General features: G+C 38.1%; 1 protein-coding gene across 1 annotated transcript; it reads left to right on the plus strand.

Annotated features, from left to right (window-relative positions):
- The first annotated feature begins 32157 nt into the window (after positions 1 to 32157).
- LOC131237571 (AP2/ERF and B3 domain-containing transcription repressor RAV2-like) lies at positions 32158 to 33391 on the plus strand. The gene has a single exon (XM_058235407.1). The coding sequence runs from the start codon at positions 32282 to 32284 to the stop codon at positions 33350 to 33352; it is 1071 nt and encodes a 356-aa protein (XP_058091390.1). The 5' UTR covers positions 32158 to 32281; the 3' UTR covers positions 33353 to 33391.
- The last annotated feature ends 38698 nt before the right edge of the window (positions 33392 to 72089 follow it).

The raw sequence follows: 72089 nt of genomic DNA on the forward strand, positions 1-72089 counted from the left end.
ATCTCAGCGCTTCTACGTCCTCGTGATCAGTGAGATCTCTCCGTTTTTCTTTTATTCTCTTACTGTTTATTCACTCCTTCGTGAGTGAAGAAGGTTGTAACGTTTTACTTCATAGTGGATTGTTGATTTGGACGAGGTCCCGTGATTTTTACCTCTTTGAGGGTTTTCTACATAAAAATCTCATGTGGTATGGTTTATGTTTTGATTCATTTCATTGCTTTATTATCCCATAATTCTGGTTTGATTTGGAAGGCTAGATCCTAAAGTTTTGTGCAAGGCCCCTAACATTTATAACCACCAAAATTATATATTAGATTAGCTTGGAATAGTTTACCATCTATCGGTTGCCTTCATGATCATTTAAGGGGCATCTGGATTGTAACTTATATAAGTTGTTTATGCCTCAAGTAGCTTGTTTTGGTTTCTACTTTTTCAACAGATAAGTATGTTTAGTAAACAGTATATTTATAGCAAAAAAAGTAGAAAATTATGTCTGGTCCACCCTTAATATGCACTAGTCCGCCCTCATTATGCATTGTCCATTATGTGCGTTCAACTTTTGATATGGATCATTCATTATATTGAGCTCACCCTAGCCTTGTTTTAATGTGAACCATCCATTCTGTGGGTCCTACCTTTGATGTGGACCATCCACTTTGATGTGGATTATCCATTATGCAGGGCTTGTCTTGGATGTGGGTCGTCCATCATGTGAGCCCACCTTTAATGTGGATTGTCCATCATGCAAGGCCCAACTTCAAAGTGAGCTGACCATCAAGCGGGCCCACCTTAGATGTGGGTGATACATCATTCTAAACTTGAGCTTTGATACCAATCTGTCACGCCCCGAAATCCGGCACCTGGGTATATCCGACCCCGATTCCGTACCCGCAGGCATGACTTATGTTTTGTATGTTTACATTTCATATTTCACGCATATATTGACAAAATAACCTCATTCATAAGATATAACAATCCAAAAATTTAATAATTAAACATTTATTTAAAGAAAAATGTCCATGTTCCGACTATTCAAGATTATTATCAAACACATATCATCGTAATATTATCGTACTAAATGTTCATTACACTTATTTAGAAAATGGTAAAGAAATAAAAATAAATAAAAGAAAATCTCTTTAAGCTCCTCCATGTGATCCTGATCCTGAAATTTTAAAATCCCAACAGGGTAAGCCGCGAAGCCTAGTGAGTAATCTCAACACAGGTTTCAAAATAACCTCATATAACATGAATAAAAGTATTAAAGGATACAATACCCATTTAGGTAAAACAACAAATGAGGAGATTTAATAAACAAAATGTTTCAATGTAAATTCAAAGAACAATGGATGAATAAAATCAACATATGTTATACTCCAAAATAAAGGTGTGGTTTAATCTTTTTAACACCAGGGCCAGTTTACACCGGTTGGCCAACACCCGCGCCAATCCAACACCTAGCCTGACAATGGGAACCTCTTGCATGACATGCTCACCCATCCAAAGGGCACTTGGTGAGGGACCCATTTGTACGTTAGCTGGTCAGACTACTACCCTACCGAACCTGGCAGTGGGAACCTTTTGCAATCCTGACATGCTCACCCACTTAAAGGGTACGGTAGAGGTTCCAAAAGGTACCAATTGGGTTTCTAGGACTTTCAACCCAAGGGTCTTGATCGCCCCACCTATTTACGCTTTAGGGATTTTCAACCCAGAGGACTTGATCGCCTCACCTATTTTCTGGTGTTTGATAACTATTTTAATGATGCATGATTTTAATATTGCATAAATCAAATATTTCTAAATATCTTCAATGACTACTATTCTTCGGTTAATCCATAATACTTTATGTACATGATTTAATAAACTAAAATTTTCAATCAATGTAAATTGTATGTAGATAATTAAAATTTTACATAAAAATAAAATAAACATTCAACATAATCTATTAGATCATGGTTAAAATACAATGAAAAAAATAAACATGCAACGTGATTTATTAAATCTTGATTAAAAAGATAAGCATGCAACATGATTTATACGATTTAAAATCTATATAAAAAATATATATAAACTCAAGATTTTGCAATAACTTTTAACAAAACAAAATCTAAATGCAAATAAATAATTTTTTTTTTTTAAAAAATAGGATTAACAATAAGATTATAAAACTTCAATGAAATCATATTAAAGCAATGACAACAAAAATAATAATTTAAACAACATTTTAAGAAGCAGGGTAAGTAATTACGTCAAATTAAAAAGTACATCTAAGATGGCAATTTTGTATTATAAGTACAATTGAATTAACAAATAAAATGAATTAAATTAAATTATATAAAGTTTTCATAAATATCAAGTGAGAGAAAACTCACTTTTTTTATAAAAAGAAAAAGTATATATATATTTTTCCTTTTTCTCTTTCCTCCTTTTCTTTCTTCATTTTTCTCTTTCCTCTCTCTCTCTCTCTCCTGCTTGGTAGTGAGATGTCACTTACGTCTCACCTCTTCTCTTTTATATTATAAGGTGGGTCCCACTTTATGTTAATGCATGGGAGGTTTCACACGTGATTTTTCATCTTTACGTTTTTTTTTTTTTTTCTTTGCTGGATAAAACGCAAGTGAGTTATGGATTTCATATATATTGAAAATTATCCAAAGTTTGATATGAACCACATATTTGATATGAAATATGACCCTTCACGCTAAAACTAAACCGGTAAGGTTTTATGATTTTTGAAGTTGTATAATGTGTACCGTTGGTTCGATGATAGATTGAATAGATAAGACGAACTATGATAATAACAAAAAATGAATGATGAGCGGTTGAATGATTTTGTAAATGAGGAGTGTATGGTCCACTAGGTTGCTTGACAGGAGACGAAGTTTGTGTACAGATAGTTTCATGGATGGTTTAAAGTATAAGAGTTTGTTGTGTGATGTACAGGGTGAAATAATATATATAAGTGTACACACATTCTTTTAAAATATAAAATCGGAACTAACTTTCTAAGCCTAGATCACCATTGATTTGTGGGTCTAATTGTCTCGTAAAAGATATTTTCTCAGAACTGACCGATAAGAGCGTTGGGCATAACAAGATCTTCATGATGAACCATTAATGTTAGTTTTCAGATGGACCACTTGAGAGTTGTGATCCATATTTGTAATGGATGGTGAGATAATGGATTTAAGTGTAGAAATTAAGGGATTTTGGTTTAAATTAGGTGAATAGGTCTTGGTATAAGTTCGGATATAAATGGGCATGTGCAAATATGGTTTTTAGAATAGTCTATGTGCATGGGCATCTACACTCTTAGATGTTTTGGATCGATGATGGACCTTGCATTTTGAAGATTTAACTTAAATGAACGAATTCCCAGTTAAGGGTTTTTAAGTGATACGTAATGATGAATTCAATTTTGTAGTTGGGTCATTGAACATGGGTGATCTCTACCATCAGATTTTGATAAGTACCCACTGGATGGACATTTTTGGAAAACAAAATAGATGATTGGAATTCTCATATAGCCATTTACAAAATGTCTAGATGGTTTTTTTTTTGATAAGGCCTTTAGAAAGTAGTTTTTTGAGAAAGGTCTGTACATGTGGGTATTTATTCTGGGATTACTTGGCGCCTAAATTGATCAAGTTGTAGTTGTTAGAATCTTAATTCATTGGTATGGTTTCTATTAAAAAATATAAGAATCATAATAGTCATGTCGAACTATTTGTTCGGGTCCCAAAAATGGGTGGATTTGATCATATGATGTTTTGTTTGGTATGATAGAGATGTCCAAAAATCCTATAGATGGAATGTAATATATATCTAGTGATTTCAAGGTAAATGTACGGAGGGTTTTACGATCAGACAAAATATTTAAAAGATATATGTCATTTTTAACATATACCATTTGAATCATAATTATGGTATTGGTCCTGTGATATGTATGATCACGTTTAATGAAATCTAACCTGATAAGAATCTTAGTTATGAAAATTATATCATAATCTGAAAGTTAGGAATTTGGTTAAGTGGACTTATGCAATTGTGGCCCTTGATTTATATAAAAAATATTTAGAATTTAAGATTGAAAAAAATAAACAGGTGGTTAGGTTCCTTAAAATATGAATAAGTGTACGGATAGTTTATCAATTGAATGAGTGGTTAAAAAGTTATAAGGGATATATGACAATGTGATGTAGGGTTTACCCAAGGAAAGTGTTATCCTATCATAGTTACTAGTATCAAGTTTTAATATTTATAGGAGAATTCTTTTAAAAAATGAACAACCAAATAAATAAATAAATAAATTATACCACTAAAATTTACTTGGGATATTACAACTCCCCTGTTTAATGTCGAATTTGTCAATTTTTGCGGAGCCCACCTTTAATATTCATCATCCATCATGCGGAGCCCAACTTTAACATGAACTGTCCATTGGGTGGGCCAATGATGCGGGGCCCACCTTGGATGTAGGTCATTCATCAGTGGGTAGCTGACCTTTGATGTGGACCGTCCATTATGTGGGGCCCACCTTCAATATTACCATTCATCATGTGGAGCTATCCACCGCCCCTCATGTGGATCCCACCTTTAATATGGACCATCCATCGTGTGGGCCCCACCTTCAATGTGGGATGTTCATCATGCGGGGCCCGCTTTGGATGCGAGCCATTCGTCATTACGGACTTACCTTTGATGTGGATAATCCATCATGTGGGCTCACCTTGATGCGGGTCATTCATAATGTGGGCCCCACCTTTGATGTAGACCATCCATTGCGTGGGTCCCACCCTTGATGCGGACCTCCCATCATGTGGGGCTTGCTTTGATATGGACCATCCATCGCTTGGAGGGAGAGAGAGAAAGAGAGTTGATTTTTTTAAAAATAAAAAATAAAAACTTACTGTGATAAATAAGTTACTTTTGCAAGAAACTTACCAAATTAACTTTAAGTTAAAAAAGTTAGTGGTTGGTATCCAAATGGCTTGCTTATTGACCACATTCAGTGCTGCTTTAATCACTTTCATACTTCCAAAATTATTTTAAAAAGATTATACTCTCATAAATTTCCCTATTCAAGACACCCCTCGATGTAGTCAGTACCGGCCCATTTGGATACCACCAAATAAGTTACTTTTTCTACTTCCAGCAGTAGATAAGTAAATTTGATCTATGATCAGTTATAAGGAACTTTTTTTAAATTTAAAGTTATTTAATCACTTCAGTTTAATAACTAGAAATCAAGATAAGCTACTTAAGTTGTAAGTAGCTTATCTTTAGGATCCGTGTACATCAGTACTTCCATGTTGATCTCCGCCCATCGTTCCTAAGTCCAGTTTTGACCGTGTAAAGAGTTTCTAGACGTATCACTGCTCTGTATTAAAACCTCACTTTCTTTATGTTTGAACTTAAGTAGATCTTCATAACCTTAAAATAGTCCAAATCTGTGGAATGTGGAAACTTTGAAAACAACCTCATGTGAAGCTTAGAGAGAAGAAAATCAGGTTACTTGATTCAAAAGTCTTCATAAACTATAAATGTTTTGGATAGTCTGTCTACCTTAGAGAAAATCTTTGATACTGATCACTCCATTCCTACACATTGGACAAGTAATTCAAATTTAAATTGTTCATTCAATAGAGCTTTTCATGAATACATCAATCCACCAATTTTAAGTCTTGATTATATCAAATGGTTGACTACTAAAGTTTAATAAATAGTCTTGTAATGATTTCCATTCTAACATATATTTTGTAATTTAAAATCTCTATCAATTGCAAATATGAAATTTATAATGAAAGCTGGCAAATTTGTGTCATGTATATGGGCAAGCCCAAAACTAGGTCCTCTTCTCTCAATTGCAAATCAAACATGCAGGTTTTTTTTTTTTGTTTTTTTGTTGTGGTTAGCTTGTTAGTACACACCCATGTCTCTACACACACTCCTTGTTAGCCACCCCCGTTAGGGATCGATACCAAGACCTCAAGTGTTGAAACGAAGTATCTCCACGCAGGTTAAATATAGACCATTGATTTCTTTTAGTTGTTCATTATATGTTTATACGTGTGCCCCACCCCACGTATTGCATTTGCATGGTGGTACTGTCATGAGTGTCTATTAGATATTCCATATTAGGCAATCTTCTATACTAGATTTTTAGCAATCTATGATTGTATATTATATCTAACTTTATGGGTTTTTCATATTTAGAAATTTTTGTTTTCAAGTTATGGGTTCGAAAATGATTTATGAGATGCATGAGATGTTGAATTTTGTGTGGAAGATTGCCTAATATTTCATACGTCCATTCAAATGCAAAAGCTTTGAATCCAACTCACGCTCATTAGATGGAATGTTTGTGTAGTTGTCACTCTTTTAGTTGGATGTGGGCCTTATTTCTAGATATCAAAGAATTATTTAAGTTATAGGATGGGTTTGTTTGACTTTCTCATCTAATTTTTTGTTTCTTCTCTATGTTTTCACTTGCATTCGAAGCACATTGAGATTAATTATTACTTAATGAGATTACCTGGTCTTATTTCCCGCAACAGCTTGATTTATGCATGGATCAGCGCTCAAATCTACTGATTTGATTGATGGGCAGGCACTATAAGGATCCCCGATTGTCAACTCTTCTAATCGGTGGATGTGGGTCTGAAAACATTACATCAATGGTCCACATTCAATTGAAAAGAATGGAGTGTTGTGATCTTTCAATTGAGGAGATTTGGGGCGTCGGTGATAAGGATCAATGAACATTTCCCTTGACTTCCGGAGGGTTGTTCACATTAATCTGGATGGACCACAAGGTTCCATCCATTGAGTGCATACATGATGCGTGCGTAAGATCGAAGCGATCCAAGCGGCTGTTAAATCCCACCATGAAGATTATTGGGTGCAGGAATCAGGGTGATGCATTCATCAGATGGGCCATTTCCGCATTGGCCAATGGTTATCATGTATGGCCAATAAAATTACTGAACTCGTGTTGTGGTGTGGACTTGAATCTTGAACCCAATGATCAATATGGGGCCCACCTTTTTAGTGGAGGCTTGCATGTGTTATAATATGCTGTTACATGAAGGACTTAATGGACGATAACCCTTTGAATTGTTGAGATAGTAATCGAAGATGGAGGCAACCTTTGTCTCTAAATTAACTGTGCTGACTTGTCAGATATGGGACCCATGTATGATACAGCTTAATGTCATACTTGTAAATGTGGCCCCCAGATTTTGAAGATGATTAATAAACAAGTGGGCCCCGGATTATGTTTCACAAAATCTCTTCTACGACTGTTCGCGCTAAGCCTGAGAATGGACCTGAAATCAAAGGCCCAGTTACTAAATGGCTCCAACCCAATTAATAAACAAGTTAAGCTTGGGCTGACATAGGGCTAGGATTGTCTGGGGTGCGAGAATGGTGGGATTAGATTGGATCACGTGCCATTGTTAGAGATGACTCCGTGCAGGGTATGTTTAAAAGTTATTTTGTCGAGCACGGAGCCTTTAGACAGCGGCAGTAGCCCAATCAAATTCCGGCATTGAGTCACCAGGTGAGAACACATTATGTACAGATAACGAGCTGACCTTTACCACAAAAATGCCACTTGAGTAGGAAATCCGTACCATGAGAAGGGTGGGACCCACCAAGAAGATCATCAGGCTCGTCAATTCACTAGGTAGGCCACACCTATATTTGAAGTCAGTGGGTCGGCTGTACATTGATTCCAGCTGTGTTGCTCATCTGATGAGTGGAGACGCCTGAAATTTTGTACATGTGATATTCATGGTGGGACCTACACTTCTAATGGTACGGATGTCTTTCGTAAGTGGCATGTTGGCGGGAAAGACGGTACAGCTCCATAAGTTGTGGTGCCTTTGTCTGCAGGTGGTCAGTTTTCCCACCTGGTTTTTCTGGGCTCGTCAGAAAGCCACTATTTCTTGGGCCCTGGCATGCTCCATAGACGGTCCTAGTTTCCACCTCATAGTACACAGCTCGAGCAATCTGAACCGTTGATCTAGTGGACCACCATGTGGATAAGGAACCCTCGAAAGATGACAGTGGTTTAGACAATCTTAGCCATGTGATTAGAGAAATTTCCCACCGATTGATGTGGCCAATTCTCATTTTCTGCTCAACTATACTTTTTTTTTTCTTTTCCTTCAATGGTATGATTGTGGGCCACCACAAGATAACTTAAACCAATCAGATCACTATGATTGTTAACCTGTGGCCCATTCTCTCACTGGGCCATCCATAAGCACCTTCGATTTCTCTCCTGCTTCTAACATCTGCTCCAGAAATTGATACTCTGGCAGAGTACTATGCCTGATATGCAGGCACTAGGAAATTGTACACGTCTCAATCATCAACTCAATTTAAACCAACTAAAGTGTAGGGCCCATAACACTAAGTCACAGTCCTAAAATCAGATTGGTTAAGAAATCTTAACCTAACTTCTTGAAATAGGTCCATCGGATATTTTTAATTTTCAACCTTCCAATAAATGTCCACCAACACCAATGATCAAATAGGTGTAATTTTCGGTTCATAATACATTTAACTAGGACCCATACATCTAAGTAATTTTTAAGGGCTGTGTCATCCATCACATTCTTCAGAGTATCAAAGTTTTTCACAATGTAATACTTCCAAAATTGCATTTACCAACATGGAGTTTATCTAATACTCCAGCAGAATATGATTATTGATACACAAGCACTCATAAATTGTGCAAGTGGTATGAACTAACATAAAGTAAATTGTTCTTTTTGTGGGACCAATCATGGAAATGATAGAGTGGACATTTGCTTGTTGAATCAAACCATTGACTATTTTACAATTTAATGGTCCACTAATCACCACCAATTGTCTAATTATCAATTCTAATCAGTGTGACTTTTGATTTATCGCCTATCTAAGCTAAACAGCCTGAATTAATGGCATGTGAGGTGATTGATATCTTAGGGCTTATTTGATAAGTCATAAAAGAAAGGAAAAGAAGTACATCCCAACTTTATTTTATATATATATATATATATATATATATATAATATATATATATATATATATATATATATATATATATATATATATATATAATATTTATAACTTTATAGGCATTAATCAACATCTAAACATAACTAGTAAATAATTTCCCTGAAAATCATTTACAAGTAACCCCATTTATAGGGATTCAAACAACCTCTAATAATAACTTATGATAATTAATTATGAATTCATTTCTTTTCTCATGCACTGCTTAAAATTTTCCTCTCTCACCTAATGGGAAATACATGTGCAAATGATAAAGACTCACCTGTAAATAACTCAAATTAAATCATCTAATTGTGTAACCTTGTCACTAAGTCATGGTTCCTAAACTTGATTAGTCATACAACCCAAACCTCTCATCTGTAGACACTTTTTTGTTAAAAAATGCCTGCCATATATATTATTATTTAACCATCCAATAAATGTCCGCTAATCTAATAATTAAATACTCGAATATTTAAGTCCTTACTCATGCCTCGACAGTAAACTCTTAAGAGTTTCAACACAAGGTCATGGGTTCAAGTATCGGTTGTAGTCTTAAAAAGCTACTCTGAAGTGCGGGAGTGTAAGTTCATGCATAAATAAATAAATAAAATCAAATATTTTTGGCTCACAATACATCTATAATAGAAAGTTGATTTACCTGCATGCCAAGTATTCAATTTGTACGTAACGTCTGCAACACACTCTTCCAAAGTATCAAAGTTTTTCTCTTACATTTTTCCAATGCTATTCCATTTTGGACATGTAAGGTCCAAATCAAGACATTTCCCAAGAAAACTACTATTTCTACCATTTTTACTCCAATAGTTCTAGGGATGCACATGGGTCAGTTCGGGCCGGTTCTGGGGTGAAGCTGGAACCGAATCGTTCTTAAATGTTTTAGGATATTCGGAACCGGAACCGGAACCGGACCATTAGCACCCTATAACCGAACCGGAACCGGACCGTTAAAACCAGTTCGGTTCCGGATCGGTTCCACGATTCTAGGTTTTTTTATTATCCAATCCAATTGCATATTTTATTTTATAATTTAGCCCATGTCCATTCGTGTTGTTATCCATTTGATGAATGATTTAGATATTGTATAAGGTGTGCAACAATACATTTATGGAAACAATCAAATAATGCATTGTAAACCGTAAATCATGAGTTAAATATGGAAACAATCAAAGGGTTCTTGGTTCGGATCCATGGTTCCGATCCACGGTTTGGTTCTATGAATTGGTTCACAGTTCAGTTCAGTTCTATATACTTCCAAACCGAGAACCAAACTGATATAATCGGTTCTTTGATTTTTGAAACCGGATCCGGAATTGGTGCACTCTAGAACCGAACCAAACCGGACCATTTGGTCAGTTCCGGTCTAGTTCCACGGTTCTACCAGTTCGATGTGCACCCCCAAATAGTTCTAACCAAGATTTAAAACCAGGTCCATATGTTGTATCCATCATCACCCATAAGACCCAACTGTACTATCTTTCAGACTATTTCAGGCTCTACATGGGTTAATACAAATATATCATTTACAGACGCTATTATTTATAGACGATACTATAAAACTGGCTTGATATAGGACTTTAGCATTGTGAGTCATAATTAGAAATTGAAGGTGACTCAGCATGACCCAACTGAGTCATGGTTCAACATATGACAAGAAAAATGGGTCCAAGTGGCTGAGTCAAAAAGCCATGGCTGCACCCCAACCTACTAAACACATGCATACAATAATCCAAACTCTCACCCACCTTCAACAAGTGGCAAAAAATGTCTTCGACTTCCAAACGGTTGAATGGAAATATTGATGGGTCCAAATTGCCTATTCCTCTCTCTTCAACAGTTCAATTTTTAGTGGACCCCATTCAATGCTTTTGAGTCTTCTCGCATGATTTTTGTAGACAAATGCAAGCGAAGACTCCGACAAAATGCCAAATTGGAGACAGAAATATAGAAAATTGGAGAAAAGAAAAGGAGGACAGCATTCTAGTTGTAATTCTCAAGTACTAGTAAGAGAAATGTTCCAGTGTTGAGAGAGCACTGTAAGTTATAGTACTCCTAGTTGCATTGTTTCATTTCAACAGTCCAATTGATTGATCTGGACCGTCTATTCACTCCAGTACACATCTTTATGTACTATCATTTAAAATTTGAATTGATCAGATGTTCCAATCCATCCTTGATTTGACCTCTTTTTCTCTAGCCAACCCTTTTCCAAGAGATGGATGGGGTGGCTACGATAGTCTAGAAAAAGTGATTCCTTGAAATCATAAGAAATCCATAATAGTTCCTAACAAATAGATGGATTAAATTGTTGATTAGACCTATTTTTTGCATAAAAATTCTTAACCGTCCATGTTAAAGTCCAGCTATCAAATGGTTAATATTTGCGGGATTGGTGTAATGTTTGTATGGTAGCCAATGAAAAATGAGTTCTATATAATTAACGGCCTGGATCAGTGTATCTGACTGTCTAAATGTCCCAACACAACACGGTGGGGCATTTCATGCTTGTATTAATGTCTCTGAAAGTTAGTCAAAACTAATGTGATTCTATTTATATATTTCTAAGTATTGATTGAGGCTTATTTTGGACTTGGTTGACTCGATATGTGTGCAAGTCCTCTTTGCACACCTCCCACTTGGAATTTAAAATTTTGGGCCAGACTTCTATCATAGTTCACACGTGGCACTCATTTACACCTATCCACATCGTCCAAATCATAGGGCACGTTGTAGATGGAGCCCATCTCTAAAACCACACTGAGGAAGCAATCCTAACCATTCTATCAGTAACTATCAAATGGACGGTTATAAGTAAATTAGTGAGTAGTCCAAATCTCAAGGTGAATATTACATGGTTAGGATTATCTTTTCACCATATTTTCTTGACCATGCGCCACCCACTATTGAGTTAGCCAATTTTCACGGTTGAAAAGTCACTACCGATTTTTAAATTGGGACGACCTGCCATTAGAGTTTACAGTCTAGACCTAGAAACTTCCACTAAACTTTGTTACTCTTGCAGGGTATAGATGATACACAGGCACTTGGATGGTAGACTTGAATATAAATAATTCAAATTAAACTGTCCACATTAAGGGTCCAGTTTAGCTGTTTTCATGAACTAAAAACTACACTTATTTAATTATTTGATCATCAGATTGGTGGGCAATTATTTGACGGTTGAAAATGAAAAAATTGCCAACGGTCATATTTTAAAACAAAATAAGAGGTGTCCACAAAGTGTGAATTTTATCGGTAGATCCCACAATTTTATCGGTTTAATTTCGGTTGATGCATATCAAGTGTAAATTTATGAGCTCCCGTGTATGAAGTTTCAAATGCAGCCTGAGTATCTAATAACTCTCGTGAGTAGATATCCACGTGTTACTCTCCACACACGTGCAAATGTAGCACGTGTCTGTACTGATGGGGCCGAGCATCACGTGGTCACCACCACCTGGTATGTACAAGGGCCTGAAATAAGGCTTGTACGTAAATATGGACCACGGCTCGCTTTTTTAGTCGGCCATGGCATTTTGCAAACTCATGTAGCTGACTTGATGACCAAATCTGTTCGATTTTTGGGCTAGGTTGGATACAAAGTAGGGCCCACCATACGAACGGCCAGGATGTAGGGTGAGAGTAGGATTGAGATGGAAAAGACGTGCAACGTCATTCATTAGATGGTCACGTGTAATGCAAGAGAAAAATAGATGAAGATTCTTATCCGCAACAAAAGAAATCAAAGTGATGTCAGGGGAGGAAAGATGGCCGCAAGATCCAAAGTGGGTATAGACGGATGCTAGAGATTGTAAATACCATGTCGGCCGTGAAGACATTAAGGTGGGGCCCACCTGAGTGAGGAAAGACTAGAAGCTTAAAATTCGCTGTGTAAGACCAAAAAGCTTCACTAAAGCATATAGAAAGCTTCTAGAAAACTAACTAACCCAAATAAAAATAATTTTTATAAAAAAAAAAAGAAAAGAAAAGGAAAGAGCTTTATTGGATTCAAGTTTCTTATTTACTTTTAAATATTAGTGATTCCAGTTGGCCATGGCCCACTCTCTTTTTTTTTTTTAAATAATAATAATAATAATAATTATTTTTTGTGGTGGTCAGGGCGTCAAAGTGTTATTCGTACTAAATAAACATAGACCAAAGGTCATATAACCGTTGTTTCTAATGGCGTGGCTCGCGGGATGAGTGGACCACCTTGGACCACCTTGATGCTACATTGGCATATGTGGTGGCGTGTAGATGGTCTTATCTTGTACACACGGGAAATTTAGAGCTGTACACTGGCCGTATTGAGTCGAGCGATCTCGGCTTGGCTGGGCCAATAGGCTATCATAATTTGAACTCAGCTCAGTTTTTGAGCCTGGTTATCCATCTCGGCTTGGCTTTAAGCAGCTTGAGCTAAGTTTGAGCCGAGCTTGAGCTTAATCTCTCAAGCCGAGTTTGAATTTAAGTTTTAAAAATTTTAATATATAATTTATAATTTATTTAAATATAAATATTTATATTAAGTAAACTTGAACTGAGTTAAGCTCGAGTTAAATTGCGAGCCAAGTCGAACTTGGTCTAGCTCGGACTTGGCTTGAAAATTTTTCAAGCTAAAAAAATCAACTTGACTTGCCTCCAACCTAATTTCGAGCTGAGTCAAGTCAAACTTTTTCGAGTTGAGTAGAGCGAGCTAAGTAAGCTAATTTGGTTCATGTATGACTCTACCTGGAAAGATATACCTTGTATTATTTTTTGTTGGATATGTAGGTGTTGTACCATATTTCTGAGAGATTCTGGAAAAGACAAATAGGAGGGTAACATGTGGTATTGCACAATAAATATGAGGAAAATGGAAATATTTTCAAGATATTTTAGAGCATTTTTTTAAAGGAATAATAGCTAGTAGAAATATAATTTTACATGTTATTGGATGGTCGATAAAGTAATGTTGTTGAGTTGTTTAAAAATTTAACGAGCGAAGAGAGAAATATAGTCGAACAATTCAAAATATAGAAAGTGATCGAAAAATTAAACAAAACTTGGCTGAAAAAAGAGAGACAAAAAAAAAAAAAAAAGAAACATAATAAAAAGTAGAAACATAATAAAAAGTAAAATCTAGAGAAATGTTTTTATTTTTTACTATTGCAATAGTTGCAGTAACGAAAAAACTATCTGGAAGAGCAAGCTATAAGAGATATTTATATATATGAGAGAAAATCTACATGGCAAGCCTGTCGCATCAAATCAAACAAATCTATCCGTTTACTTTATCTTAGCATATATTAGGAGTAATAATAATTTAGTAGAGGTAATTCTTAACTATAAGGTTTTAGTTGTAACCTAAATATATATTCATTAGCTAAATTTGTTATTTATCTAATATTATGTAGTTCTTCCAAGAGACGCATTCTTGTAGTTACCTTTAGTTTTTGTTTGTGAGTGTTTTTTTTATTTTGTTTGATTTACACTAATATAATGAAAATCTTTTTTTTTTTTTTTTTTTATGAAATGTGCAAAATAACTTATTTTCATAGGAAGAACTCCACCATCTAATTATCACCTGATTATTATAAAATTTGTAAGTGGCTGACTAAGCGACCGATCTTCTTAAATCTAGTCATATACATTAATATTGGACGTATCCGCTTATTTCAGTACTTGGGGTTAAAGTTGATTAGTTTAGATCGAGTCGCTTTATTGATTCTGACATGCTTACGCACATTATGCATGACAAGAAACAAATCGAGTGAAAACAATAGGAATTATTTTAATGTTAGAATATGGCTACAACTTCACTTTGGGCCTAACTTGAGTTTTGTTTTGGTCGGGTACTATATGGGGTCCTCAAGTTGAGTTAGTGTTGGAAAACTCTTAATTTAATTGGAAATTATGTTTAAGTTGAGCAAATTCATGTTGGGTTGAAAAATAATCACATTTACTTATGTTGAGCAAATTTGGGTTTGTTGATAAATAATCACATGCGCTTAGTCCAAGCAAATTCAGGTACAGTAGAAAAATAATAACATGAACTTTGGTCAAGCAAACTCAAGTTGGGTTGAAAAATAATCACATGTACTTAGGGTGAGCAAATTGGGGTTAGACTGAAAAATAATCACATGTACTTGGGTTGAGCAACTTTGGGTCAGGTTGAAAAATAATCACATATACTTTGGATTGACCAAAGTGGGGTCTGGTTGAAAAATAATCACATATACTTGACTTGAGCAAATTTAGGTTGGGTTGAAAAATAATCGCATGTACTTGGGTCCAACAAACTCAAGTCGGGTAGAAAAATAATCACACATATATGAGTCGATGGAACTCATATTAGGTTGAAAAATAATCACATATACTTGGGTCAAGCAAACTCGAATCGGGTTGAAAAATAATTGCATATACTTAGGTCAAGCAAACTAAAGTCGGATGGAGAATAATCGCATATACTTGAGCCGAGCTAGCAAGCTCAAATCAAGTTGAAAAAAGATCACATTTATTTAGGTCAGCAATTAGGGTTGAGTACAGAGGAATTCTGGTTGATTTAGGTTGGAAGACGCGTGGAATTTAAGTTAGGTCCTCTTGAGATAATATCAGGAGCTTAAATTGACCTCAACCATACCAACTACCCAGTTTGGGCCCAGATGGAGTTGTTAGCAAATCCATCTTGATCATCCAATGGTGGGACCCATGGCTTGGACGATTCAAATAAATGTGCAAGTTTTCCATGTCTACTATAAATAACTAGAGATTTGCACACATTCAAATAAAAATACTTAACTTATCATAAGGTAAGAAATAATGCTTAGACCTTCTACCTGATAAATAAGACAATTTCACTCTCTAGGTGGACCACAAAGTACATTGTTACTTTTCTTTGTTGCTGTTCATTTGTTTTGATATCCTATGGCCTACTTGAGGTGTGAAATGTCCTGATCTTTAGGACAGGCAATCTTAAAGTGTTTTGGACCAGATGGAAAGCTCAGATCTTCTGGAAGAGAATCTTGTTCATCATCCAATCTTAATCAGACTAAGACAGGAAGTGGGACCTACTTCCCATCACCGTTCGATCAGAAGAATCTTTCACGAATGCTTTTGCTCATCAGATCATTCTACCTCCAATACTAACGTACAATACTAACGTACCAATCAAGACAATTATACAGAATTGTCGTAGGAAATACTTGCAACGGTCAATGTGGTCCTGACACGGCCAGCTGTACAAGGGTGGCCCATTTCATTGATCGAGACCGTTTATCCTATGGGCCCCACCATGGATGGTCAATAGCCCGAAATCTGCCTGATCCAGATAATCCACATATCCATTTTCTCCCCTTTCACCGACTTGTGCATTTTTCTATGCAGGCGACCCGTTGAATAGTCCAATAGGTGAGATTTTTCCACAATGGTCCATCAATCAAGTCCCCGTCAGAACAACAACGATCTAGACCATTGAAATTTGGGCCCACATGTACGGATCTTGATAAACATTGTCCTGACCATCTATCATGTGGGTTTTTGTTTTAGTTTCAGGACCGTTGATTTCATCACCCAATAGTATTTAAAATAAATAAAATAATAATAATAATAATAAAAGCTCATCTTGGGTAGAACGATCACGTGGTTTGACCCAGAAATACGGGTCAATGTCACGTCGGTGGAAGATCTGGCAACAGTCAAAGATCCGGCCACGTCATTTCTGAGCGGACCTGACGCGTGTATAAAATTAAAAGGTGATTCGCATCAGGTGTCCGTCTACATTCATTAGGTGGTCCACATCTATTGGTTGAATATATATAGTGGGTCTTTCTTTTTTTAGATGTCCATTTTTCTCCTTCTTTCATGGCCCACCTTATTATTCAAAGATCCTGATTTTTAGGAAGAAAGCTAATCACTTTCCTAGGACATAAGTACAATGAAGAATGGTGGGCCACGATATGATGATCAACGGGCAGAAAATCATGCTGGTCTACTCGCTAGATGGGCTGTAACATTGGAATCAGCTGACTACCGATGATCTGATTCAACATACACATGTGGCCCAGCTAGCGAGTGTATCAGCTTGATATTACACAAAGGTGGTTGTGGTGCTGTTTCCTCTGCATGATTGGTTCTTTTTGAAGATAGGTCATTTTCACAGCGGGCCCACCTGATGAATGGTCCGGATCTTGCATCCACGTTGGCAACTGTATCCCAGAAGGTCTGTTCAATTTCCACTCGCGCGAGTAGGCATAACATATTTTGTTTGGAAGACTCTTAGGCGTGTGAAACGGTGGAGTAACGTTTGAGAAAATGGTGTAGTTTGGCGAAAAGAAAAAAATAAAAAAGAAGGAAAAAGTGAAAAAAGAAGAAGAGGTGGACCCCACCCCACTACTCATCCGTGCAGCCGTCTGATCTAGAAGCAGAAGCCAGCTATCTAGCGGCTGAAAACCGCGGATCCACGTCGCCCACTGCGAGTGGAACTATCATTGTGATGACGTCACTGACGCGGGAGAAGACTTTGAATAATGGAAGACCGCATAAAACGCTGTACTGCCCACCCACGTGGCAAGAGTGGCACGTCTACCCATGGTGCCTCATATTCCCATTGTACACGTGCCATGCGCCCAGTCGTTTAGATTGTGGGTCCCACTCCAGATGGACCTATAAAAATTACCATAGCGAATGATCACAACCATCCGTTCTGTTGACATAAAAAAGTTAAAAAAATTTAAGCGTTTGAATTTTTAGACGGTTAGGAACTTCCTATGAGATCTTAGGCTAATGGCCCCGTGGTTTGGACGGTTTGGATTGTACAAGCATGCCACGTGTACAGGAAGTGGTTGCAATGCCTATGAAGTAGGAAATCCCATGCCCTGCGGAAACGGTAGTGGAATTCAAGGAAAACGTTGCGTGCCGCGCGTACAGGTGCCTACCTCGGGTGTCTATCCCTGATGTGGAGAATGACGTAACGTGCATGAAATCCACACCGTCCATCATCAGGTATACCAACCTTTTATTGCCTTTGATTCTATGACGGGTAATCAACACTCAGGTAGACCAACCCAGAGTTTAAAACTTTTAAAATTTTGGGACTCAAGGAGGGTAATCAATACGGGAGCGGATCAGGTGTTACTCGGGTAACATGTTAGTGGGGTTACGCTGACCGTATGGGCCCACCTTTATGAATATTTTTGTATATCCACACCGTCCATCCGTTTTCCCATCTCATTTCAGACTTGATCTCAAAAATTAAGCATATCCAAATATCAATTGGACCACACCACTAGAAACTGTGGTGCTTCACCATTAAAAACTTATTGCAGGCCATGAAAGTTTTGGATCAAACTTATCTTTGTATTTTGCCTTCATCCAAGTCTGTTTAACCTTATCAATAGGTTGGATGACAAATAAACATTATGGTGGGCCCTTGAGAGCTTTTAATGGTGGGAATTCAGTCACCACTATTTGAGATTTGGATGTACTAAAGTTTTCGTACCCCATCTTATAATGATATGCAAAAATGGATGGACAGCATCGATATGTAACACATTCATCAAGGTGGATCCCATGGTCAGGATAACACCCACTAACTAGTTATTTAGTTACACTTAAATCCGCTCCCAATCAACACTCAGGCAGTCCAACATAGCTTAAAATTTCTTAATTTTTTCACCCAAATGTGTTACTACCCCCATTAAGACACAGTATCTGATGTGGCGGGATTTGATTGATCCATATATCTCTATCAATGAGCCAAAGTAGTTTTCAATGCCTTCCGGCCTCATCTTTGACAAAGATTTGCTGACCAACCGAATTCCACCACGTGGAAACCAAAGACCATCCCTACCCAATCAGCATCCAAAATTTTCATACGCAAATCATATGAATGCATTAAATGATATACTAATGCATCTTGGCCGAAAAAATTAAAAAAATAAAAAATAATAATTAGTGCACGTCTCATCCTAACCTTTTCATAGGTTGTAGCCCAGTTTTGGATCATCATGATTTTTGAGTTCCACCATAGGCTAAATCTCATTAAAATTCTGTCCAAAATTCATTTAAAAGGTTGATTGATATTTGAATCCAAGATAGTTGTTTTCTTTAAGATATAATTACTCAAACATTCAATACTCCAAATGTTTCAGAAGATGAGTTTTTAAAATAATAATTTGAAAGCAAGTATAAATAGAGATTGGATATCACTACCGTTTGATAAAATTAAGCAGAAGGTGTTTTTTTTTTTAAAAAAAAAAAAAAAGAGAAGAAGAAGAGAAATGACTTAATTTATATAAAGATTACTTGAAAAAGGAATTGTGCGATTCAAAGAACACTGTTTCTAAATATTTTACCGATTCAAAGGACACTGTTTTTAATTAAACCTTTTTTTTTTTATTTTAAATTCATTTAATTATATAGCACACACATATATACATCCACAATGAGCATTTGGTAGGTCTTGGCCCTTTAGGTTGTGGGATGTCTCAAAAATCAGCCATATCCAAAATTTAAGTGGGCCACACAATTTAAAAGCATTTAAAATCATGTTTAAAACATGTACAAGTACTTACCGGGGCACATACAATGGACGGGTTGGATGTTTGAAAGATTTCAAAGGGGGAACATTCACTCTTAATTGTTGTCTATGGTGTGGCACACCTAACTCATGGTTGTGCTTGATTTTTAAGCTCAAGACCTAAGAATAAAAGGGTGCATCTAATTGATGGTATGGATATCCGATACATTATAATGAGGCTTACATAGCTCTACCTAGGTCTATATATATATATCGCACAAAACTCATGTGAACTTTTTTGAGAACTCATCATACATGATGTGACTCCAAAATTTGAATGGCCCACGTGAAGCAACACCTCATAAAACCCCTGAGCCTAATTATTTACTTTGATCCAAAACTTTGGTAAGCCATGGAAATGAAAATAGCTTCATTGATTTGAATTTTTCTTTCCTATGGCTCATCAGAAATTTAGATGAAGGTGAAAATTTTTCTCTTAAAGTTTCATAGGATTCTGCATCACATAGACCACTCAGATTTGAAGCTTATTGCTTATGTGCTAAGGTGTGGTCATGCATAGGTGCGTTAGTGAGCATGACTCTCCCTCTCTCTCTCTATATATATAGTCTCTCTCTCTATATATATGTATATATGAACTTTTTATTTTTTGAATTTTTAGCATTTTTAGCATACTTTTGCAATCAATACGGCAATACCTAATTAAACATGAATATTGTCCTAATGTTGTTTTGCCGTTAGAGTTTTGCTACTTATGTTCTGAACCCTGTATCTCCTGTCTTCTATAAAAGCAATGGCACAAATTTAATTATTCAAAAAATAGAAATAAATAAGAATATCTGTTAAAAAGTGTTGGTATTAACAGTTGTGGACTATCTTAAAGCGGACTATCTCACATTAGTAGCCCGCAAAAGCTATAAACCTCCCGCTACAATGTCGGCAGACATGGACCCACCACACCAGAAAGGTGATGGGGCTCAGTCCCCCTTATCTCACCATCCGATTAGAATGTGGGGGTCCAAGCATACCATACTTTTGGGTGGAGCCGCGGAGCACTGAATGCTCCTTAATTAATTAGAATAAATAAAAAATAAGAAGAAGAATATTTAAAAAGGCGAACGAATGAATGTCTTAGATTAAGATGAGAGAGAAAGCCTTATTCAGGCACTGGTGCTGAACAGTGGGGCCCACCAACATGCGAATAAAACTACTACCAGCATTATACGATGTACGGTCCACTCAGGCCACTGGCGTCTGAATTATTTTCCTGTGAGACATGCCTGACGTCATCACTTTCATGAGTGAAGATCACCTACGGTGTGCAGGACATCTGAGCCGTGCAAGTGGTGGGCCCCACATGAAGATCACTGTCCGCAAGAATCAGGAAATTTCTGTGATCCGGCAGGCCAACGTACGTGTACCACCAAATTATTGGACGGTTTAAATCTCACCTGACGGATGGTCTGTTTCACTGTACACGTTTGGCCCACCTGATTATTGGACCCGTTTTTTTTTTTTTTTACTCGGTTTGTGATATTCTAAGTGGGGACCACCTTTTTCAAGGGATCAGATGTCACGTAAGGGTCCATGCTGTGGCGCTAGGGTTTTACGTTTGTACAAGAAAGGTCCATGGCCATGCACCAAAAATTTCCAAGATTAGAAGATCCTAGCCGTTGAATCTTTGAAGTAGAATGCTGCTGCTCTTATTGTATATTTGATGGACCCATATTGAAGGGTTCGATTTTATTTTTTATTTTTTATTTTATCTCTCTTTTCTAGAGAATTGGTGTGTTTTGGTGTATAATCCATAGAAAGTGGATTCAAGGATACCAACGGTCTGGATCAGTGAACCATCGGGCCCACCATTACGAACTCGAAACCGAGAATAATGTAGAAAGTCATGGGCTGGGCCAAGCATTCAGGAAACTGAATCCACCTTGGCCAATGTTTGGAGAAATCGCAACCGAGCCATTGGTCCAAAATTTGCGGCGATTGGCTATTTTTAACCACTCGATCTAGTGACTTTTTTTTTCTGGACCGTTGATCTAAGCTTTTCTTTTCTATCTAAAACCGATGGTTATGAACTATCAATTGGTGCCATTTTAATCTGTAGCTTGTCCAAGATAAGGTCCACCAATGGAACGATCAAGATCCATCGCTAATGTCTACCAACCATCAATTGGTAGGCTTCATACCATATATTAAAACCTGCCTACCTTTTGGTTTATTTATGGAAAACCATATACTTTGAAGTTACTTGAAATAATCTGCCTTCCTTCTCTTTATTGATTTAACAGCCTTACATAGCATGTCATTGCCAATGCATACATACGGTTTTAAAATCATATATATATATATACTAAAAAGAGAAGCTAAAATACCCTTTATTTAAAACATGTAACTTAGCATATAGTGGCTGTTAATGTTAAACCATCCCATGCTAGGTAGGGTTCACCGTGGTATTTGTGAGAAATCCGCCTCCATTCATATGTTTTTCTAAATCATTTTATGGTATAAGCCAAAAAATGCAGCAAATCTATAGTTTAAGTGGGTCACATAATAGAAAATAGTTGTGATTGTAGCCCCCATTTAAGCATTCGTGGGGCTACATTAACTTTGGATCACGCTGGTATTTTTATTTTTTCAATTCATCTTGGTGTTAATGTGAATAGTTGAAGCACTTTCTAAACAGTTTGAATTGTATATAAAAATCACGGTGGAGCTCAAAATGTTTTAAATGATAGGCAACCTCCTTTCCACTGTTGCCAGTCATATGGCCCACGTAAGTTTCATATCCACCTGATTTTTAGTCTCATGCTTTAACATGATTTGTTAAAACGGATGAATGAATTGAACACATTTCTTCATTGAACGTGGGGCCCATTTTAATGTACCACTTGTATATCAATACTATTCATTCATATTTTCAACTTATTTTAGGTTGTTCTCTCAAAACTAAGACAGATCCAAATCATAAGTGGACCACATCAAAGGAAACAATGGTGATTTAATGTCCACCATTCAAAACTACTTGGGGACCACATGAGTTTGGATCATGCTGATATTTTTGTTTTCCTTAATCCTAGTCTTTGCGACCTAATAAATATGTTTGATGGCAAATAATCCTTAAAAGTGGGCTTTAAGATGTTTTCAATGGTGAAGGTTTAATTACCACTATTTTCCTATGGTGTGGTCCATCTGAGACTTGAATCTACCTCATTTTTATCTTAGGCCCTAAAATAATGATCCAAAATGGATGGATAATATGGATAAAACACACATCATGGTGGGGCACCCACAAAGCGCTAACTTGTTATTGGCAGCACTAGTAAGCAATTTGCCATTTTAGTGCATCATAAAAAAAATAAGCAAATCTAAATCTTAGATGGACCAAAACACAAGTAGCAATTGTTTTTATCCATTGAAACTTCTCATGGACTACAAAATTTTTGTATAAAGTTGATATTTAATTTTCACTTTCATTAATTTTTATTTTATGTAACTTTATCAAAAAGTTGGATGGTGCGGATACACAATATATGTGTCAAAGTGGGCTCCACTATTAGGATCGCACCATGTTGGCCAATGCTAGGGCCATATCTCCTCCACCCCAACATCCTTGGGTGGTAAGTTAGGTGAGGCCCACCATGGCATTTGTGAAAATCCCAAACTGACCATCCATATTTTTTCCCAATCATTTTAGGGTATGACCCTGAAAATAAGGAAGATCTAATGCTTAAGTGGAACACATTATATACATTTATTTTAGGGTTCTAAGATCGTCCACCGTTAAAACCTACCTATAGCCCATTTGCAATTCAAGTCTGCTGCATTATTGTAGCTCATGGCCTAAAATAAGTGTAAAAAACGGATAGACATTTTTGATCAACTATATATGCAGCGATGGGAATTATTAACTCTTTCACACATCGTTTCAGAATAGAGGGATAGAAAATATGTGCCCTTAAAAGTAAAATGGTCATTTTCATAATTAATGATGTGTTTCCGTCTGCTACAATTAGTCAAAATCAACTTAGCATTTTCTCACTATCTTTTCAAATAGTAGGCATATTACTTTAAATAACTTAAAAACAGATGGGTTTCTGATTATCAACCAGATAAAAGATAAATATTCCTAATCATCCCTTTACTAAAAGACACGGACTCGAGAAGGGTTATCTTCCAATTTTGATCAAAAGATAAGTGGGCCCAAAGTTGATCTTTAGTGGCTGGGAACGGCCACGATTTTGCAGGTGACCCAGGCTGCTAGCTGGTGTCAAACCTGTGTGGGTCTTTCTATAATGTATGTCTTTTATCCAGGCCATTCATCCATTTTCCAACTAATTTTACTGCATGTGACAAAAAATAAGTAGATCTAAATCTCAAGTGAACTACACTATAAGAACAGTAGGAATTCAAATCCTACGGTTGAGATTTATTGGGGGCCACCCAAGTTTTGGATTAAGTGATGTTAATGTTTTCCTTCCATTCAAGGTTATGTGACCTAATTAGCGGTAGACTCTCGGGCGTTTCAACTCCCGGTCAAGGGTTTGAGTACCCATAGGTGGCGAAATTCCACTAGCGTGAGTGTGTGGGGCGTGTAAAATAAATAAAAATTTAAATTTAAATTAAATTAATGTTGGATGGCAAATAAACACTACGGTCACCACTATTTCCATAGGTACGGTGCACTCGAGATTTGGATCTGCCTCATTTTTGGACTCATGCACTGAAACGGCATGACAAAATGGATCGACAGCATGGATAAAACATACATCATCGTGGGGCCCACAGAGATTTGACAACAGCTAGCTGGCTGTTGTCGGGTCACCAGCCAAACCGCGTCGGCTGGCAGGATAAAGCGGGGCCCACTTCCCATCACCATACAATCAAGATAAGATTTACCTCAAATGAAATTTCCCCACCTAATCCCACAGGAGAGCGCCAGAGTGTTAGGTAGAAGCAGCGATAGAAGGGGTGATTCGCGGTACACATGCAGCAGCGAAACAGACGTGTGAGATCCTGACCACTCACAAGGTGAGGCTTCGTGGCCGACCGTTCACATATGTCATGTGCCATTAATCAGGCTATTCCATTCATGACTTGGGTCACACTCGTTTGAATAAAATGGACACTCTGAAATAAAATCACCAACGGCATATATTAACCGTACAGATATAGCGCCCCTGATCAGTGAACGATCCTAAATTTTAGGACAGGCGTGTAAGTGGGCCAGATCACAGATGTACTACGGCGTTACGTATGCCGCGATTCACCTGGATGCGATTTTCCTACGACAGTGGGTGTAGGGAGCAGGTGTGGCAAAAGGCTCTGTGGAGCGCACCATGGGTATGTGTGACATCTAGTCCGTCCAATATTTGATCCAGCTCAAGTTAGGACATGAGCCCAATTCCCAACCCAAAAATCAAGTGGACCACACCACAGGGGAAAAAAAGAGATGGGGATGCCTACATAGCTGTCCGGTTTTTACCTTCACGCGGTGGAACTCACCTTTTTAAGGGATGGGATGGCATGGATCAAGGTTTCAATGGTGAACGCCGACATCCCCACTTTTGCCTGTGGTGTGGCCCAGTTGTATTTTGGAGTAGCTTATTATTGGAGAGACACTCTCTATGATTACATGGGCCAATACGGGAAACGATGTTATACACGGCATGCGGGCCCCACATAGCCTTTTGTTACACGGTCTCTCTTTAAGAAACTCCCTTCCCTATTCACTTCTTAAATGCAGGAATCTTAATATTTTTCAACTTTAAAATGCTACACTCAGGGGTTGCAGGATTCCTGCAGCTCTAATATATGTGTGCGTGTGTTATATCTAGGGTTAGGCTTCGAGTTGAGTCGACCGAGTTAGGGCTTGCCCAACTTGATTCGGTTTTGAAATAAACCACCCAAGCTTGACTCGACCTGCTACTGAGTCCAGCATGCCTGAGATGATCTGGCATAGACTAATTTAGACGGAGTCTTGACCCGATCACAAGCACCGAGTCGAGTCCAGTCGACATCGAGTTATGTCGGATGCAGCGAGTATTCATGGGCTGAAATCCTGACTCAAAACTTAGATTCACTTGCCAGAATTGCCGTCTCTCTATCAGCAATACAACTTCTCATATCTGAGTTTTAAAAAAATATATATATGTACCATTGCGGATCAACTCGAGTTTTGGATCTAGTTGAGCCAATTCTAAGTTGGATTTTGGGTCAAGTCAAGTTATTGGGTGACTCGAACTTGACTCAATTTAAGTAAGATTGGATGAAGTTAACTCAATTCGGATCGGGTCCTTACTCTTGCTTAGGTGGTAGACTCTCACGAGTTTTAACACCCAGTCAAGGGTTCGAGTACCCAGAGGTGGTGAAATTCCACTAGCGTAAGTGTGTAGGGTGCATGTGCATGTGTTATAAAAAAAATTTAAATAAATAAATAAATAAATAACTCAATTCGGATCTACTCACCCACTAGGTTTGAATCGAGTTGGATCTGATCAAGTTAGACGAGTAAAGTTTATGGAGTGGAGTCCTCTTGTGCCCAACTCTAGTTATATCCCTCTATTGATTCGTTTCATCAGTACATTTTAAAGCCATTGATTCAGGTTATCCCTACATTTTAAGGCATCAGCGCAATCCAAATCTCAAATAAACTATAACACAAAAACAGCTGAGATTGAACGCGCTCCAATAAAACTTCCATGGGACAGAAGTTTCAAATTAATCAATCCACTTGAGATTTGGATTTACATCATATTTGGGTTCATGCCCTAACACGACCTGACGAAAAAAAGAAAAAAAGAAAAAAAGAACGGCCGACGTATAACACATGCAACAGCATGGCCCAGCACAGCTTAGTGCTGCATAATCCTAAAATACTCAGCTCCCATCAGAGGGTCCTTAGTACGAACTTTCCAAGTATGACGTGGCAGTACCCATCATGTGCATCTCGGCGTGTGACACATGGTCTACAACATACCACGTCACATCAACTAAAACCACCTTACAAAAGGAATGGGAACATTTTCACCTGCATAATTACACCCAACTAATTACTTATACTCTTTCATGATAATACAATGGATTATATTACTTCAAAATTTAAAAATAAAATAACATATTGTTATTATAGTACTCTCATCATCTAGAAGAATTCTCCATTCTGAATACGTGGCACACATGGATCTAATCAAAACCGTACCTTTAGTATTTTAAATATTGATTGGGCCATGGTCTAAAAATCACATCATTTAGACGGTTTTATCTCATTACTTGGTGGCAAACAAATGCCTGCTGTTAACTAGACAGCTCTTATTAAGTGAGAAAAGGCCCATTTGTTAGATGGTTGAGATAATCTGATCAAAGAAAGTTTCATTGATTGGACAATCTAGATCTCATTCCACGGGATTTCTGGTTCAGATCATCAAACACGTGTGGTAAAGAAGATGGAGGCACCAAAATGTTTGGTGTCTCCATAGGGAGGTAACCCATTCTCTATAATATTTTTTTTTTTTTAAATTATTATTATTATTTATATATTATGGTGAGAGAAGGCCAGATATTATTTGTGCTTGTTGCCGACCACGCACTAAAGCCAGTTGGGATTGATAAGGACGTTGGACTGTGGCCCACTTCTCACTTGTATGCTCTCTATTGTACCTTTCTAATTTCAGCTGTTCCAGTAGAAGCTAATGTTTTGATGGCCCACACGCGCACTTCTATCCTCTTCACATGTTTCAGCTAGGCATGTTTGCCCAACGGAAAATCCAAGCCGTGCATTAGATGGGCCCTTGAGTGTACATCAGGAAACAGTTTTTGGTTTGAGAAATGAGCTATAGTCTTATGTTGGTTTTGCACCATTTAAAAGATGACTCTTCCAACGTGAACGTTTCGTAATTGTACCATGATCCAGACCGTCCAAACCACAAACCAGACTACTGGTGCAACATAATTAAAAATTTGCTCCAAGAAGATATTACTAACCATCTGATTTTCTCTTGAAATTTGGACTACTTACTATTTTACTTTTATACATCCATCAGATAACCATTAAATTGGATGGTTAAGATTACTTGATAAACACCATTTTAGAAATACCATCCATCGACAATGTGGCCTACAATTTGAATGGTCTAGATTACATGTGAGGAGGATGAGTCACCACCATTTTTTTTTTTTAATGGAGTGAAACTAAATGGGTTTTTAGCCCTTAAAAAAAATTATCCCCACGTGCGACCCACCTAACTAGCAAACGGTCCTGATAGGTAAAACGTAGTACATACAATGCAGGCTTCCTGATGGACGAATCAGATGTGTCACACGAATGCCATATTGTGTGGGCCCATGAAAAGCATGTGAGAAAAGAAATACCAGGAATCAACAAAAAGTGTAGTAATATACTAAGAAAAGTGAAAGATACATATCCTTACACATAGGTTTGAAAATTCAAAGAGACAGCACGTTTGTGTCATAGACAACTCATGAGATGAATGAAGATAGAGAAGTGAGTTTTATTATGAGGAATGGAAGCCCAATCACATCTAGCTATGTGTTTGCAACTTGTATAGATGATAAGGAATGAGGGTGAGTAGAGAAGCACCCAAATGCACGCGGAAGGCCTTCTTTTTTATCTTTCTCAATAGAAAGTCATGCTTTACAAAAGTGCCCTAAAATCATCATGGTAAGTGGGAAACTGATCTGCATGCCATCTCATGTGCCGATCCATGAGAGATCTGGCGATCCATCATGTGGGTCCCTTTGATTCTTATGTTATTGCCAAAAGATTAGGTCCGTTCGATTATTGGACGGGTCATTGTGCTAGAAACAGATGGATGGCTTACAAACCTATTTGATTGGACGTATCAACATGGTTTTATGATGATCTGAACCTTTCATCAAGTAATGTCCTAAATATTGAACCATCAGAATTAAATCCATCCCAACCTGGTTAATTGATATTATAAAATCAGAGATTTCATCTTCATTTGTTATCAGTTTTGTAGGATGGATTTTTTATATTTCATTGAGAGAGAATATTTTCATTTTCAATGTAGAGTTGTAACCACGGATAAGTATACTTATATAATTTGAAGAGGATGAGTACCAGTGATATGTTAGAGAATGTCCCACCAGGGTCGAAATCACTTTGATATCATGTAAGTAGGTGCAATCACTGTACTCATGGGCCATGGCTGATAGTTCTACAAGAGGCTTCATGTAGCATCGTTATCATGTTATTTAATACACCCAAACCACCTAATTGAAATCGAACCCGTTCTTAGGAAATCCGAAGACGACGAGGTAGATCATGTGTAAACACGGTCACAACATTGTGTACGTTGTTGGCGGTGTACTGCAACGGATGTGTTGGGTTTCATTGTTCTCTCTAGAAAAAGATACCTAACTCATGTGGGCCTATTCACTAATCAAAAATTAAGCTACGTGATTATCCACAAAGCTCATTGATAATCGCGCGATTAGAATAAGTGAGAGTAATCTTTGGTTGTAATCTCTACCACCAAAAAAGTGTAGAGTGATGCCGGAAAGTGGATCAAATCTCATTAGCTTTAAGAAAAAGAAGGGCTCTTTTTGTCACTTTTGTTTGGTTTTCATTAATATGAAAATACAAATGGAGATGGAAAAGAGATTATCTTTTTCCCCTTCTTTGCAGTAGAGAATAAGGTGGCTGTTACAATCATATTTCATGCTTACATCTAGATATCATGCCCACTAAGTTAGAAGCCACAATTTTTTCTTTTTCTTCATCATTGGTAGGGATCAAAAAGATAAGATAAGCATGTTTGAATTATTATTATTATTTTTTAAACATTTTTTGGATCGGCATGATTTTTGGTCCCATGGCCTAACATCATAGGGCACACCTTATGTACGGAATGGATGTCATGCACACATCATGACAGACCCTAAAGAGGTTAGTTCATCACTGTGTGTGTGTGTGTTTTTAGGGGGTAATGAATTTCAATGAGAGGGGCCCCACTGATACATGATCTTCTAGCCTAAAATCTTAAAGTGAGGCAATTTCAGTTCTTGGGTGGGCCCTGATGTGTAGAAGGAATGGACGGTTAAAACAATTTGTTTTGTACTCTAAGGCCCACCTAATGAGTGAATGGATTGTGCTTAGGCCAGTAGATACAAACAGTGTGGCCCACCTGATGAAAAGCTTAGATGCTTGCACATGTGTGACATATGGATAGCCAGGAGAGAGAATCCGTACCATATCCTCTTATTTTCATTTTCTACAAGTGGGGCGCATTGTTTATTAATCTACACCTTTAATCTGATACCCTCCAGTGTAGATAGATATCAAATCAGTTAAATGAAGAATATTAATGTATAAACCATCAATTTTCCAGTCCACCAATAGAAAGAACAAGATCCCACCATCCACAAATTTTCGACTTCAAGGATCATCCATTGTGGGGCCCACCAATCAACATCCAAGGGTCCCCCAGTCTACAAGAATATCGTACGGTGGAGGACCATCAAAAGAGAGAGAGAAAAAAGGGAAAGAGAGAGAGAGAGAGAACATTTTCCACGTTCCTACGTTTGTGGAGTGGCCAAAACGCAAAGACAGGCACTGCATGTCCCCATTCACGCTACAATAATCATGCTGTCTGTATGTTTACTAGTATTATAACATTTTCGGAGCTAAACTATCTTAAACTAGCAATTCACAGCCCAGAGGAATCTCTCTGTGGGCCCCACCCAAACCAACGTGGATCCCATCCACAACCGAATACCCGTATAATCGAACGGCTTCAAAACCACGATTCGGTCCCGGTTTAGTAACTCTGGCTTCACACCGATGAAAACATACCGACGGTTATAACTGCAGCATCCTCAATAAGATCAACACCATTCAACTTGTGGGCCCCACAAAGAATGCAGTATATCCCAAGATTCGCACCCATCGTGCCATCCTAACTATCACCTTTCATACTTTAATGAAGATTGTCTGATGGGTGGGGAACTTGGGTTCTGTCCCAATCTGGACATGGTCCTGATCAGCTTACACGTGGCCACGTGGACGACTGAGCGTGCACGATATTCGAGTAAATCAAGCAAGATATTCGCAATATAAAATAACAATATAAGGTGGGGTGATTTTGATCACAGAATTCAGAAACTAACCACTTGAGAAAATCAGTCAATGATATTAGAATAGTAGCCCAGTTGAATACTTAGGTGAACCTAGCCAATAAGACAAACCCTAGTGGACTGTCAACCAATCACCATCTGCCACGTCAGCCCTGTAGGGAATTTCATGTTGAGATGAGATTGTTCATGCCTATCTTTCCCTTCCTCGTAGTACTCCTGGCCCACAGCCCATCACCCCCACACCCATACAAGGGGGGATCCCCTCAAGCATATCTGCAATATTATTGTAGCATTAAAGCCAACCAACAATAGAACTTATTTAGTAGTCCGCAGGACTTCCCCAAATTGTAGTCCGTTCGACCTCCACCGCTGCATTGGACTGTTCCCACGGTGGGTCGCACTTAAAAATTGAACATGTCAACATCATCACACAACCTTATCATAATTCACAAGAGTCGAGTTGAATCACCTGAGTCACCGAGTCTCAATGAAAACTTGATCTGGTCATGGCTCAGGTCGAAACTCAACGAATTCAACAAAATCTAATCGACTCAGCACAACTCAACATTATCTATGTATTATTTGAAATGTATCTGTTTGGTACCTAATCTATACGGCCATGGTTGGTTTTTCAAATCAATGATCAAATGGCCCACATTAATGGTGAACTATACCTAAAAAAAAATTCAATTCACTTGGTCAATTCCAACCTTTTCATGGTTGGCATCTAAATCATGGTTGAGAAATGCACCACTAGTCTACATTCAATGGAAAAAAAAGAGAAAAAAAAGACAAGACTTGATGGTTAGGATCTTTTAATTTAAGAGATTTTTGTCATGGTTATCCATGTGGGGGACAACTTATCAATGAAACTGGTTAAGTTTTCAAGACTCCAATGGGTTTTCTTGATTTTAAACTATTGATTTTACTGTCTATTTTTTAATAATTATTTCTATAATAATCCATTTCAAGTCATTGTGGGGCCCTCCAAATTGCAGAGTAGCCCATTTAGGAATAGTTCTGATAACTAAGGGGGAGGGACCCATGCAGTAAAGATATGCCACAGACTACCATTAGGGGTGCTCCCGCGGGCTACATGTAGAAGAATAATAGAGGAGAAAAAAAGAAGAGGAAAACAGCAGAGAGGCCATACTCCAAGTCAGCAGCAGCAGAAGCAGCAAAACTCAGGGGGGATGCACTTACAGTGAGAACACGGTCCACAGTCATGTGAATTCCATCAACTTGCAAAAAGTGGGCCCCACACACACACACCATACAAAGAGAGCTCCAGCCCATGAATCTTCCCACCATCACATGAGTTGACCCACATCAAAACCCATGAAACAAAAACAAAATAAATAAATAAAGAAAGAAAGGAAGAAAATTCAAACCAAAAAACCAAAAAGAAAAGAAAGAAAATACCCCTATATATATTCATCATCTCCATCGCTCATTGGCAACATCTTTTCTTGTGTGTACCCACCCATTAAAACATACAAGCTTCTCTCTCTCTCTCTCTCTCTCTCTCTCTCTCTCTCTCTCTCTCTCTCTCTCTCCTGTGTGCTAGTGCTAGAGATGGATAGCAGTTGCATAGATGAGGCCACAAGTGATTCAATTTCCATGTCGACGGTTCCAATTTCACCATCAAAACTGCCATCCGACGGCCTACAACGTGTCGGGAGCGGCGCGAGCGTAGTCCTCGATCCAGAGATCGGCGTCGAGGCCGAGTCACGCAAGCTGCCATCATCCCAATACAAAGGAGTAGTCCCTCAGCCCAACGGCCGATGGGGTGCTCAGATCTACGAGAAACACCAGCGAGTCTGGCTCGGCACCTTCAATGAAGAGGCGGAAGCAGCTCGTGCCTACGACGTCGCCGCACAGCGATTCCGCGGCCGGGACGCCGTCACCAACTTCAAACCACTGTCCGACGATGCTGGACCTGATCAGGCCGAGACCCACTTCCTGAATTCCCATTCTAAGGCTGAGATTGTCGACATGCTACGTAAACACACGTACAATGACGAGCTCCAGCAGAGCAGACGCAACTACAATGGCTTGAACAAGGCCATGAAGAGAAACGATGGTGTGTTGGATGAATCCAACGGCTGGCCGAAGGTGAGAGAGCAGCTCTTTGATAAGGTGGTGACTCCAAGCGATGTAGGGAAGCTGAATCGATTAGTAATACCAAAACAGCATGCTGAGAAGCATTTCCCTCTGCAGTTGGGAGCTGCCACCAAAGGAGTTCTGCTGAATTTTGAAGATGCTGAAGCGAAGGTATGGAGATTCCGATATTCGTATTGGAATAGTAGTCAGAGCTATGTTCTAACAAAGGGTTGGAGTCGGTTCGTGAAGGAGAAGGGATTGAAAGCTGGAGATGTCGTCACCTTCCAGAGATCGGTGGGGGCTGAGAAGCAATTGTATATTGATTGGAAGCCAAGGCCAGGTGGGTTTGTGGGACCCACCAAGACGGTGCAGCCGGTGCAGGTGGTTAGGCTTTTTGGGGTTGACATTTTCAAAATTCCGGTATCGAACGTTGCAGCCGCCGCAGGTGGTGGTGGTGGGAGTGGTTGGAATGGGAAGAGGAGTAGAGAGGTGGAGTTCTTGCCATATGAGTGTTGTAAGAGGCAATGCATAGGAGCTTTGTAACAGCTCTTTTCCTTTTTCTTTTTCTTTTTTTTTTTTTTTTTTTTAATTTTTGTAAAAAAAAAAAAAATGTTAAAAATGGGCATTTTTTGCCAACTTGCTGTCTGTAAATGAGAAAGCAAAAATCATTAGAGAGGGCAATATGGTAATTTCACTTCTTTCTTCAGTTTTTTTTTTTTTTTTTTTTTTTTGGTTTTATCATTTATAGAATAAAATTAGAATAATGGCATATTTTATTTTACTTAAAAATTACATGGGTGTGATATTTGGAAGATTTTCCATGGCAACATGTTATATTTTCTTCAGGAGTTGACATTTAGACCCTCTATTTTTTAAGTTCACCCCTTCTTTGTACCTAAATAGCTTTTGGGTTTGACATTTCTTCACAATGCAGAGAACTATTCAGTAGTGGGTATTGTTATGTACACCCATTTGGTTGATTTGCTCACACCCATTTTAGATTTTGAGATTTGAAATAGTACACATCTTAGCACTACTTGGATTCCTTTATAAAAAACAAAAACAAGGGGTTTGTTTCAATATAATTTCACTATTTTTATTTTAGTAGATAAAAGGCAAAATTCACTAATCACCATACTTGCAAAATGGTCCCTGATGATGCCACGGGGCCTTATAAGAGTTAGGGTGGACGGATTGAGATGGCCGGGCCCACCAACCAGAAGGATGAACAGGACAAGATAACCCAGCAACGGAGAAAGATCCACGAAGCAAAGACCACAGGATCCACGAAACAGCAGGAAAATTTAAAAAGAAAAAGAAAAACCCACTGCAACCACATTAGGTGGGCCACACCGTCGTTCACAACAATGAGTCATTCGTGAAGCAAATCCAAACCGTTCAAAAGGTGAGTGAGACCGTGAAGATCATCTGTCATGAAAATCGTGCTGGTCCACTCGTCAGGGACTCACACCAACCAATGGTCTGATTCAACGTACATGTGTGTCATGAAAATCGTGCTGGTCCACTCATCACGGACCCACACCAACCAATGGTCTGATTCAATGTACATGTGTGGCCTATCGGTCTGATTTTCATGCGAGGTAATTTTCATGTTCAGGCCCACTCATAAAAACAGTCCATGATCTTTGACAATATCATGCTGTTAATCCACATGGGCAACCATTGAAGATGATACGCATGGCAAGAGGAACCTTCATATGGTAGACTTATATTACTATATATATATTAATATACGTGAGAAGTTATCTTTCAATTAGGGTTGTCTACGTAGTGGGACCCACAGTGGATGGAAATTGATTCCAGATGCTGCTAGATCAGATAATCCTAGCCATCTAAATACTATGATATAGGAAAATAATTAATGGTAAACATTAAGTGCTGAAAAGTAGAGATAAGGGACGACTATAATCTCATCATAAGTATAATTATTTAAACATTATCTACATATGACAAGTCCTATCAGTTGAACAGTTCAGATGAATGAATAAACCTATCACATGAAATGTGGAGAGAATGACTCTAATGTACGTAATGACTCTAATGTACGTATTTAGGTTTTTCTGTTTGTGGGTAGAATTTCTTTCTTAATAATTTTCAAAAAAATCCCAAAAAATCATAATCGATTGGTGCCTTGGCTTGAAAATGAGACATATGAAGTCAGGTGGGGTCAGTTCGGTGATATTATATTTATTATGAAAATGCCCATGAATTAACTTTTTAAAAAGAAAATTACATTTTCAATTGAAACTAAATAGTGACAATCAATTTTTATACCTACCTTTCAAAGACAGGGAGAGGTAAAAAATACCATGACTACGAAAAGAAAGGTCAATTTCAAAAAACATCATTTCTAAAGAACTTAATTCCACAAAACATGAACCATTTCCCGTCAAACGCGCTCCTAAATTACATTATTAGCACACACCTTTTTGTAAAGTGAAAAAAACTAAACAGGTATCTTTTGCATTTAATTATTTTGATCCTTTTATTATAGAAAGTATAGGGATGATCAACTATCAAATTTTAAGGATAAGAGGTCTATGATCTTTTCCTAATTTGGCTTTGGAGATACATACACATGGTAAGTAATCCATTGCCAACATTTCAGCATAGTATGGTAAAAATGGTTTGTTGTGGTTCTCACCATCATGTGTTGATGAAATCCACTTGGACCATTAGATACACTCTCCTTCCTTTGGTCAGGTGCCCAAAAAACAAGTCAATCCATGACTTAGATGGGCGCACCAACAAGAACAGCTGAGAGTAAAATTCCTAATTCTCATAGAGGGCCTATCATGTTGTGTATATGCCACATTCAATCTATTGAGGCGGAAGATCTGCTCCAGATGATGGCACACCTAAAAATTAAGCCATTTTAAGACTTAGGTGGGGTCCAATGAGAATCTAAGGTGGGTGCCCCTCCCAATTATTCATAACTGTGTGGGCCCACCTGAGTCATTAATTAGTTTGATTTTTGGGCCCATGGCTAAACAAGGAAACACATACATGATGGTTGAAGAGAGATCTTGAACACATGATGGTGGAGCCTACAACAACCATTTACATCACATTGGCTAAACGAGGAAACGCATACATGATGGTTGAAGAGAGATCTTGAACACATGATGTTGGAGCCTACAACAACCATTTACATCACATTGCGATGAAAGTATGTGCATTATATCATTTTCCCGTGTGTAAGGTTCAAGGCCAATTAGCCGGGCCTAGAGTTATGGTTCACCTAGTGAATAACTTCCAACTTTTTACATATGAGGGACATCCAATCGATCTAATAAGTTGGCCTCATCATGAAGATCAACTTGTGCAAAAATTTGTCAAATCTACAGATTAAGTATACCACATACTTGTATTTGTTCTTTAGGATTGATTACACATTGTGTTTATGGTGTGGCCCATTGGATGAGTAGATGGAGTTCATTTCCATGCTAGGTGATCCTCATGGTATAGTCCAACCTATTGTAAACACCCCACCCCAGGCCGATACATTGACTGTGTTTAAAGCAATGGATGATCAATTAAAACTCCAATCATAAACCCTAACCCTAGAAGCTTAAACGCTAAGAACCCTAATCCCAAATCCTGAACTCAACCCAGTCAACTCAGTCAACCTAATTCTCAACCCTGGGAACTTAAAACCCTAGAGCATTGAGTCAACTTAATGAGTCAACTCACCCAGTTAACTCGCCAAGTCAATTCACCCGCTTAGCCTACCCAGTCCAATAACCTAGCCAACTCACCTAGTTAAGCCTAAAAGCAACCCCAAACCAAAGCCCAAAGCAAACCCAATCAAAGTACCATGCAAAACCTCAACACATCGTCCTTCACAGTAGAACCTCCGCATACTTGGGGGAGGTTGTCTGCAGAAGCAGGGAGTCCAAATGGGGACTGACGCAGTTAGTTTGCTGCTGGCCACATGGCACACCTCCTCTTCAGAATGGCATCCCTCAAGCATGTTAATCTCTCTTTTCCAAGTCAAGTGTGCAGCTGATGTATATTTACTCTGATGTTCATATCATTATCCAAAATTATCCTTTTATCACCTTATCCAACCTATGAGATGATGTTATGTGACAATCTTCAATCTCAACCCTTCAACTACCTTTTGTGATGTAGAGCGGGTCGCGGACAGTTACATGGCCAAGATGGATCAGAAAAGGCCCGGTCGACGACAGAAGTGATCCAGACCATCGAACCTTAAATCGGGCGTATCTTGCAATCCGGAATGAGTTATCTGATGTAAAATATATGATTTTGGGGTAGAACGAGCTACTGAAGCCAACCAACCCGCTACGTCGGGTTGCGCAGCCCGAAATTGCGAAAAACCCCCGGATCGATGGTCGTTTCCCTGTTTTAATTTCGTTTTTACTATAAATAGTAAGTTTTAGTTTGATTATAACTCTTCATCCGTCGGGCTTTAGGAGTTGTGCCTAACGTGAAAAGAGCTTAGAATAATTAGGAGAATGGTTTGGTGAAGCCAAATAGGACACTTTCTATTTTTGGCCGAAAACCTTACGCACTAGTAGACATCACGACCGTCTATAAATAGTAAGTTTACTATTTATAGTAAGTCGCGGATTCTAAGAGTTTGAGTTGTAGTTTGATTCTAATTTCTTTCCCATTACTTGGTACCCCTATTTAAAGGGTTGTGAACTCGTTTTTATTCATCAATTAATCAATTTCGAATTTATTAGAAATTATTTCTATTTTCTGCTTTCTTTCCTCGTGGATTCGAGAAGTCTCTGTGAGGAGTCCAGAGAAGCTCCGTGGATTCGGAGTAGTTATCCTCATCACGCTCATCCCTACGTCAATTGATTCGGAGTAGTTATCCTCATCACGTTCATCCCTGCATCAATTGGTATCAGAGCGAGGATTCCCCTCGGGCCGATGGCAAACAACGAAGGTATGAATCAAAATCCTGTGGACGGTGATCCAGGGATTCGTTATCTTTCGGAAAGAATGAACGCTTTCTACCGGGAGAGTCAGTTGACCATGCAAGGGCTGCAGGCAACTCTCAACCGTCTTGCGGATGCGCTACTTCCGCCCCGAGCCCTAGGTGGTGCTCCACCACCCGTGGTGGCTCCACCACCCATGGTTGCTGTACGACACAACCCCGATTTTCGTAGAGCACTACCAGTGGCAAACCGTAGGGCTACAACAGATAATTCAAGTTCTAACAACGAGGACCTTAACGAGGGTTTTGCCCGACGACCAATCCATGGAGGTGATTATCTAGATCGTGCTGAAAGAGACTATCGAGGTAAGGCTAAACTTCCTAGTTTTAACGGTTTATTACGTATAGAAGATTTTCTCGATTGGTTAGCCGAAGTAGAGAGATATTTTGATTACATGGACGTGTCAGATCATAAAAGGGTAAAATTGGTAGCGTTTAAATTAAAATCTGGTGCTTCTGCATGGTGGGAACAATTACAACTCTCACGAGCTCGCCAGAACAAGGCGCCCATCTCATCATGGCCACGGATGAGACGTCTTCTTCAATCTTGATTTCTCTCCAGTGATTATGAGCAGATATTATTCTAGCAATATCAAAATTGTAGGCATGGAAATCGAACAGTCACAGATTACACTGAAGAATTCCAACAACTGGCTACACGAAACGATCTATCAGAATCTGAGTCACAGAAGGTGGCACGATTTATAGGTGGGTTGCGACCGACAATTCAGGACCGAGTTCAGATGTACCCAGTCGGGACTGTGGATAAAGCAGTTCAATTGGCGGGTAGGACAGAAACATAACTTGCAAGAGCTCCTGCTCGTCCATATCCTTCAACTCGACCCCCCATGACGGGTCCCACGTAGGATCCAGTGCTGCCACGAGGAAAAGACTCAGTACCTCAACGTCCTACAACCACAAACCGTGATACGGGGAGCGGCTCATCCAGGCCTCAACGTGCAGCACCTACAACAGCGAGTCCGAGTAGGATTCCAAATCCTTATGCTCGGCCAAGGTCAAACAATTGTTACCGCTGTGGGCAACCAGGCCACTTATCAAACACTTGTCCTCAACGTCCCGCAGTATACTTGACTATAAACGAAGGAGGCACTGAAGATGAAGCCGCAGAAGAAGACCATCGCTTTGATGAACATGAACAAATCACTGAAGAAATAGTAGGTGGCGATGAAATCACGGGCGAGGATCGCGGCGAATTTCTAGTCGTGAGGCGATTACTGTATGCCCCACGAAAGGAATTACATCCACAACGACACAATATATTTCGTACTCGGTGCACCGTCAATGGAAAGGTCTGTAATGTGATCATAGATAGTGGTAGTAGCGAGAACATCGTTTCAAGAGTAATGGTGGACAAGTTGTGGCTACCAACGATGAAACATCCTTCCTCGTACTCAATTGGCTGGATAAAAAAGGTGAATGAGACCAAGGTAACTGAACAATACACTATCTCGTTTTCAATTGGCAAAAATTATAAAGATCAAATACTTTGTGACGTGGTTGATATGGAAGCTTGTCATATGTTACTCGGTCGACCCTGGCAGTCGGATCGTGATGCGACCCATCGGGGACGAGATAATGTTTACGTATTCATCAAGGATAGTCGAAAAATAATCCTTGCCCATATGGCACCAGAGAACCACCCTGAAGCCTCTAAAGTGGAGGGGAGTTCCCTCTTGACCATTCAGAATTTTATGGAAGAATCCAAGGAAACTAGCGAGGTATACGCTGTAGTAGTGAAGGGCGAGGAAGAGGAACCCTCAAACATCCCTCCAAGTTTAAGACTGTTACTAAACGAATTCAAAGAAGTCTGGCCTGAGGATTTACCTGATGGATTGCCCCCCATGAGGGACATCCAACATCACATAGACCTCGTCCCTAGGGCTAGCCTGCTCAATCGCCCTCATTATCGGATGAGTCCGAAGGAGTGTGAAATACTTCAGGGGCAAGTGGAGGAATTGATCCGTAAGGGTCTCTTGAGAGAGAGCATGAGCCCATGTGCCGTACCAGCATTATTAACGCCAAAAAAAGATGGAAGCTGGTATATATGTGTCGACAGTCGAGCAATCAACAAAATTACCATCAAATATCGGTTCCCAATACCACGGTTGGACGACATACTCGATATGTTAGAAGGGGCCAAGGTGTTCTCTAAACTAGATCTAAGGAGCGGGTACCATCAGATTTGTATTCGACCTGGTGATGAGTGAAAAATGGCATTCAAGACCAAGGAAGGGTTATATGAGTGGCTAGTCATGCCCTTCGGCCTATCGAACGCACCAAGTACTTTTATGCATTTGATGAATCAAGTTCTAAAACCGTTCACTGGCTGATTTGTGGTAGTATATTTTGATGATATATTGATATATAGCCAGGATGAGGCGGAGCGCAAGAAACATCTCAGGCAGGTGCTACAGGTCCTACAACTTAACAAGTTGTACCTCAACTTGAAGAAGTGTAGTTTTTTAACTGACAGCCTACTGTTTCTAGGATTTGTTGTAACGTCCACAGGCATTCGTGTGGATGATGAAAAGGTGCGAGCTATTAGGGAATGGCTGATCCTGACAAATGTTTATGAGGTGAGGAGTTTTCACGGGTTGACGACTTTTTATCGTCGATTTGTGCGAGATTTTAGCACCATAGTCGCACCTATAACAGATTGCATGAAAAAAGGACCGTTCCAGTGGACCGATAAAGCTGATAAGAGCTTTCATGAGATCAAGCATCGTTTGTCTACAACACCGTTCTTGGTGCTTCCTAATTTCGACAAATTGTTTGAGGTTGAGTGTGACGCTTCATATGTCAGAATTGGAGGAGTATTATCACAGGAAGGCAGGCCGGTAGCCTTCTACAGCGAGAAGCTCAGCGAAGCCCGAAAGAAGTGGTTGACTTATGAGCTTGAGTTGTACGCAGTTGTTCAGGCGCTGCGACATTGGCGGCATTATCTAATTTAAAGAGAGTTTGTTTTGTACACTGACCATCAAGCATTAAAGTTTATTAATAGTCAGACTAACGTGAATCGTGTGCATGCTAGATGGGTTGCGTTTTTACAGAAATTTACGTTCGTTCTGAAGCACAAGTTAGGGCAGCAAAACAAGGTGGCTGATGCACTTAGCCATCATGCATCACTACTAGTAACAATGAGCAACGAGATAGTCGGCTTCGACTGTCTCAAGGAGCTGTATGCCGAGGATGAGGACTTCAAAGATTCTTAGATGAAGTGTCAAGAAGGTTACCCCAGTGACCTTCATATAAAGGACGATTTTCTCTTCAAAGGGAATCGATTGTGCATCCCCCAAAGTTCTATGAGGGAACAGATTATTCAGGAGCTACATGGAGGTGGCTTTGGTGGACACCTGGGGCGAGACAAGACGCAAGCTCTTGTGGAAGAGCGGTATTACTGGCCGCAGTTAGTACGCGATGTGGGAAAATTTGTACAACGTTGTCATGTTTGTCAGACCTCCAAGGGGCAATCTCAGAATACGGGCCTCTACACCCTGTTACCTGTGCCTAACAGTCCTTGGGAGGATTTATCAATGGACTTCGTGCTTGGTCTCTCACGAACACAACGCGGCATGTATTCGGTGTTTGTGATGGTAGATCGTTTCTCAAAGATGGCGCACTTTATCCCATGCAAGAAGACCCTCGATGCAACACACGTGGCGAATTTATTTTTCAGGGAGGTCGTTCGGCTACACGGGATCCCCAAGACTATTACTTCTGATCGTGACACGAAGTTCATTAGCCACTTTTGGTGGACTTTATGGAATCGATTCGATACACGACTTCAATTCAGTAGTGCTTACCACCCACAAACTGATGGGCAGACCGAAGTTGTGAATCGCACGTTGAGAAACCTCCTTCGCTGTATTTCAGGAGAAAAACCGAAGCAGTGGGATTTGGCCTTGTCTCAAGTAGAGTTTGCATTCAACAATATGGTGAACCGCTCGACAGGGAGATCACCATTTCAGATTATTTACGGACGAGTGTCTCGCCACACACTTGACTTGGTCCCTCTGTCCAAGCACCTAGGCACGAGCATTGTAGCAGAACATATGGCAGATAAGATCATGGGCATCCGTGCAGAAGTGCAGACCAAGCTACATGCCTTGAACGAGAAGTACAAGGAACAAGCGGACAAGCATCGGTGACAAAAAGTGTTCGAGGTAGGCGATTGCGTTATGGTCCATTTGCGCAAAGAGAGATTTCTGACCGTGACGTACAACAAGTTAAAAAATAAGAAGATTGGATCGGTACCAATCATTCGAAAGATCAATGACAACGCTTATGTTGTTGATCTTCCAGATGACATGGCAATCTCACGGACTTTCAATGTCACGGACCTAACTGAGTATCATGAACCAGAGCATGACGAGAACTCGAGGACGAGTTCTTTTGAAGTAGAGGAGACTGATGTAGAGCGGGTCGCAGACAGTTACATGGCCAAGATGGATCAGAAAAGGCCTGGTCGACGACAGAAATGATGCAGACCATCGAACCTTAAATCGGGCGTATCTTGCAATCCGGAATGAGTTATCTGACATAAAATATATGATTTTGGGGTAGAACGAGCTACTGAAGCCAACCAACCCGCTACGTCGGGTTGGGCAGCCCGGAATTGCGAAAAACCCCTGGATCGATGGTCGTTTTCCTGTTTTAATTTCGTTTTTACTATAAATAGTAAGTTTTAGTTTGATTATAACTCTTCATCCGTCGGGCTTTAGGAGTTGCGCCCAACGTGAAAAGAGCTTAGAATAATTAGGAGAACGGTTTGGTGAAGCCAAATAGGACACTTACTATTTTTGTCCGAAAACCTTGCGCACTAGTAGACATCACGACCGTCTATAAATAGTAAGTTTACTATTTATAGTAAGTCACGGATTCTAAGAGTTTGAGTTGTAGTTTGATTCTAATTTCTTTTCCATTGCTTGGTACCCCTATTTAAAGGGTTGTGAACTCGTTTTTATTCATCAATTAATCAATTTCGAATTTATTAGAAATTATTTCTATTTTCTACTTTCTTTCCTCGTGGATTCGAGAAGTCTCTGTGAGGAGTCCAGAGAAGCTCCGTGGATTCGGAGTAGTTATCCTCATCACGTTCATCCCTGCATCATTTTGCCTCTAGGATTACCAAGAATTAACAAAAAATTAAATTTTTAAGTATCCAGACTCACTCCCATTTCAAGCATTTAGAAGATCCCAGAGATCTTTTAGCCTTAACCATTGAGCCATCCCTCCACCATGGAGAGAGAGAGAGAGAGAGAGAGAGAGAGAGTCCATCCTTGGTCTAGTCTAGCGTAGATAAAAGCCTGAGTCCGCCTGAGTCCTAACCAGAGCCACTTGATCTAGCCTTGCTGCGATACTACCATCCAACTAGCCATTCAAGCTTTAACCTAATTAGAGCATTAACAATGTGCAACTTTCATTCTCTTCTCAACCCCTTGCTCCTCGTATTAATCATCATTACATCACATTCCATCGTTTTCTCGTATCTAACTAGCGGGCGTATGCTCTTTGGTTTGCTGATATAATCAAAACTAACCCACTAGAAATCTTAGGCAGTTAGCCTTCATTTTCTAATATACATCAACATTACATCGCATTCCATCATTTTCTCATATCTAACTAATAGGCGTATGCTCTATGGCTTGCCGATGTAATTGAACTAGCCAACCAAAAACTTTAGCCAGTTATTCGTTGTTTTATCAATAACATCAATACAACATTAAGCATCCTATACATCACATTTTAATATACTTTACACCTTACACTTGATTGGTTTGGATCTATGCTCTGCAGTTGGCCAATATAATCGAATCTTGCCTATCGAAAATTTGAACTGATTATCCACTATCATCATTGCATTACATTACATTTTTTGTATGTGAAAACTAATTCTATTCCTTAGAAATTAGTCGGATCTTGTAAAGTAAAGACTGTACATCTGTATGGGCAGAGTGGATGCCTAACACCTCTAATCTCTATAACTGCCGAAATACAAATTCAAGAGGCATCTTAGGATTAAGGATATTAGTGTTCTCAATGCTAGGTGTTTCTTTAGGGTCTAACCAACTGTAGATTCGAAGTAATTGGTTAGTAGCGACTCTGGTCAAATATTACCCTCAGATGAAAGCCCTCAAGCGAGATAACCCATGGAAAAGTGAGTTGATCCCTATCCCACGGTATTCTTAGGGTCTACTCTATTCGAAGGGTTAGATTCTACAATATGTATCTTAATAGGTTACAAGTTATTTGCTGGGTGGACCACACCTTGTGATCCAACCTGTTGGACTTAGACCTTCTCTAGTTGTGTTTAAGGCCTGTTATGGTGTTTGTGTAACATTTAACCTGTAGAGCAAGGTAGTCCCACCATGAAAATGAGATGTCATAAAAAATTACGTTAATCCTACTATCATGTGGACCGCACTATAAAAAATAATGAACAGCCAGTTAAAAATCTCCACGTTAATATGGATCCCCTTTAATGGTCGGATTAACCTGATTTTGAGGGCATCTCATTTTCATTGAAGAGGTACCATGGTGGAAGGGTGGGATGACATATAAACACCACGATTGGGTCCCACATAACAATTAGTCGGAGGTACCAAGAACAATGTAAGTTAGTACACCGAATAGGATTAGGCTATGTATACAATGCAATCGATTAATCTGAACCCAAATCGGTTCACAGACACATTTATAGACTATGATGAAAAAATTACAATGATCAAATGATCTAATCCATTATTGATTTGTCCTTATTTTCTATATAGCAATCCCTTTTAATGTTAAGGATGGAATGACTATGATATTCTAAGAAAAGCGATTTTTCAAAATCATAAGGAGCACTAAACAAATAGATGGATCTAATTACTTGGACCTATTTTTATGTAAACAATCTTGATTATCGATACTAAAAGATATTGATACAATAGTTAGCATTTGTTAGATTCGTGCAAGGTTTACATGGTAGCTAGGAAACATGAGTTGGACCTAATGAACAATATGAATTACTGAATTGGATTGAATTAGACTATTCAAGTAGATGGATGCAATTAGGAGCACTACATCTCCTCTCTCTCTCTCTCTCTCTCTCTCTCTCTCTCTCTAAAACAATAGATGACCATAAAAAATTCACCATATGTAAAGTGTTAGGATTATCTCATTGGTGTGGTTCTTACATCATGGCTTGCTCCTATATGTATGAATGAATAAAAGGTTCATATGCACGATAAGTCACTCGGTATAATTTAGAAGGTTTGGGAATGTTATTAATGTCCACACACATTAGCAAAACCCTATATATAGGTCCTATAAGGGCATTATTAATGTCTCCAAACCTTCTAAATGCCATGTCAAAATGATCAATCATCAATCAACATGGTTCATTCTCTAGTACTATTAGGAGAAAGCCATGATATAAGAATCACATGGATTGAATAATCATAATCCTTTGAATAAGGCCAATGATGAACGGAGCTGTAAAACCATAATTTGGGGTTAATTAAGAAATCAAGGTTTTTTCCATCTCCTCTCTCTCTAATTATATTAGTAAATTACTTTAAAAATTATTTGATAGTTCGCAAGACCACTTACAAGACAACATTCTGTAATTTTAACACCTTAAATTGGAGCATAGATATCCATCATGCCCAACTTAGGCATAAGTAAAGAAAATTGTGCATGTGGTAAGGCCTTAATGAGGATGTCTGTAATCTATAACCTGGACTGAATATAGGCTGTGATAATATCCTTGTAAGCAATCTTATCTTGGGTGAAATGACAATCAACTTTTATATGTTTAGTCCTCTCATGAAAGATTGAATTATTTCAATGTGGGTTACTGCTTGATTATTACAATAATGTCATAAGACTACCAGTAAATAACTGAAGTTCTTGTAATAAGGACTTGAACCATAAATCTTCACAAATGGCCCATAGCTCTATGCTCAGCTTCTGTGCCGAAATGTGCTACCATATTCTACTTATTATTCTTCTAAGTGACTAAATTTCCTCCAGCAAAGGTACAATATCCTAAAGTAGATTACCTATACATGATGAAACCTTCCTAGACAGCAAATGCCTCTACCCGGAGATAACTGTTAGCCCGAAATAAAATCCCCTCGTCTAGAACTTTTTTCAGATATCAGAGAATTCTGAGAATTGACTCTCAGTGAGGCACTTTTAGCTAGTGTATGTATTTACTCACCATGAAAGCTGTAAATATAATATCTAGCCTAATAAAGGTAAGATATATAGTAGCTTCCCAATTTTCCTCTTATATCTACCTCAATCATCAAAAAACTCTCTTTAATTGTCCAATTACTTCTCACTAGTCTCCGTAGGTATATTAGTCAGCATACATCTAAGCATACCAGTCTTCTCTGGTAAATCAAGAACATACTTCCTTTGAGAAAGGTTAATCTTAGATTTTGATTTGATGACCTCAATTCCTAGGAAATAGAAAATTAAGCTTAGGTCTTTAGTCTAAAAATGCCCCTAAACATACTTCTTTACCTCTAAAATATCTAATGTATCACTTCATGTGACGATTATATCATTAACGTAGATAACTAAACGTATCATACCCTTATCACTGTGCTTCATGAATACCAAATAATCAACCTTACTCCAATAAAAGCCACAAGTAAGTAACACCTTACTGAATTTTTCAAACCACGCCCTTAAAAATTGCTTCGATCCATAAATCATTTTTTGAAGTATGTATACACTCTAGTTTCCTCTTAAACAATGAATCCCTGAGGATGCTCCATGTAGACCTCCTTAGCCAATTCTCCATAAAGAAATGAGTTCTTGACATCCAGCTAATAAAGAGGCCAATACCTGTTAGCTATAATAGATATTAACATTCGAACAAAATTTAGTTTGACTACGAGAGAAAACATCTCCTCGTAATAAAGTATGTGGGTCTGCGTGTAGCCCTTAACTACCAAATAGACTTGGTGATACTTTATGATATAAACCCATTAACACCCCACTACCTTTATTCAACAAGTAAATCAATTAAATCTCACATATGTGAGAAATATATGGCATTCATCTTGTCTTCCATGGCCTTATATCAAATAGGATGTGCTAGTGCATTATAGTAATTTATGGCCACATATGCATATGATAGGAACATAACATAGGTATGGAAATAATGCTTCAATCGATGATAAGAAATAAAATTGGATATAAGATGTTGGGTGTAAGATCGAATACTTTTTTTAAACGTAATTAGTAATTCGAGATCAATAAATGTAAAGGATGGACCTATAAGTATAAGAGAAGTCAGATGCCAGAATCAAGGGTCTACCCTCTTCCAAGGAAATTCTAGATTTGTGATGACCACAATATTAGAGTCGGTAGGTCCTAAAATATCAACCAATAGACGATAAACCACAGACAATGCATTTATAAAGGGTACCTCCCCTTTAGTAGCTTATGGAGATACATCAGATTTTATTATAGCCTCTTAAGGCTGAGGAGGTCGCAAGGGAGCGTGGAGTTGGACGTAGCTATAGACATGGTTTTCTCTCGAGCAAGTTGGATAAAAGCATACCATGAGTGGGTGATGAGAGGGGTGGTTTGCACAAGAGATAGTTGCAACAGTAGTGGTGTCGAAGTTGAATGAGGATGAAGAGAGGGGTGGGTCTCAAATCCGGTGACAGAGGTGGGTGGTAGTTGCAGAGGGGTGAGTTTATGGGTTTGCCGGTGATGGGGAAGAGAGGGTGCATTGGGTTAGGCAGGGATAGGTTACGACCAGGTTACGGTCGGTGATGGAGAGGAGGTGAGGTCACATTGGGTTAGGCATGGGTGGGTTGCGGTAAAGGTGCGGCCAACGACACAGGGGCTGATTTGCGGGTTCGCTAGTGACAAGGAAGAGAGGCAAGAGTTGATTGGATTAATGGAAAAAATTAGCCCACCGCTAATACGGCAAATGACGAAAAATTAAAAAAAAAACATAGAATTAGGGTTTTACCTGCTCTAATACCATGTAAAACTATAATTTGAGGTTAATTAAGAGATTATAATTTTTTTTCCATTTACTCCCTCTTTATTTGTATTAGTAAAACATTCTAAAATTTATATGGTAGTATACATGATCACCTACAAGACAACATTCTCTAAGTTTAACGGGACTTACTTTGTTTTCCCACTTAATCTTTATTGTTTGTTTTTTCATACTATTAATTAGATGTTTAGGATCATCTGGTTGGTCTGATCACCATGGCTTGCTCCTAGTTATATAAATGAATAAATAGTTCAAATCGATAATAAGTCCTCCCATGTGTCATTTAAAAGCTTTAGGGAGGTTGCTAACATCGCAATCAAGGTAGGGATTTAGCAAAACCCTTAAGCTTTTAATTGGCACATGTGATGCCCAATCATCAGTTCGGACCATCTATCCTTTCATACAACTAAGAACAAGAGAGAAGGCAAAAATCATACTAATTGGATTATCCTAAGAATTTAATCAATAGCATGAAAAATGGATAATCAAGATTGAATGGAGAAATAAAATAGATCTAATCATCACATTACACCATTTATTTAGTATATCCCACTTCGTATTACTTATAATTATACAGTAAGACTTTCATTTGATGATTCAAATCATGTAATATATAGCTTGTAAAAAAATAGACAGTTGAAACAAATTGAGCTTATTCATAAGATTAGGATCATCTCATCAATGTGATTATTGCACCATGATTTACTCTCAATAGTACCATTGAATTAGACACCCCGCATGTCATTCACAAGTTTTATGGATATTAGAAAAACCCCAAATTAATACAGGAGGAGGTCTTAAGTCTAACTAGTTGCACTAGAAGTTATAGTTCAGTTAGCTGATAACTATCAACCTATTAAGTGCATGTGACATCCAATCCTTTTAGTAGGTTAGTGCTGCCATGAGAATCATCTAGTGCAAAAGTAAACCCTATCTACCATCAAGGGGTTCACACCATATAAAACAAAGTCCAGCCATTGGTATATTAAAACACAAGTGTGGTCCATTCAATGAGCAATATTGTTACTTTGTTTTCCTAGAGTTGATCCTCTTGATGAGGCCAACCTATTGGATAAGTTGCATGTCACAGACACATGGAAGGTGGGAAGTTATTTGCTGGTGGTACCATAACTTATAACCCAACTGGTTGGACTCGAGACCTCTTGTGTGCATATATATATATATATATATATATATATATATATATATATATATATATATATATATATATATATATATACATATATATATATATACGTACTTATGCAAAACTTCTTCTAATTAATAAATATTGTAAATTTTGAAGGAAATGAATAGTAATTACAATAGTGAGTTTCAAAATGATAATGACCATAGTGTGGACATTACAAACTTATGATAGTGTTAGCCTATAAAGCCCAGAGTGATGTGTATATGACATCCGTTTTGTCCATAAAGTGCCTCTCAATAGTAGTGTTGTGCTTCAATTCAAACAAACAACCACACGTGTTAGCAGTTGGCCGTAATTTAATTGTGTGTGTGTAATGACCTGTGATTTTAATGCATGTTCACTTGCGTTCATTTAATCATACATGCATAAATCTATCCATTTATCCACACATCCATGCATCCATCAATCAGTGCAAGTTATGATCATTGGTATATGTAATCTTTCTATTTAGTGTGAACCATTGATGTATATAATTAACAATTATATGACTTTGTTAGATAATTATATATGCAAGTATATACATGTACATTCTTTCCACTAACACTCACAAGATTAGCCGTTTATCCTTAATCTAGACTAAATCCAACCATTGATCATGTATTAAACCTATCCGATCATAAGCCTAAACCTGTGTGTCAAAACCACTCAATTAGGACTTTACAATTACACTAAAACTTATCCAAATAAATTACCCACTTGCACACCCAATCAACCAATCCTAAACCATATAATCTTGATTTATAATGACCCATAGAAAACTCATAAATTTAGAGATTAATCCGCATTCAATTAACCCATGATCTCCATCTTAGACTTGTATCATTAATGACCATTGAACTCTTGACTTAGATTAGTCGCCTGAGACCTGATAACATAGTTAGACCATTTAAAAGAATTTGACTAAGGAGATGAATCAATCCCTCAATTCTTATCCTTAACTGACGTGTACAAATCTTCGAACTCCATTGTTAATTTAAGTCATTCATTCGTTTGACCATCGAACCGACCCATCTCAAAACCCATTTTGCATTTATCTATCTGATCTATCTGTGAAAATAACTGTATGTTAAACCATTGATATGACTAAGCTTCCGACTATCTGATTATCTTAACCCTATCTCATTATCTAACCATACCTCACATTTATATCCACTAACTAAGCCACCCAAACATTAAAGTAAACCATTTAATGCAAAGTCCGTTAGGTATATCCAAAATCTATTGGTTCAGTTATATATAGGACGTACACATATGTCACTTTGGACTAGAAAGGATGTAAGTTGTTAAAGTGTATCCTACACATTTTTGATTGATCATATAACAATTTTGAATTAATCAAATAAAGCACATTAAATAGAGTTAAGGCATCAAGTTTCATCTCGAATGGATGATCTGAACCTGTATTTCTTACATTCAAATCTCATGTATAAGAGTATGAGCCAAAGGTCCATAAATCATTAACATATTTAAACAATAAGCCTTTTGAAAGATAAAATAGAAAATAATGTAAAAGTAGGGAGGAGTCATGCATGCATGTGTTTCCAGCTATCTGTTAGGGTCCACTGGTCATGTAACCTTCAAATCTAGGCCACCCATAATCAAGGTCTATACATACCATATGTACACCTTACCTATCCTGTCACGCCCCAAAATTCGAGTACCCGATTAAGGTCTTCTAGACCCGAATCCCAAGGTTCGTGAGTTATAATATAATGACATTTATTACAATCCAGTTGATTCAATCAAATTCAATAAATATTCACTATCATCTAAAAGAAAATGTACCTGAAATGTTTATTAAATTCAACTCTTTTGATAATTTTCACTTTCTACATCGAAATTTGAACATAAACTAAACCTAAATAACAAAAAAAAATCTGAATTGAATTAAAACTAAACCTAATTTTCTAGAAAATAAAGCTAATAGTAGAGGCTAGCCTGCTCGTAGTATTCCAGCTTTGCACTTATGCATTTTTTTAGTAGGATGAGCATAACAACCCAGTAAGGTTATTTCTTACCCAAAATTTAACATGTTTAGATAATATTAATTTCATAACAATGAAGGAAATAGAATATAGAAAATGAAATTTAACAACAGAATTGTGAAAATGTGATGCATGTGATATTTTCATGAATACTCATAACATTTATATCATTTCTTAAAACACCGTACCCAAGTGGATGGTTACGTTGCATTAACGGCCATGTACTAGTACCTCATGGTGATGGACCCATTTATACGTTAGCTGGTCAGACTACTGCTCCATTTGTACCTTTGACGTATGTCTGCACACACAATTGTCCTTATATGTCGTACACAAAGGAGACTCTAAAGGATCCAGTGAGTTCTATGGTCTTTCACCGAAGGGACACAACTGCCCTACTTGATGGCTTTAGGGTTTCTCACCCAAGGGATACGATTGCCCTACTTGCTAATTTAGGGTCTTTCAACCAAGGGACACGATTGCCCTACTTGCTTATGTTACATTCAACATATTAAAATTGATGCTCAATGAATAGTAGACATACATGTAAGATGAATAATTATTTCACAATAAAAAATATCAATAATATAATTCTAGATTTAAATTTTGTTGAAACTTTAATAATTTCAAATACTTAAATAAAATATTATTTTACTATTATTTAATTTAAAAATTTCTGTGAAATAATGTACAAGAAATTTTAGTTTCAATTCTAAAATTTTAAAAATTTTCTTAAATTTAAGTTCATTTCAATTTAATTTAATTAACTCTTTAAAATTTAAGAATTAAAATTTGGATTTTAATCTTTACAGAAACAAAAATATTACACTGATTTCTATAATATAATATTAATAATGTAATAAAAATTATTATTTAATAATTTAAGTTAATCTATCTTAAATTATCTAATTTTTTAAAATCTAATTTCAGAATTTTATTATTATTTATTTTTATATCTAAATTTAATAAGTTTAAGGAAGTTATTAATTTGGACTTTGGATACTATTATTATTTTTATTTTATTTTTTTTAAATTTAAATTTTAAATTATTATTTTTTATTATAATAAGTTCTAAGTATTATAAATTATTGGAATTAAAATTTTTGGTTTACTTTTTAACTTGAATTTATATATATATATATATATATATATATATATATATATATATATATATATATATATATATATATATATATATATATTATTGATTTTATAAAAATTAAATTTAATAACTAACATACTCATTAATTAAAAATATTTTTAAAAATAATTCGAATTTACTAATTTAAATAAATTCATAAATTAATTTGAATTTAATCTATTTTTAATAATTTACTTTCATATCAATTAATTTTTTTTAAAGATTTAGGAATAATTCATATTTAATTTTTAATCTTAACAAAAAATTTAAGAAGTAATAAATTAAAATATAAACTTAGATAAATTATTTATTTTATTCTGTAAATTTATTTTATTTTATTTATATATATATATATATATAAATTATTTCAGCATTAAATATTAGAAATATAGAAATTCATAAATGAGTAGGATTCCCTACATATTAATCAACTGACAATAATATTCCTATTAAAATTTTAGATTAAATAAGTATAATAAATAACTGAAAATGCTAAACTTCAGGATAAGATCACGTACCTTAAAAGTCTGATGATCCGACCCTGTTCTAATTTCTCTCCCTTGATCTACAGAACTCTCTCTCTCTCTCTCTCTCTCTCTCTCTCTCTCCCTCTCTCTATTTTTGATTTGATTGTTTCCTTCATTTCTTCTCTCCTTTTAAATTTTTTTTTTATAAAGGGGTGCGTAATGGAATAGAGGAGTGGGGACTATGGGACAGTTTCATTTAGTGGGAGGGTTCGGCGCCCATTACCGTACGAAAAAGAAGAAAGAATGGAGAAAGTGGTTTAGTTGGCGTGTGGAAGATATAATTTTAATTTTAATTTTTTAAGATATGGTGAGTCCCACTAATAATAATATCAATCTACTCCATCCATCATCTCAGCCTGGCGAAGAGAAGATGTAAGCCAAAAAATGAGGCTGATCCAAAACTCATGTGGGCCACACGCAAGCAGATGGTGGGGTTAGTTCCTACAAAAAAATGGGTTGTTACACATCCCTCCCTAGTTTAAAATCAAACTAATGAACCCTAGTCGTCCGTTGCTTCTTTATTATTCACCATCCAAATCTAATCCATCTAGCTAGCTGTTGAGGGACAAATATTACATATTAGACCCCAGTTATTACCTGAATTTATAAATACTGTTTAACGGCCCATTTTAATAATGTTTGTGATGCAAGGTGTATTTAGGAGTCTGGACTGAAAAAGGGTACTAAAAGTGTGAATTTAATGCTCTAAAGTTGCCAAGGTAAGGGACGGACCCCAGAGGACCAAGATCGAAGAATATATATACCAGATATCCGAGAAAATCAAGTAATTGGGTCCAAAGGGGCTTGAAAGTCGTCCAGAATGCAAGATCATAGGGTTCCCACTATCCATTAGGCTCGAAACATTATATCTGGCTTGAGGACCATAAATTGACCGTAAACGTCAAATTTCAGTCATTAGATCCTTGTGAAAGTGGTCCAACGGTCAGATCAGCCCATGAATTACCGATTTGGGGCCCACCTGATATCTCGATATGCTTCAATTTTGGTTTCAACTCATTGAATGAGCTGAAAAAATGGGTGGACAGAGCAGATGTCTTATATACATCAAAGTGGGACCCACTTTACATGGTGCGTGTGCACAGCACACATGCACTGGACGAGCACCAAACTTCAAGAAATCGGTCAGCGCACGATACTTTTTTTTAAAAAAAATTCAAAACTCACCAGGGGGCACCGCGTCTGCCGGTTTTGAGTAGTGGGGCCCACCCATCATCCATTCGGATAATCTAGACCGCCTATTGCATCTAGAGGGGGGGTAAGACCGTCACCTAGCTTTCTTTTTTACCTAAGCAAGTGTATCCACGTGGATGGTCAGAAAATGTAGGATGGATGGTGAATTGATTTTATACAGTGGACCGCACCAAAACTCGACCAAAACCACTCCTTGCCAACTGGTTTTTAGCCAGGAATCAAATGAACTAGTCAGATTTCTAGAAAACATCACTGTGGGGCCCACCGAACACAACAGCAAGGTTGCGTATGAATTACGCATGTACAAGAAAATCAAAATTTTCGGCCGATTGTGGTCTATCACCGGTGATCGGATGGCTAATCTGAACCTTCTATTGTGTAGACCATCCAAAAAAGTCCCAAGGACATTGTTTCTTTGGAAAAGAAGTGAGGGAAGTGGGAGTTTTTCAGGCGCTTTCTTGGCTGCGAAATAGCTTACGCACACCGACCTTCACCGATTTCCAGCTACTCCACCGTCTTCCAGTGGCTATAAAAAGGAGAGGGAGAAGGTGGAGAGATCATGCTTAGATCATCTTTGGACGTGAGCAGTAGTGGGGGCGGGGAGCAGGCCGGCAACGAGAGTTTTTTTTTTTTCCTTCTCCTTTTCCTTTTGATTTTCTTTTAGCTTTGACGTTTTTCCTAGCCTCATCATGTATATGATGGGTTAAGCTTCTTAGCTAGGGCTAAGAGGTAAAGCTTGTAGTGTGATGGGAGATTTTTTGTTTATGCCTTTTAATTCTTGAACTAATTTTGATTTTGGTTTGATTATAAGGAATACTTTTAGCTTTTAATGGTTTGTTGTGACTTAAATTACAATAGATCTATGATGGCTTTGAGTATATTCTTTTCATTGTAGAAATTATGATGTTAGGAACACTATTGTTCACCATCGTCTCCTGGGCATGGTTGGATGACAAAATTTTTCCTAACATTCATAATTCTCTCATATTAGTTGTGGATTGGTTAAATTCCATTGTTTGCTTTGTCTCATGGGCATGACCTTGTGATGGAATCAATTCTAATTCTCATACCTATCTTCTATTGAAAACTATATCACAGGAAGTTCAGATGTGATTTTTAATAATTTATCCTCCAATTGGATGAAGATAGGATTCTGATTCCAGTTGTGTTCATGAATCAAGCATAGATCTCCTTGATCTCTACAAGTGGACCTTGGCACCCTAGTTTCCTACTTTTTAATTTTACCAGTTTTTAGTTAAATAATTCACCATTTTTCTCTTACATTCACTTGATTTAGATTACATCTTTGCCTAGTTCTAGTTCGAGTAACTTTCTGATTACGTACAAGGTTCAGTCCCCGTGGATTCGACCTCGGTCTTACCAAGATTATTACTACATTACAACCCTATACTTAGGGTGTGAACACTAGCCCTAAACGCTAAACCATCTAATCACTTGGCAATTACCCTTTCATCCCATCAATTCAAATAATCCATATGATGGCCACCGACTTAAAAAAATAGTTAAAAATGAAAATAGACAATGTATGCACGTTGCATTCATGCATATGGAAACTCGACTCCACCTTCATTCCTTTTTTATCCCCCTTCTCCTTAGCCAACAGAGGTGGGTCCTGCACCCACCTACATGATCCAAACCGCTCATCCGATGGATCATAGGGAGGTTTTAACGATGGGCATTTTCTATCAAATTTTTTTCCAAATCATGTGGCCCACTTGAGTTTTAGATATGTCTCATGTTTTGATCTGTGTCCTGTTAAGATTTGATAATCTCAAATTACATATTTCTAATTACTTTAAAATATAAGGAAATTGAAAATTGAAAAATATAATATTAAGGACAAATTAAAGCACATGTGATAACATTGTCTTTAAAGCATTATTTGCACATTCTCAAAATAATTGAGACCATTGACAGGTTACAAACAAATAGCTTCTAGGATACAATGAGCCTGTGTGTGGTTTTGTGTTCATCACGCATGAAAGAACCATTGATGGAACTCTATAAACACATTTTTACTGCCAAATGAAAACTAAAGAGAAAATACCCAAATGAAAAGATAGATACAAAAAATGAAGACTAGATTTGTTGGATTAGACCACTACATTGGTCTGGTTCTTGTGGACCTGGTAGTCTCAAGTTTCTAATGAATCGGCTGGCTTGATCAAAGAACACTTAAAGGTTTCTAGTTCATATGAAGAATGAGTCAGTTTAGTTATGTTGATGGAATAAACTAGCCAAGCTTGATTATATAGGCAACGGTGGATAGTTGTTTTGATTTAGGATCATAAATATAATATACCGCTTTTAACTGTTGGTGAGAAATTAGCCATTTTTTCTTTTTTCAGTTTCTGTCCATTTTACATGTGGGACACTAGTTGCATGCTAGCTGTTTAGATACATTGGCTAGCCTTTTCTAACCAGTGGGCTAGGCACTGTGAATGCCTCGTGAGGAAGGAGGGTGTGATTTCCCAATGTTATGGGAGGTCTGCTCTCTTCCTTTCCATTGGTTACCTCACTTGAAGGCTTTGGTGACGGGGTGAAAGATCACATAAGAACTTATCAAGCGTTCACTTTCATCAGAGGCTTCTGCAAGAGGCTTTAGTTGGTTTTCTATTGGTTAACCAACAACTTCAGTTCTAATCCAAGGACCTATGTTTACTCTCACCGTAGACTTCCTCAGAGACAAACAAGTACACACCTGAATCTAGTGGTCTACACAAAGGCTTATTTAGGTCCTACACAAGAACCTAGTCAAGTTTGACAATTCAAACTCTTACACTCAATCCTACATAAGGAAGGAGTGTACAACGACTCACTCAACGACACGTGTTAAATTGAGGCACGTACGTTGATGCACCGTCTTTGTTTGATTGATTGATGATCTCTCGTGCCTCAATCAGCTTCGTATTGATCCCCCGATCATGATACTGATGCATCTCTAAGACTTCAGCTTAAGGATCAAACACATTACATGTAATACTCCTTTTGATGACCAAGGTGATGGGAGGTTAGGTAGAATCTCTTACAACTAATGGGAAGTTATAATGCCTTGGGGATTCACCTATATGGGTGTTCTAGTGGGCTTAGACAAGAATTTAGTTATTAATTCAAGTCTAATATTTAGAACAAGGTAGAGAATAAGTTCATCTTTATTATTGAGGATAGAATCTTCTTTGAAGTGATAAATCACAAAGAAAATAACTTTTATCTCATAGACTAAGAAGCTTGAGATGAGAATATGGTCATAAAATCACTTAAGCTTCTATTACACCAAAGACCCATACAAATGCCTAAGAACTGAATGGGCAGATAACGGCTTTGTCGACGACATCAGGAAGGGCTTCGATGACATTAAGAAAATTAGGTTTCCAATTGAATTGTTGCTAGACAGTTTACACATTACTACCCGATACCATCAAGTGGTCTTCGATGTCATCGAGGTGTCCCTTTAATGTCATTGAAGGCTCCTCAATTCCATCGGAAAACTCATATAAAAATTTATATATTGTTAGACAGATCTGAGTTATCTATTCGATTCCATCGAATGATTTTCAAGGCCATCAAAGACCCCTCGAGGACTGTTAGATGAGATTGAGCGCCACTCGAAAGTCTGTCATTTTGGGCATATGATTTTATAGTAACTTTTCACCTCTTCTAGCCTTACTTATCATATTCCAATTAAGTTTTTAAGACTAATGGATGGTTAATAAGGTTTACCTATAAGATTAAGGATCATCTAGAGGTTCAAGGGTTATTTTAGGTCAAGGGTTAGGGTCACCAAGGTATCTTATTTACTTATTCTTTGTGCATTGACGCTCATGTCCTCTTGTGCCTTTAGTCTTTAGCTTCCAAGGGCTCAATCGACTACATAACACATATACTCATGTGATTGACAAACAAGATGCACAAATAAGTGCATTAAAACCTAACCCTAAACGTAAATCTAACCCTAACCCTGACCCCAAACCTAGCCCTAACTCTGAAAACCTAAACCTTAGAAATTCTGGCACTCGACCCACCAAGTCAAGTCGCTAAGTCAACTCACCTGGTCACCTCACCTAGTTCACCCATGCACAAGGTCAAGACAGGGCCAAGCCCAAGCTCTAAGGCCCACAGAAAATTCAGAAGGACAACCGTAGGACACCTAAGGAGCAAAGTTCCCACACGTTTGAGGGAGCTCACCTGCCAAAGCAGGACGCTACATATGGCTTCGGCAGCGCCCAGGGTGCCGCCAGCCACATGCCAAGCCCCTTGTCTGACAAGAAATCCCAACATGAGTGAAAACTCTCCATCTGCAACGTGAAAAGACCCCGGCATCCTTCCCTTACACTAGAATTATGATCCACGTCATCCAATCTAACGCTTGAGATCATGCTATGTGGCTATCTCAAATCTAGGCAATCTAAACCCTTTTCAACCCTAGACTTGATAAGAATTGTTAGAAAATCAGGTTTGAGGGGATAAATAGCCCCCTATCCTTCACATTTCAAGGCATCGAGAAGAGGAATCCAGAAGCATTCAAGACACCTTCTAATCCCAGAAGACCTAAGCCTTCTCCACTTAAGTAGAAACCCTCTCAGCCTTAGCCATTTCATCTCTCCACTAAGGAGAGGAGAGAGTAAGAAAAGAGAGTCCAACTCAGGTTTGCCCGATCTAGCCCAAACCCTAACTGCCTGAGTAACCAAAACGTCAATTTTAAACCACTTGATCTAATCCTTATGACACTACCATTCATCCTACCTTCCAACTTTCAATTAGCTTTGGTCATCCATACATAAGCATTGTGCAACATCTACTCATTTCTCTATTCCCTACTTGTCTAACCCATAACATCAAATAGTATTACGCACCGAATCAATTATGAGCATATGCTTTATGGCTTACCGATATAATCAAATCTTGCTCATCAAAAACTCTAGTCGATTAGCATACTCCTTGTCGATTGAAAGAGTCAATGCAGATTGACCTAGCCAAGGCAACACCTCGTCATAGGCATTGCATCCAACATTGCATCACACATACAACATTATATATACTTGCATAAACATTACCTTGCATACATCGCACTTAACACCCAATCATTTAAGTGTATGCTCTACGGCTTGCCGACGTAGTCGGATCCTGCCCATCAGAAATTTGGAGTGATCAGTTAATCCATTCGGTAAGTGATTAGGTCAATGCAGTTTTATCCAGCCAAAACTACATCTTGTCGTAGGTGTTACATTTTACATGACATTATACACATACCATTGCATCATAAGCATGCAAGAATTGATTTTAATCTTCAATAGTTCATGAGATCTTGTAAAGTAAAGACCGTATATTTGTACGGGTAGAGTGGCAACCTAACCCCTTTCCTCTTTATAATCGTGGTCCCTTACTTATAATCTTAAGCCATAAATTAATGAGTCATTTTAGGATAGGAAATCCATAAATTCTCTATCATAACATTTCTACAGGTTCTAATCAACCGTGAAATCAAATTAATTAGCTAGTGAGAACTCCAGTCAAATATATTCATTTTCTATTATACCCAAACATCCATCCATCAGCCCGTATAAGCGTCATCCACCCAAATCCAGTGTCTACAACCATAAGGAAAGTTGGGACAAGATGCTCAAATAATAAAATATAATGGACCATTTGTTGGGCCCTAAATAATGTCCAAACACCATTGGATTCATTAATCAAATGCATTCCATTGAAAGAAAAAGATTTTTATATATATAGATATATAAAAGACCATTTTAAAACTCACATTAATTATATACCTAGTAAATTTAGAGATTTTAGATATGATTTTGACGATGGCAACTAAATATCTGATCGCCCTGATATCTTAGGCTCAAAGGTGAACTTGAGACAGCCTACTTTATAGATCACCATGCACTGCTCATTTCTTGGTAGGAGGAAAAGAAAACAGGCACTTAGAAATTACTATTTAAGTTGCATACATATCATACAATTAAGATACACTGTCCAAAATTATAGTTTCATCTTTTCATTCCGGTCCTCTATACAATTTCATTTTATTATCACATTTTTCACCATCTTTTTAATGATCAAATCAAGTTAAACTCACATTTTTCACCATCTTTTTAATGATCAAATCAAGTTAAACCTAAATATTTCATTTTATTACAGTTTCTTTGCTTATATGACATTTTGCTAACTATGATTTAATTCGATTTGATGAATGTCACATTGACACTCTTTAGATGCCTGCGTATCAAGCGTGGTGCCTGCCAGAGTATCAAATAAAACTCTCGTTGGGAAAAAGGTCACCCAAGGGTCCAATGAGTGCTCCACGTGAGCAAGGGCAATTCTATGTTGACCAAAATATCGCAGCCGCCTTGGTTGTGGTAGGCCCCTTGGCCAATCCGTACACCTTTTTCTTTCTCTCTCTAAGGACCGAACTGTGGTTGTGATTCCTTTCCCGAAGGGGAATCCAAAGATGGACGGCCTATATCTTCGTACGGCGTACATGGGTTTGAAAGCCGGAAGAATGGAATATGGTAGAGACGTGGCTGGGGTCCACCCGTATATCGGCACCTTGCCAGATGGCTTACATTTTAAAAATAAAACTCATGATATAATCTTATCCGTTACTTTTTATACCGTTTATCCTCTTACATATTGGACCGTTAAATGTTTTCATTTTCCACCTTCACTTTAATGGCCATATATTGGATGGACAGGATTTTTCTGATTTTTATTTTTATTTTTATTTTTTTATTTTTAATTTTTTTTTAACGTAAACCATCCATGCCAGGGCCCGCATATGCATATATATGAAAGGACCCGATTTGCATATCACCCTACCCTGCAGAGAAATAGCTCTACCATGTTCCGGTTATCCCCGCTTCCATGGTACGCGGTCTAGCTAGGACCATCACCGGTCAGCTAGCTGGTATCAAAGCAATGTGGGACCCACCATGATATGTGCATTTTATACACGCCATCCATCCTTTTTTCAAAGCTCATTTTAGTGTATGAGGCCAAAAGTGAGGCGGATGCAAATCTTTGGTGGACCACATCACAGGAAACGGTGGGGATTGAATACTTACCGCTGAAAATTTTTTTGGCCTACAGAATGACATAAGGATGGAAATGATGAGCTCGATCACAGTCTTCCTTGAGGGAAAAGTATTCCGAATTCGGGGAGCTCCTCGGTACTCCCCATATAGATTTCTCGAGAAAATAGAAAATAAAAATGAATTCTAATAAATTTTTGATGATAAGAAATAAATTTACAATCTTTTAAACAGTGATACTAAAATCAGGAAGAAGTTTCAAAATCAAACTCTAACTCAAACCCTTTAAAAAACATGACTTGTTATAAATAATAAACTTAGATGGTGATGATTTCTACCGGACATCATGATTTTCAGCTAAAAATGGTAAGTGTTTAATTTACCTTAACCACATTATTATCTTGAAGTCTTGGTATCGATCCCTAGTGGGGGTGGCTAACAATGGAGTGTGTATTGATAGTGGATATATACTAACAAGCTAACACCTCTCCAAAAAAAAAAAATATATATTATTCTCCTAACTTTTTAGAGCTATTTTTATGTTGGGCACAACTCCTAAAGCTCAAAAGACCAAGGGTTATAATCAAACTAAAACTAACTATAAATAGTAAAAACAAAATTAAAATATACTTTCGTCTATGAGTCTGATAGAATCTCACAAATTTGGCATGGACAGTCCAGCATAGCAGGGTTGGTGGCTAAAATAGTTTCTCCTACCCCAAAATCATGTATAGTAAGCTGTATAACTTATTTCGGTCCGTAAGATTTGCCCTTTTAAGATTCTAATGATCCCGATGACTTTGGCTTCCAATCGGGCTTTATCTAGTCCATCTTGGATATGACAGTGTCCTCATCCCACTCTACATCACAAAAGTTTTGAATGACCCTGAATTTTGTGTTTTCTTTTCATCAAGGTGTGTAAGCTTATCAACGGTTGGTAGAAAATAAACATTACAATGGGCTCAAGAAGTTTTCAACGGTGGACATTCAGTTAACACTATTTTCCTGTGGTATGTTCCACATGAGATTTGGATTTGCCTTTTTTTTAGTTAGCAAAACGAACAAATGGCATGTATAAAACACATACATCACGGTGGGGCCCACAGAGATTTGACACCAGCTAGCTGGCTGGTATCATCAGTCAAACCACATGCGCTTGAATGTGTAATTTCCCAATAAAATCTGGCAAGTGGGCCCTTTTTCAGATAATTCAGACCACACCCTGTGGAAAATGCCCGAAAAATCTACTAAATGGGAACATCTCAATGAAAAATATCACAACCTTTTTAGATTGAATGTAGACCATTTTTGTGTTTCTAGATTTAACTGTCCATCTATGAGGGAAAAAAGTGAGAGTGAGAGAGAGAGAGAGAGAGAGAGAGAGAGAGGAAGTTAGCATTGTTATATCAAGTAAAATTATTAGGGAGAGTCTATCCACGGTGGGACTCAGCATACCAATGGTCTGGATTACAGAACTGTGGGTTCTGATTATTGGAATTTAAAAAAAATACAGTTCAAAGATGTGGTGGGCCCACGCGCTAGTGCATGCATGCTTTTTTCAGCTGGCTTTCTCTGGTAAGGCCAAGGGCGCCCAAAGACAAGGAACAACTGTTAGAAGGAGACATAACAGACAACTGGTCCTGGTGAAAGGTTTTCCCGACAGGTGTCTCCCTAAGGACATCCAATGAGAGAAGAGAGAAATTCAGATGCTCTCAAAGTGTACGGTAGTTCATACTCATGCATTCAAAATTGTACACGTGTCATAAAATTAGTTCATAATAAACTTTCCAAAATGTGGGACCTGTAGTAAGTATATCATAGCCACGAAATTAGATTGATTGGACGACTGTATCGTTTAATTAACAGACACTTGTTTTCTCAAATCAGAACCGTTGAAATATTTGTTTTGCCCGTCGATTAGATCTCCATCAGTCGGCCCATTAGAAGACCATTTCAGTGTAATTATCGTGATACAGTTAAAGTGGGGTCCACAGTATCAAAGTATATCTGTTGGAGAATCCCTCAATCTGAAGCGTTGATCATATGATACTCGTCCTGATACCTTGGGGGCCCATGAATTCTGAATCATGATTTAGTGGGCCCTTCCAATCTTATCACTCTTTTCCATGTTAATTGGAACCATTGGATTCACTATCGTAGGCTGGGGTTATCTTGTCGTATGTTATGAGAAGGTACCAAGTTCAACCAGTTACCACAAGTTATAGTCCGCATGGAGAATAACTTCCAATTTATTGAGTGAATACGACATCTAACCCTTCTAATTGGTTGGTCCCACCATTAGGATCATGTGATACAAAAATCAGCCATATCTACTTATCAGATGGGCCACACCAAAGAAAAAAAAAATCTATCCATTGATAAATAGAAAAATTCAAGTATAATCTGCTCAACGTGTGGATGGGGCTGATTTTTGCATAAAGAAATCCTCATGGTGGACCTTACCGTTGGTTGTGATCCAACCGGTTGGACATTAAAGTCAGTCATATGTTCACAAAGATACGAGAAATGTATCTAAGCTGCGCTATTTACAGAGGAGAATTGCTAAATTGCATCCCCACCCATCGTCAAAGGATACCTTTTGTTAGTGGCACACCCACTGTCAGTTCACACTTCACAGTTCCCCCAATAGGGAATCGCTACCAATTTTTTATTTATTAACGCACGCATGCAGACACCCGAATTTCACCACCTATGGGTACTCGAACCCTCGAACCACTGTTGAAACTCCCGGGAGACTACCACCGGAGAAAGAGTAAGGACCCACCTATCCTTTGGATCTCGTGTTATCTTTTGATGGATCTTGTGCTATCTTTTGATGATAAAAAACCGTTTATATGACGGGCCTCAACTTAAAAGGACTGCTTTTGATCTTTGGGGGGTCCCATTTTCTGCGGGGTGATGCTTGATGCACACCATGTGTCCACCACACATAATAGACTGCATGCATAATTTATCATATATATATATATATGTGTGTAGAAAATGGATGGTTCTATATGGCCGACCATATATATATATATATGTGTGTAGAAAATGGATGGTTCTATATGGCCGACCTCATGGGAACCTCAAAACATCAACACGGTGCATTTGATGAGTCCCCTTTAAATTATGGGTTATCTAAAAAAATTAGTCGTATACCGGACTCAGGTGAGCCATACCATTTAAAATCATACGAAGACATGCCTAAAACATATAAAAGCACTTGGTGGGACTACTTGAAATTTCGATGCCTCTGAAACTTGGTCAGAACCCTCATCCAAGTGGGACACACATAAAGGATGGGCTGGATTTGTGAACCATATTTCTGTGGGTCCAACAAATGATTATGAATGTTTTAATAGGAGGGTAACCCCTCTCAACTTTTGTATGTGGTGTGGCCTATACAAGTCATGGATTGACTTGATTTTTAATCTTGAGGCCCACCATGGAATGGTGCATCTGACTGATGGGATAGATGTTCGACACGCATCACGGTGGGCCCACATAGCTCGACATCATGGGAAGCATAGAACCATTATATATATATATATATATATATATATATATATATATTAGTAACAATAGCATCTGTGTACCATACCATGATGTGTCGATATCATGCCTCGTTTCAGGGGACGCGGGCCCTAAAAGTTATTAAGGCCTAGAGGAGTTTTCTAATGGCCTGATTTTTTGTCCCTTTATGGTCCAAATGTTGCAAGTGATGGATCGATTAGGTTGCATATGCATAACGCCAACGGACACTTTAAAAAAAATTAAGGGTGAGTGTCCCTTTCAATTACTCCATGTTGTGGCCCACTAGAGTCATGGATTAGCGTTATTTTTTAGCCCATACCCAAACATGGGAAGGTGTAATTTTATTTAGAGTGGATGTCATCAACAAATCATGGGGGTTGTTACCGCCATAGTTACAATGATGTAGAATAATTCCCTATACGGAGAATAATCCTACACAATTTAAAACTCAAGTAGACCAAGCCATGTGAATTTAGAGGTTTTAGGCATGATTTAACATTATTCCCTATTGAGTTGGCCTAATTTTAGGCTCCACGACTAATATGACAAATGAAGTATGTCAAATGCACACATCAAGTGGGCCCCACGATAGTCCGACACCTTCATAACTTGTTGCGGTATAGGTACCATGTACTGTGCGAGTCTTTATGTATTTATAGGCATAGGGAGGCACTGATTAAATGCATTAATATATACTTGCAATCCAGTGGACGTGGGCTCTCTATCAACCACATTTGAAGAAAATTCAAAGGGGTGGTCCTCGAAGTTAGGTATCATAGCGACAAGAGAGAAGAGATTGTAAAATTAATTAGGCCCTTTTTTATGTGGGGATTGGTTAGAGTCTTCCAAGGATAAGGAAAAAGGTATGATTGCATTGCATTTTATTTTTTTTAAGTCATTTGAGTTGATTGTCTTTATCATGTAAGCTTTTATATATATATATATATATATATATATATATATATATATATATATATATATATATATATATATATATAGACACACACACATACACACACACACACACACGGAAACGCTCACCTGCGAACCAGTTCGTACGTACTACGTATGAACTTTTTTGAGAACCCATCCTACGTGATGTGGATCCAAAATCTGAACCGTTCATGTGAAGCAGCACCTCGTGAAACCTCTCGGGTCCAACTTTTACTTTGATCTAAAACTTTGATGGCCCATAAAAAATGAAAACAGTTTCCTCCCTTGATTTGCATTTCTCTTTGCCATGGCCCACCTGAATTTTAGATAAGGGTGAAAATTTGTCATATGAGGTTTCATGAGATTCTGCATCATGGACTGTTCAGATTAGACACCCATGACACACGTGCAAAGGCATAGGTGCACAGGGGAGCATGCCTCTATATATATATATATTCTCCTCGCTCTTGAGTAGACCATTTCTTAAGTTTCCAAACATTAAGGTCATGGCTCTGAGACCACGTACCTTGCCCATTACAAGGATAGCAATCAAAGCAGCTTGATTTAGCCGAAGGTAAGGAAGGAGAGAGAGAGTACCTTAGTTCCTTGTAAGTCTGAAGGCATATGTTGGGGAGAATTACTAAACCCACTCGCGAGTGGGAGTCTGATGCATCCGCATCTGGACGGGATCTGTCGTAATGCGACCCATGTGAGAAATGAGTATTTAACCAGGTGAGGTACACTATCTAGATCTTGTGGTGTAAGACTCGCGCGGCTCATTTCACACCTCATTTGAGCCATAACATAACAAAATAACTGAATGGCTAGAAAAAAAAGAGTTGTCCACAATACTGTTGAAGAGTCGACACATTTCATATTTTAAGTAGAATATCTAAGCATTATTTAGAACATTATTGGAAGCTCATATCTCACATGCTTCACGCTCATGTTCAATATTTCCATGTGTCCCGCATGTGGATGTATATGGTCATGTCGAATTAGCAAATTTCACGTGTATGTGTGTGAACATGTTTGTTTATAGTTTTGTCATGCATGTATTACTAGATGTATCTTGTGTAACTCACTTGGGAACGGAAAGGAAGTGGGTTGTAATAACACATGGAGATAAGGTCGGGTTGTTGGTACTTGGGCATTTTGAAGTTACACATATTGTTTGTTATTTAATCAAATGCGAAGCCACACATAAAAGCTTATATTTACTCAAATGTGTAAATAAGGATAATATTAGTGTGCCAGGGTCATACTTAACTCAAGTTTGATTGAACGCTTTACAACCCTAAGCATTGAGATAGATTGATTAAGATTGAATATGTGAGATCGGTCACCTACCCGGCCACCTATTATTGCAGGTGATCAGGCAATTTAGAAAGGAGAGAGTTTGTCCTTCAGAATTGATTCTTTTTTGCCTTATGTTAAGAATTTTTTTTTTTTCAACAGTGATTGTAGGCTTTGTATTTCTCAATATGAAAATAATTGATAAAAATAATTAAAAATAAAAGTGCTAACAATACCGATTCCATTGATTTATATTTAAAGGTAGTACAATCAACAAATAAATGAAATGAGTATAAAAATAAATGAAAGATAAATACTTGCAATTGCCTATATGAATAAACAATTAAGGTAGATAGCAAGATGTGATCGAGGTATGATTTTCTAAGTAAAGATTTAATTAATCGGGGATCCAACGATGATAGCTCGTGGATATTTATACTACTCATAGACATTGCAGTGATGGTGTTGGACAATAATAATCTAAGTTAACATAAAATTCTAATGTTCTAAACAGAAGTGGAGGAATTTAAACTAAGATAAGCAGCATTGGGTTGTATAGAGAGATTGGGTTTGGCGTAGGCCTCAGAGCTCTTCATCATATGCTCCTTATATAACTTGAGAGGTGGCAAACCCTCTTCAGTTTCCTTATTGGTTCAGGATCTTTGGCGATTATTGTTCACTCCCCAAGTATAGGGTTGTGTTGTAGTAATAAACTCGGTAAGACCGAGGTCGAATCCACAGGGACTGAAACTTGTACGTTTCCTGAAACTAGGTAGAAATAGAACTAGACTAAGATATGATCTAACCAAATAGAAATTTAAGGAATAGTTGTGGAATAATTATTTAAAACTTTAAGGAATTCAGAGGAAGAAACTAGGGATTCAGAGGATCCACTTGTAGAGATCAGGGAGATCTTATGCCTGCATTAAGGATTATGGAAATCAAACTGAACTTACTTGATCTGGTTTTCAAGAGATGAAAGGTATATGAATTAGAATGGATTCCATCATCTAACCATGCCCAGGGGACAAAGCAAATAACAGGATTAAACTAATTACCAACCAATCAAAAGTACATGAAAGTTAGGAAGGGTACGATCATCCAACCATGCCCAGGAGACGATGGTGAACAACAGGGCTTCCTGACGTCATAAACATCCAAAAAGAAAGAAAATGAGATATTCAAAGCCGTTGCAGACCCATTGTAATTTCAGTCACAACAGACCATTAAAGACTAAAAAACATTCCATTAATACAAATCAACTTCAGTTCATGAATTTAAATGAAAAGCAGGAAATAGTATCTCCCATCTCGCCACAAGCTTCACCTCTTAGCCCTAGCTAAGAGGTTTAGCCACTCATAATTGGCCTAAACCCAAAACAAATAGAAAGAAAAGAAAACGAAAAAGAGAAGAAAAATAAAGGAAAAAAAACTTCTTATCTTTAACCTCTCATCTTTCCTCTCTCTCGTTTTCAGCCCTGACGCTCCGGCAGCTCTCTCTCTGTTACAGCAGAAAACCCACGACCGAGCCCAACTCCAGCAGAAAACCCACGACCGACCCCAACTCCAACCGACCTCTGTTTTTCTCCCGTTCAAAACCAAACCGAGCACCCTCTTCTCTTCTTTCTTCTGTCCTCTTATACAGAATTGTCGTCCGAGCCCAATTTTCGTCCTCCATGCGGAAGTCTTACGCACCAGAGACCGTGTTGGAGTCGGACTGAAACGGTTTTCGCAGCGACAGGCGGAGGACTCGTGATCAACCCGCGTTTGGCTTGAGATTTTGGACGACTGATCGTCCAAAATCAAAATCGGCCTTCTTGGTGGTGGTCATGGCTCCCTGTTGATGAGAATGAACGGTTTGGATTGCTGATCCGATCACTGTCTTGATCAAGGAACGGCCCGGAAGTCCCGGCTGCGCGCAACAGGGCTTGCGCTGGGATGTTGGTGGAGGCCATGAACGATGCTGGAGAGGAAATCCACTCCGTCAGTTGGATTCTCCTCGGAATTCTGGTTGGAGATGGACGGTTTTGGTTGTCCGTTGATGCGGTCCACTGATCTTTTCTCACTGCCGTCCATGTTCTGTTTGGACAGTTGGATTGCAATTCTCACTTTCTTCTGAGTTTCTGACACCTAGGCGAGGGTAATTACCCCCCTTTTATCACCTTGGACGGTCCAGATTTTCAGCATATATGATGGATGGGTCCCACAGTCAAAAACCGGAGTCGGCCGTGTAAACGCTGTTGCGTTTTTGAAGAGGACGCGGGTCAGCGGTGGCTGACCCTTTGTAGGAATTCGGTGCACCACAGGAGTGCACCGTCTATGCACTCGCATGCTCCTTGTGGGGTCCATCATGATGTATATATGAAATCCGCTCCGTCCATCCATTCTGTCACATCATTTAGACCGTGGAGACCGGAGATGAAGCATATCCAAACAGCAGGTGGGCCCAGAATCATGATTCCGAGGGATGATCTATCCATTAGGCCACTTCCACCAGGATACAACGGCCGAAATTCTACATGTACGGTTAATTTATGTTCTTCAGGCCGTGTATGAAATTTCGAGACAAACGGATGGTGAGAAACCTATGATCTTGCATTCTGGCTGACTTTCGGGCCACTTGAGCTTCAGTTTCTCGATTTTTTCGGATCTCGGCTGTGTAAAATCGTCGATCCCAATCCCCAGGAGTCCGTCCCCTGCTTTTGTGACATCAGAGTGCCGAATCCACGCTTTTAATACCCAATTTCAGTTTAAGCTCCTGATTGCATCCTGCAACAAAACACAATTAAAACCGGGCGTTAAACAGTATCATACCCGTAAATCCAGGTAATAAATGGGGTCTAATATGTAATATTTGACCCTCAACACAACCCCCAACCAGCATTTTGCTAGTCCCGAGCAAAATATGCGAAAATTAAGTTGAGAATTACGAGATAATTCTTGTGAAGCCGAGTGATATTTTGAAAAACAATCCAGATATGAGAAATCTTAAGATTCATGAATGCTGATTATCAGTTTCTCTTGGCCTCTCATGCACGGTGAATTTCATAATCAAGTTCAAATATTAATCCATAAACTAGAATAATAAACATTGAGTTCCATGGGTGTATAGTGAAATCTCGGCTTACCATCATTAAGAGATTCAATTCTTTATTTCAGGATTTCGTTGGTAATCAACAAGAGAATTCATGATAACCAAAACTTGCCTCACAGATCATTTTTTTCATTTTTCTAGTTTTTTTTTTTTTCTTTTTTTTTCTTTTTTGAAAAGGAGACGTCCAGAAGGGGAGTCCAATCCTCACCTATAGGGAGCAAACCTATGGTGAAGATTGTACACCTAAACCTTTTTCTGATATCATCCATGAGGAATTAAATCCACACCTATAGGGAGCAAACCTATGGTGAAGATTATTCGACTTACTCTTTCAATTCTTCTTTATAAATTGATGCTGAAATTTTTGTTTTTCAGGCTGGTTCTTTTCATGCTCAGTGATTACCAAATTAACCCTTCAGTTTCAAACTGAAATCTTAATGTGTAAGCGAGATGTGACATGGGAAATCATGACTCAATCAATGTTTACAACTTCTAATAACGGATTAATAATTCAAACTTAACTGTGAAATCTAACGAGTAACTGAATCCAAGAATAGTAAATCACAAGCATTCCATATTCCGTAATTCTAAATCAAAGATGGTCGTCAAATCACTTCAAATTCACCAGAAAGTCCAAAAAAAATTTAAAAATTTTCACAATTTTTTTGCTCAAGACCAAGAAAACACTGATTAGGAAGCCTAATCTCCCACCCCCAACCTAAAATCTACATTGTCCTCAATGTAAAAGATATGAGCATGGAATGCACATGGGACAACGAAAAGTAAATATGAAGTGATGGGAAGATAGTACCTGGATGATGAATCGAGAGAGATTTTCCAAGAGATTGCAGCATGGAATCCAGTCAGCACGAGAGAGAAAGCAGAACAAAAATAACAAAACAAAAAAATAAAATCCTACCTATACCACTTTCGTAGGTGCTCTTGATTGCATTTAGCGCATGCAATAAGCCTTTAAACCCCTAGGTTGCCCCTAGTGGACGTAGTCTCGTGAGGGTTTGCAGTAATGTTACCCACAAACATTGAACTAACTAATGAAATGAAGAGCTGGGTTGCCTCCCAGGAGCGCTAAGTTTACCGTCTTCAGCCAGACAAATAAAGCAACTACTCTAGTCCTAAGAAAACAGGAAACCTACCTATACCTCCATCAGACTAGGAGATCAATTCTGGTAAACAGGATCAGTCAAAGGCATGGACATGTCCTCTAAATCAAATTGCTCGACAAATGGTTTCAATCGATGTCCATTGACTTTAAACTCCTTGCCATTGTCGGGATCTCTTATCTCAACGGCCCCATGCGGAAAAACAGTGACAACAATATAAGGACCGGTCCAACGAGATCGAAGCTTACCCGGAAAGAGATGTAATCGAGAATTGTACAAAAGGACCTTCTGACCAGGCGTGAATGATTTTCGCGAAATGTGTTGGTTATGAAATGCTTTCATCTTGTCCTTGTAAATTCTCGAATTATCGTACGCATCATTCCGGATTTCATTAAGTTCATTCAATTGAAGTTTGCGTAGCGAGCCAGCGTTGTTCAAATTGAAATTAAGATTTTTGATCGCCCAGTATGCTTTATGTTCCAGCTTCACAGGTAAGTGACAAGCCTTCCCATAGACAAGTCTAAAGGGAGACATTCCAATAGGGGTTTTAAATGCAGTACGGTATGCCCATAAGGCATCGATCAATCGAATTGACCAATCCTTACGATCAGGGTTGACCGTCTTCTCCAAGATGTGTTTAATTTCCCTATTAGAAATCTCGGCTTGCCCACTTGTCTGTGGATGGTATGGGGTGCTCACCTTATGAGAGATACCATATTTCTTCATTAAGCTCTCAAATGGTTTATTACAAAAGTGTGAGCCCCCATCACTAATGATGGCTCGAGGCGTTCCGAATCGAGAAAGGATGTTCTCTTTTAGGAATTTAATGACCGTGCGATGGTCATTCTTTCGACACGGGATCGCTTCGACTCATTTAGTGACATAATCCACGGCGAGCAAAATATACAAATTCCCAAACGATTGGGGGAATGGTCCCATGAAATCGATGCCCCAGCAATCAAATGCTTCAATGATAAGGATGGGATTCAAAGGCATCATATTTCGACGGGACAATGCTCCCAATTTCTGACAACGTTCACAAGCGTTGCAAAACTCATGAGTATCCCTAAACATAGTGGGCCAGTAAAAACCACACTGCAGAATCTTGGTCGTGGTCTTTTTAGCAGAAAAGTGACCA

Source organism: Magnolia sinica, chromosome 2, assembly GCF_029962835.1.
Source record: "Magnolia sinica isolate HGM2019 chromosome 2, MsV1, whole genome shotgun sequence".
Classification (NCBI taxonomy): Eukaryota; Viridiplantae; Streptophyta; class Magnoliopsida; order Magnoliales; family Magnoliaceae; genus Magnolia; species Magnolia sinica.

Coding starts and splice junctions, on each gene's coding strand:
- LOC131237571 (XM_058235407.1), top strand. CDS start 32,282: ATGGATAGCAGTTGCATAGATGAGGCCACAAGTGATTCAATTTCCATG.